The 72,089-nt window shown below is 43.5% G+C and overlaps 2 pseudogenes; one reads left to right on the top strand and one right to left on the bottom strand.

The window, feature by feature from the left end:
• The first annotated feature begins 35,445 nt into the window (after positions 1–35,445).
• LOC124975202 (uncharacterized protein C11orf98-like) lies at positions 35,446–41,278 on the top strand (annotated as a pseudogene).
• A 5,413-nt stretch (positions 41,279–46,691) lies between these two features.
• LOC124975205 (polyadenylate-binding protein-interacting protein 1-like) lies at positions 46,692–48,197 on the bottom strand (annotated as a pseudogene).
• Between the last annotated feature and the right edge of the window lie 23,892 nt (positions 48,198–72,089).

Here is a 72,089-nt window from a genome sequence, read left to right as displayed (position 1 = left end):
TTGCCTTGTAAGCATAAGACCTTGGGTTTCATTCCAAGCACCACAAAAATAAAATAAAATAAAAAGTACCAGTGAGGTAGTTCAGTGGTAAAGGACCTCTGGGTTCAAAGCGCAATATCACCATCCCACCAAAACAGAAGAATGAGCTCAGGGAGAAGGAAGAACTGAGAAAAGACAGAATACAGATCACATCTCTCCTCCTGCAGAAAAACAATACATGGAGTTGTGATTCTGATGATCTACCTTCTCCACAATCCACCACACAATCTGAGAATGTGCTGGAATGCTGGCATATATGTGCTCAAAAGGGACTTCAGATACTGGCTGAAAATATTCTGCAGAAACATGAAAGCCTACTGCTGACATATGCCTCACTTGAGTGGCCAGTGAAGATTCAGGATTAAAGATCAACTACTTATTTTGCAACTTGGCCTTTGATCTAATTGCCAGTCTATCGTACATTTCTTCCTATGCTGAAAGCCACTAAATGAGCAAGTGGACTTGGAATCAAGATGAATTTTCTTGCCACTGATAGTGGCACATGCCTATAATACCAGCAGCTTGTAAGGATAAGGTAGGTGGATTGCAAGTTCAAAAACCAGAATCAGCAACTTAGCAAGAACCTGTCACTAAATAAAACTTTTAAAACTGCTGGAAATGTTGGTTAGTGGTTAAGTGCCCCTGGGTTCAATCCCCTGTACAAAAAAAAAAACAATGTGTCTAATTTAAAATCCCAAAAACCTCCACTACACCACATGACTCATACAACTTTTCTTATTATGTTAGAACTTGGTTAGTGACTCTTAAATAAAAGCAGAATTTCTAATAGGTGTGTGTGTGTATGTGTGTGTGTGTGTGTGTGTGTGTGTATAATTTTATTACACTTTGCTTGCTTGCTGTTATCTGGAATGGAATGGACCATGGCCAGCATTTGGAGGGAGAAAACCTAACTCTGGAAGCTTTCTGCTTAAAGCTCCCTGCTTTCATTCAGGACAGTGTCTCGCCAGTTTTTGAACCTGAGAAGAAATACAGATAAGGAATTGTATTACTCACGTGAAAGAAAAGCAAGTAAGAGAATTGCCTGAACCTTTGTGAATATATAGAATATACACATATATTCCATATAAAAGAAACCTTTTTATATACCTGATTGTTTTTTGGAGCTCTTTTCTAGGACCTGGGAAGATCCTGGTTCAGTTTATAACAAGGAATGACTCCAGCAGAAGAAATCCAAACCCTCCTGTACAAATCAGCAAAAAATACATGTTTCTATGTCATTTTCTAAACATAGCTGATAGAGGCATGGAGCACACAACCCTTTTATTAGGGGACATAAATGAAAGCAGTGCAAGGAAACACAATTAGTTGTACCCCCTTGAACCGCCAAAGAATTGGAAATTGGAATTCAGGCAAGAAAGATAAAACCTTTTATGCTGGGAATGTGGATGACATTGGTGCCTACAGTGAAAAGGTTATTACAAACTTTGGAAATAAAATTCAGGTGAGTGGCAAATAATGGTTAAACAATTTGTATCCGCAGTGTTTTCCAGGTGGTTTGTCAACTTTGGCCACAGCACATACATATATAACTTGTCTTCCATGAAAAATATTTTCCATCTGTGTTCTCTAAAATTATTTCTCATTATAGGGATGAGTAAACACAGGTTTCTGGATATTAAATGGCAACTCAATTGCACAAAGAGAGCTACCCAGAGACAGAACTATATGAAATCCCTTCAAAGTTCCTCAAAGGCTGATTTGCTCCTGATGTGGAGGATGTGTCTGAAGAAATATTTTCACTCCATTTTTAAGAGAGTACCTAGGGAATACATCCCAATACCAATACAATTTTTTTCTTACTTTCATTTTAAGTAAATCTTCAAAAACTGAGCTATCAACCTAGATTCCTTATGAAGTAAGTATGTGGAGATTAAAGAGTGCAAAAAAGCACATCACAGGTGCAGAGTCTGAGTATGACTAAGAAGAGAATTAAATCTAAAGAATCAAAAACTTTAAAGAAAATATATGTAACTGTTTCAAAAAATAAATGTCCATTTATTGATATCTCTACAACATATCATTCAGATTATATCAATAGATTATAATGCATATTTATTGGAAAGCCAAATCTTATCCTATTATGATTTTCTATTAAGATCCAGATTCCAGATAAGACAATCCATGTTTCACTGTTAGAAACATTAAAAAAAAAATCTTCAAGGAATGAGTGGATGTTTTTGTGAATGTGTCATTCAACATTTACTTAACAAATAATGTTGAGAAAATATATTTATTTTCCTGCAGCCATAGGGAAGTGAGAGTTTTCTTATTTATATTTTCTGTTAGAATTTCAAAAGATAAGCCTTAGAATTTTATTTGAAATAATCTCCAAATACAAAACATATAAGATATTTACAATACAAATTCAGGGGAATAAAAATGTAAAATTATTTTACTAATTAAAAGCAAAACCTTTTATTTCTTGAAATTCAATTCTATCTGCCTTTTTTATACATTTTCTTAACTTTGAAGACAGAAACCACAAAAGAAATTCAGGCAAATGCCTTAAACTGCCAATTAATACAGGGGATATCTATATCTAAGCCTTCAATAATCATAAAAGTATCAATATCTAAAGGAATATTAAAAATATTTAGAGACATATAGAATTTCATCACAGGCATAATAATATTGATGATGATATAAAACAAATGAATACTAATAAACTCAAGGAGTTTATTGTTATTTGTGGAAAATCTTGCTGTTGAAGATATATGATGCTCATTGTCTCAGACTTCCTAAAATTACAGCATATGTAACCATGATAACAGGAAAGAACACAACAGTACTCATCCAAACACCAACCATACAACCCCAGGGGCATGGTTCAAGTGAATGTAAATTTTGGAAGAGAAAAATAATTATCTGTGGGAAAAATGATTACAAGGAGCCAGTCAAATTTTTAGTTATAGTATAATCAGTTTAAGAAATAGTATAAAACACTATGCTTAAGTTTTATATGTGTGCAATATGCATGTGATATTTCACATGTATACATGTTTAGAAAAAAATATGTAGAACTTATGAGAAAATAAGTATCAGCAGAAGCACATGAAACACTTAAATATCTCAGGTGTAGATGATAAAACTCATCATTACAAGGAAGACAATTTTTCCCTAAATTTACCTACAATATGCCCAGTAAAACTTCTATCTGCCTCTATGAATATATCACAATAAATTCTACTTTTATGTGGATCTATAAAGCAGTAATATATAAAACTATAAATAAATGGAAGAGAGGAGAAAGTAGGAGGAGAGGAAAAGAGAAACTACTGGGTAATAAAGAGGAGCAAATTAAATTCCAAGCTTATATGATTATGTAAAAATGAACCCCAATATTATGTATAACTATAGTACAATAATAAAAAAATGATCAATATGCTTTACTTTTAATGAAATACAATACCATAATGAAATACAATAATTTAAAGAAATACAATAATTTCATCCACAAAATTATATATAATTTTAGCCAGGAAAGTTTTCAATTTTAAGACCAAAAGGAGTACTTCTCATTACCTGATATTCATGTATATTGTGAAACTACACTACTACAATAATCAACAAGGAATCATAATATAAAATAAATCTATATATGAATCCATATGTATGTAAAAATCATATACTTAATTGCAATAAAAAATCTAGATAAATCAGACCATAACAAGACACTCTTAGCAAATAAACTAGACCCTGTCTTGAAATAAAAAATAAAAATTACTAGAGATATATCTCAGGAGTAAGGTATCCCAAGGATCAACTTCCAGCACCACACACACACAAAAATAAAGAAAAAAAAAAGAAAAAAGAAAAAGAAAAAGAAAAAAAGAACGGAAAGGAAAGGAAAGGAAAAAGAAGGAAAAAATGAGAATTAGCTAGCTCAGAAGGAAACGTGGTCCCTACAGACCACAGCTGGTCTCCTGCAGGAAAATAGCATGTGGAGATTTGATCACAATAATGGAACCCCCCTGTCAATCACCAACATCTGGGAAGATGCTGGGCCACAGGCACACACCTGTGAGACAGTATTTGAGAATATCTTGCAAGGCAGTGAGTGTTCTCTGCCACTGACATGTTCTCCACCTGGATGCCCAGTAAGATGGAGGGTGCACTGCCCCACAGGAGGGCTCAGACCTGCAGTCTCCAGAGACTGTGGAGCGTCCCAGTTTGTCAGGCCTGGTTTCTGCTACAAGAAGTCCCACGGTTCCAACAGCCTCCATCCCCAGGCTCGTGATGCCACTGCCCACTCACCATTTCCGGGTGTTCAGGAGCCAGTCCTTCTCCCTAGTGTTCTTCAGCCCCTGCACAGCAGAGCAACCTGGGGTTCCTAAGGAGGAGAATGAAGTCTAGATTCAAATGACCTATATGGTGGACTCAGGAGAAAAGGAGAAGGCAGTGGAAGCCCAGGTCCAATTCCCTGTCAGCACACACGATTGGACCATGGCTCTGGGGTGTGAGACCAGGGAGCCTTCCCTGTGAGTGACAGTAAATAATAGCCAATGCACATGAATAAGAACAGAATGGTAGGTCCTTTGTTGCAGCTTTTTTTTTTTTTTTTCTCTTTTGAGGTCTGGGAATTGCACTGCAGAGCCTCAGGCTGCTGCTATTTTAAGACAATAATTTCTTCTAGAAGTTGAATCTAGTCCAACCAGCAGAACATTTGCATTAACCTGGTGCACTTTGCCATTTCAGTTTATGTATTATGTACACCTGTGTATTATTCATGAAAAAAATAATATAATGAATAATAATATAAAATGTTATTTAACTATTCTGCTCTCTGTCCTTGTTAGGAGACAGACTAAACTTTGAATGGAACGACCCCTTAAGGCAACAATATTCGATGAAAACAACACCTAAGGTGCATGGGTAATTTAAATATTTCTAATACTCATGTTGATAGCATAAAAAGAAACAGTTGGAATTGATATTAAAAACATAATGCAGTCTTTTGAGTATATTACTTTCAAGTGCTTTATAAAATACTACCAATGAAGTACATGTGCTTCTAAAGTTTGACCCTCTCCAGCATACTTTATGCCAAGTTTGAAGGATATGGGTCCCCTGATGTCAGAAATTTAAAGGGCCTGGTCTATCGCTTTACTAGTTTTGAGGGATAGTGTTCCCTATAATATTTCTCCTCAGGTCCAAAATTAGAAGAAACAATACCCTGAATGAGAGCAGAAAATTCTAACCAGGAAGTGTCCAAAAGTAGATCATTCTTTCCACTCCATACTGGCCACAGGTTTTTAACATTGCAGACATCATACAGGAGAAAAACAAAGATGCCTAGGGGTTACAGACACATAGCCTGCAATTTTTACAGCCCTGAGTGTTGTTTAAATACATGAAATGCAAACATTTGGAAATTTGAGGTTAGACCTATTGACCAAATGTAATATATTTTACCTTCTGTGGATGTATTTCCACAATTAATAAGTAGGTGCACTGGGACTCAGAATAACCTGTATCTGATTCCAAAGTCAAAATAGCTCCACCAGATCACAAAACTCTTGCGATATTTCTTATTCTCATCAGACTTGAAAGGTGACAAAAATGTAAAAAAGCAGGATATGTAATATATGTATATAAAATTCACTCCTGTGTATTGCATAGCACAACACAAAGGGAACATTCTCATATAACTGTATTATCTTGGGGCTCCCATTCCAGAATGCAGGGAATCCTGATTCCATTTACCTCAAGGGCAAACACTGATAGAGCCATTTACCAGTGATGAGTTCTGCTCCCTCTAATGTTGAAGATTGAACACTAGAGAAGCATGCCAAGGCAAGCATATTAAGCAGGTTCTATTTAAAAGTAGTGATAATACAGACTTCTCCCAAGAGGGATAAAGGGGCCATGGCCGATGTTCTAAAGTCCCAAGAAGTGAGCGCACCCTGCATCTTTTATAGGTTAAGGTCTCTTTTTTCTCCAGTTCTCTCCCCCATTATCTCTCCTTCCTGCCTATGTGACTAGGCCTGGTTTTGCAGGTAAGATGTAAAAAGTGAGAAACAGATGGGGCAGGGGGAGGGCCAAAGTAATTCAGCCAGGCAAGGGCCCAGAGAGCATTAATTAGCAACTCTTTGCTTGCAGTCCTTGACAAGGGCACGTAAATTTGGTAATCAATGAGCTCCAGAGATTGTTAACATTCCATTCTCCCAGGGGCAGTCTCCAACTTCCAGAGGCAGATGGCTTTCATGGCCTCCATTTCCTTGATTTGACCCCATCCCCTATTTCTAAACTAACTGCCTGTCCCTAATTCTGGCTTTAACACCAGCTAAATTTTATCTCAACACCTCTTTACATATCAAAATACAGGTTGATGTTAAAGATGTGGGAAGTTAAATCAGGGTTTATTATCATGAAACAGGCTGATTTAGAGGAATGTAAAAGCCCACCAAGCCCTGTTTTCAAAACAAAGAGAGGCATGCACTATAGAGTCATGCAGCAGAATTTTTTTATTGAGGTCTTAGAACAAAAGGAGGTCAAGGAGGGACATACAATTATTGGAAGTACTATAAAATATCAAAGAAATGGTATCTGGATTTTATACATGCAAGAGTTGGTTTATTGCATCAGGTCATGTGGATGACATGAGTGACCCTGATGAAAAGATTATAAGATTTTGATAAAAAAGTGGTGATATTTCATATAATGATTAAGCACTATCTACACAATAACTTCAAGGTGTTTTGACAGTTGTGGGAGCAACTTATATCAATTTTTCCATGAAGCCTTGATCCAAATGAATCCTCTAAAAACATCCAATTGAAGAGCTGAGAGAACACAATCTTCTATTTAGCAAATGACTTCTCAGCATCATATGTCAGACTGACAACTGCCCAGGACAGTGAAAAGACCCCTGCCCCACCAGCTCAGGCCTATTTTAAGAGAAAAAGAAAAATTATTAACGGGGCATGTTAAAGGAATTTATCTGAAGATTTAGCTAAGAAAGGGGCAGGATAATTGGGAAAGTCAGAGCATGTCTGAACTAACAGGAGCTGATAAGCAGGAACTATAAAACTGTCCTGTAAAACTTCTGATACCAGATTCCTGACCAAGGACAGAGTAAATAGGATGAGATAACAAAGGACTGTAAATGACAAAGTAAAATTATGGCTTGTGAAGCGTGTTATCCTAAGTTCTGAGCCGCTCTGACCCCCACCCCCCAGAAAGGTTATCCTTAACAAGGTTCCTTCTCGGGCCTTCACAGATAAAATGAAAGAAGTCTGTGTTTATACATTCTTTACCATTTTTACGACCTGAGCTGCGGGCAATTAGGGAAAAACCTGTGTTTATGCAGGTGCGGAAGTGCGAGGCTGCGGGCAATTTGGGGAAGCCTGTGTCTCTGTCTGTGTCTCTATCTATCATCCCCCCTCTCCAGTTAAAGTAAATTTATGGCTTTTCCAAGGATGTCTAAATGCTGGATTCAAAATAGCCAATAAGATACCTGTTGCTTACCGCGCGCGCGAAACCTGCCCCTTCACCCTATAAAAACCCTGTGCCCCAAAGCCCGGTGTGCCAGTTCACCGAAGCTCCGGCTGAGGTTTCGCTGAGCACCCACAGGCGCCTGTGTAACATAACAATAAACTGCCTCTTGCTTTTGCAGCCAGTGATTACGTGAGTTCTTCCTTGGACAGGGGGTCTTAGGGTCTTTCAACAGAACTGTATGAAATTCCTTCTAAGATTCTGGAAGTCTGATATACTCCTGCTACAGAGGATATTTGTCTACAGAAATAATATTTCTTCTACATTTTAAAGAGAGAGCCTTGCAAAAACATCCTAGGAGGTCCATTTCAATTGAGAGACTATTGTTTGCCCTTTTTTTATGTTAAGGAAAACTTTCAGTAACAGGTCAACCCAGGTTCTACATTGGGGCAAATGCTTCAAGACTACTTGGTGCAAGAAAGCACAATATGGGGCCCAAAATCTGAGTAGGACTGAGGGAAGAAAATAATCTAAATGACTGATAAGTCAACTAAGAAGTAACTCAGTCAGTTGGGAAACTGAAAAAAATGGAACAATGTGATCTTATTTACTTCAATGACAAGAGATTAACCAAGAAAAATAACTTTTTAAATGTCAAAACCAAGAGAATCCTGGCTGAGAGAAGCTGCTACAATCAGAGATTTCTTGTGCCAATTAAACTGCAGCAGCCCATCTGTGATGCTATCTGCCTGTATTTATTAAAATGTTGCATGTTCACAATACTTCATTCAGTGTTCCCTTTCCTGGGAGTCTGTTTTCTGCAGCCCACTAGTATATATTACCACTCGAATTGTATCCTCACTCTAAATCTCACATGTTGATGTTCCAAGTACCTGGTGCCTCAGACTGTGACTTCATTTAAATATATGGTTCCTTTTTAATTTTTATTTTTATTTTATGTGGTGCTGGAGATTGAACCTAGGACCTTGGGCATGTGAGGCAAATACTCTACCAACTGAGCTATATCCCCAGTTCAATTATGGTTCTTAAAGTCATGGTTAATGCTAATCCAGTTAATTGGTATAAAGCCTAATCCAATTAAATTATTCTCCTTATAAAAAGCAGGAATAAGGATACAGAAGAATAGAAAAAATCATGCAGAATCAAAAGAGAGCAATATAAATGTCAAAGTGTGAACCTCAAAGGAAACCATTCCTGAAGACATCTTGATATAGAGACTCTGGAATTGGCACAAATAAATTTGTTTCATCCCATCTGTGACTTTTTCATGACAGCCCAATGATATTGATGGAGCCCACTAGAACACATGTTCACTGTCCCTTCAGCATGGGTAAATTAAGGCACAAATGAATCACATCACATTTCAACAGCATTGAAAGGCTGAGCTTCTGCAAGAAATAATTTTTTTTTTCTGGAATATTATAACAGTGTTGAGGATACACTAATTACCTGATGGGGCTATAGAGACTTGTGGCAACCCTCTGCTTTATTAGAAGAACAGCTGTTCGGACTATATTTATCTGAATTCAGGACTTGGCCCAGGTAATTTGGTGATAGTGGAAAGCCAAGAAAAATAAAAATCTGAAGAACATGTGATGAAGACTTACTCTTTAACTATAAATGAAAACTTTAGTTGGGGCAGAGCTGCTGAAAATTACAGGTGTGAGAAATGGTATACTCACCCTGAGTTGAACATTTCCAAATAAACACATTCAGATTAAGAATATAAATATTCTTTATTTATATATTCTCCACAATCTCATATAGTAATATGACTTGAAAAACTAGTACCAAACAAAATCTAAATTTCATGTTCATTGACACATTTCTAGATACCAAGTCAAAACTGGAGACAATTTAAAAAACTGAATATTTTTTAGTATTTATTTTGTTTGTATATGAAAAACAATTTTGTTAAAAATACAAATAGTATAAACTAATTATTCAAACTCAATGAAATTTGCCTCAGTTAAGTTCTGCCTTAGTAAGTTAAAAAAAAGTGTGAGGTCTAAAAGCTCAATGTGTTAAACAAGGAACAATGCATTAGAAGAGGGATGCAGAGGAGGCAGATTCCTAGAGAGCCTACCACTCTATTAGATATACATATTTCTAAAATTGTCCTTCAGACAAATTGGTGTGTCACTGTAAACCCTTTTAAAATCACTGTTGAAAACTAAATATGTGACTGAAGTGTTTCTAATATTGGCACAAGAATTTCATAGATATTAATACAAAGGTCTGTTGGAGAAAAGAGGTGCATGAGTGTTTTTGTTAGGCGTGTGTTTCAAAGGTATTGAAACAAAATCAGAATAAAATGTTTCAAAAATTATAGCAACAAAATTTGATTGAATCTTTCCTTTTGTTTATAGGCACTATTACAGTGGTGAAGTCAAGCAAATACAGGAAAAGTAACACTTCATACCTAGAAGTGACCATGTAGTTGACTGTGGGCCAGCCCAAGACAAAAAAAGTTACAGAATTGATGTTGTCTTCTACCATTTCATCCACAGGGCTTGCTGTTCACATATCCATTAGTTTTATTCTCTGGTTCATATATAAGTTATTATTTCTTGAAAGATAATAACCAAAGAAAATTATTGATATTTTATTTATTAAATTTTATAGGAACTTCTGGATTTGTTATAATAGGACATTTGCAAATAACCATGGTCAGAGAATGTCTCTGGTGTTCATCTTCAGTGTCTAGAAGAGTATGTTGTAACATGGTTGAATACTGAGACCCAAGAAGGCCTTTGAAATACTTTGGGAACTGTTTCAACCTCATGATTCTGTTTATAGAAGTTTTCTTTTTTTTTTAGCATAACTATTTTAGTCTTCTGTATGTAATACATTTGGATCAACCACCTAATTTAAATTTATTGTGGTTATAAAAATGCATAAGTTAGTTCCCAATTGCTTACCTTCTAAAGTCTTAACTGTTTGGAATTACCAAGTTATATTAAATTGTTTACAAATATATATTAAAGTAGATGTTCTAAAATATCTTCAGCTTAGAGAAATTGATCATATCATTTACCATGATAAATAAAATTTATCATATCATTTTCAGCTTCATTGTTTTGAGATATTCTAATATTTACGAGTGTAGGTAATTTTAAAGTTTACTTTTTATGATTTTATTAATTTTTACATCCTATATTCTGGTAAAATTCTGAAAACCAATGGCCTAAAACAGAGTTTAAACTAAGCTAGCAAAGACAAAAACAGGAAGAATACAGTTGACAAAATCATCTTTCATCTCTGTGAATGTTGATGGTAGCTGCCTTTTGAAAAATCATCACTAAAACTGCTTTTTGAAAATTTCAACTGAATTTCCATTATGCCATTAATACAGGCAAGTGACTTTTGGACAGCTTTTATTCTCATGATGGGTCTGAGACTTAAATACTTAGAAGACAATGAGATGGACAAAAATCTTACTTCTTGATGAAATCTAGGTAACAGAAAAAAATATAATTCCTTTGAGAAACTTTTTTTCTATTCACATTTTATTCAGATCTCTGAATTATATATCATGTGCAAATGTGAATATTTATTGACCTAGAAATAGTCAATTCAATAGTCCTTTCTCTACATCAAAATGTGCAAAGGGTACCCATTCCTGATGTCATGAATATTGATTTTAGCAAGTGTAACAATATTTTCTGTTCTCAACCAAAAATGATAGCTGGTATTTACTGAAAAACCAGATGCCACTGTACAGAGGTCTACACTGTTTTTTGGTTTAATTCTCAAATATTATTTGCATAAATAAACAGAGCCATAGAGAGATTAACTTGCCAAAATGAAATAGCTTAAATCAGAAGTGCTAGAATCTGAGAAGGGAGAGAGTACAATTCTGAGCTTACTTGTGTTCTGAAATCTTACACACCTGCAAAAAGATCTGAAAATTGTGATCCCTATGTACCAAGAGAATGGAAGTCACTTTTTGGTCTTAGGATATCTGTTTTTGGCTACTCCAAGATACAAGAATTTCTGACATAATTATTTTTATTATGGGTTTGGAAGAGAAAAATCGTAAACAGTTATGGATATAAAGGTAGAATATCTATCTCACAAGTGCTAAAACAAGTATTCCAATAAAACTTTATAGTAAAGTGAGCAGTACAGGGGTCATAGTGTTCTTCTTCAAATTTTAACTCTCAATCTGACATAGTAGTATCCTATAAACATTAAGAAACATGAATCTGTCTTCTGGCTGCAACAATATTGCTATTATTATCTGGAATTGCACTACACTAAAATAGATAAACTTCTAATATTTTAGTTTTATGTAATGTCATTACATTTTAATTTTACATAACAGTGGTTCTCATTGAGACATATTTCTCCTTGCATGTAATCATTTACTCTAATTCATTCCCTAGTACTTCCCTTGTCTTTTTTACCTCTCTTATCCTGTTCCCCTTCCTCTACTCTTCTGGCCTTACTTTTAATTTATTTACATTTTTATTGGTTGCATTATAATTATACATAAATATGGAATTCACAATGGTATTTTCACAATTTATACAGTATATTTTTTTCAATAGTATTGCCCAGTTCTTTCTTTTTCCCTCCCTACCTCCATCTTGATCCACTACCTCTCCTCTACTGACTTCCCTATTTATCTGAGATGCTTCTTTTTCATTCCTTTTTTCTAACTTATGTATCTGAGGATAAACTGACTAAATTAAAGAAAAATAATCTCCCCAAGTAAATTACTATTTTCTACATGAAGTTTAATGCTTCCAAATTTTAAGAAGATAGGTAGGCTAGGACCTGTATCATGGAAGGAAATCCCATGAAATATTATATAGAGAGGCATTATGGTTACATTTCGTGATAGAAATTGCAAATTTACCTCAAATATCCATTGAAAATTGTAGCAAAAACTAATAATCAGAAGCTTATTTTAAAATCTCTCTTATGTACACATAATTTTTTTCTGTTAATTTGCTTATCGAAAGAAATATGAGACTAGTGATGACTTCGGTGGGTGTGAGGTTGTTTCCAGAAGTTCAGTTCTTGGGCCTGATGCCAATCCAATAATGAGGATGTTTTTTGGAAGAGGAAAAAGATGGTTTATTGCCTTGCTCACAAAGGAGAAGTGCAGGGCCACCTGTTCCAATGCGATTTTGCCCATAATCAGAAACTGGGGGTTTTTGTAGAAGTGAATGAGAGAAAATGAGTTCAGGAATGAGAGTTCAGGAAGGAGAAAATCAAGGAAAAGAAGATCAGGGAGGAAAAGTTTAGGGTTAAGAACAGGGAGAAGTTTAGAGAAAGGATTAGGGAGAAGGTCAGGGAAATGGTTAGGAAAAAGAAAAATATATATCATTTTAAAGTGACAAGGGATATACTCAAAGCATCAAGTGATCCTCTGTTATATTGCCCCACTGTGAACTTCTAGCTTCTATTTCTATGGAAAGTGGGCAACAATATTGCCAATATCTTTTCTCCTGAAAGCAGGAAAAATTAGGGGAAGTATCCCAAAGTCCTTGTTCTCTATCAAGTGGGACATGAACAGTTAAAGACATTCAGCATCAGAGCAGTCAAGAGGTCCAGAGTAGCAGAGGTCATGTGACTGAACAAGGCATACATAGGGCAGAGTTCATGCTAAGTTCACAATAAACAGGGCAGTAAACCATTATTTTTGTAAATATTAAGCACAAATAAATTAGTATTTCACTCAGTCTCTGAAAACCATGTGAACTGTAACTCATAAACTTATCAGTGAAAACCAGATCAAGATCATCAATGTAGGAGGTTAAGAAGATTTGTAGGTATATGAAATCAGACTGAAATTAACTCAGGAGAAATTTGCAACTCTTGCATTATTATTAGGCACTCTTAAGAACATTTCCATGATAACCTCCAGCTTTTCTTACTTTTGGTAGGGCACACAAAAGTGTACCTCTTAAGTTATATTAAAAACCATTGTTTTTCCTTTTAAATGTCCATGTAGAACTGTGCTCAGGCTTTACTTTCCTGCCTGGTGTTTGAGATCAAGTTGGTCAAATCTGACCTTTATCCTATCTACTCTTAAATGTCAGCTGAGATTCCTCAGAGCTTATTCTTGAGGACAAGGTGACAAGCATCCAGTCTTCTTTAGTTTTCCTGTACAAGATATAACAACTGTCAGTATGGGTTAGGCCTGACTGATCATATATTGCTTCTCTTGGATGCATCAGGGTTATTTTCATTGCCATTGACACATCTCTTAGTAGGATGTATACTGGTTAACTTCCCATTCTCTAGGGTTGTCTCAATATCCCTTATCAGCAGATCAGGTGACTCACCAGAGGTGCAGGTCCCAGAGAGGGATCCTGTCATTCTTTGAATCCTGGATGACTTTAGATTGAAAAGTGAAAATACTAGTTGCTTTTTCCTTGGTCCTTTCACTCTTTTGCATTGTTTATCATAATATTTTTGAATTTAAACAACAGGCAAGAGAGTTTCACCTGTTTAAAGAGAGAGTAACAATTTATAACAAGTATATATAATTGAACAGATACCCCTTTACTTTAATTGGGATTAGTATTAGTACTGGAAGTAATCATTTTATGCTCTACAGATTACATGGAAAATACAAAATGAAATTAACAGAGCAAAAAAAATTCTTCAGTTTTTGTGATGGCTATGAACCAAGAAAAATGACTTTTATACTCTTGAACCTTTAGGTATATATTATATTCCCTGTATGAGATAAAAATACTCTTTACAAAAAAGTCAATCTTTTGAACACAACTTTAAATAAGCTGACATCTAGACTATTTTGGAAACATTCTAACATGGAGTAAGTGGGAAGTAGAGTCTTATCTGGTAAGATAAGATGCTCTTCACAAAAAACACAATACAACATTACATCTGAAAATATAAGTCAAAGACACATGAGACAACTTTTAACTTTACTTTTACATAAAAAGTGGCAGAATCCTTCCATGTTTTACAATATCACCTTTGAACAGATCAGGTACTCTTTAATAGCTTCCAAAAATGCATTTAAATCCCAATTCCAGTGTGAAGAGTCATATAAAATTGGACATATAACTTAATGACAACAGGTTACTTTAGCTATAAAACATCACATGCATGAATAAATACCAATCAAATTTGTTATTTCCATACAAATGCAAGTCTTTTGCTACACCTAATTGTACTTTGGAGAATACCAACTGTAATACAAAGTTGCTCCCTACCCTCTCCAGTGCAGCCATTTTCCCTGCCTCCTAACTACTGTCAGTGTGTGAACATACTAGCTAGCTATTGGTTCATCAGTCAGCTTGCAAGTATCCTTCTCCATTACTGGTCCCCTGTTAGCCCGGTGGGATTCTTAAAGGTAGCTTCACCGCCATCTTTTCTCTCTTGCTTTTCTCTCCCCCTGACTCACTTTCTCTATCCTCCTTGCTTTCACACTCTTTCTTGGACATGCCCTTTCTTTTCCCTTTCTCTTTCCTTTCTCTTTTCCTCTCATTTTCTCTCTTACCCTTCAGGGAGACACTCTGTTTGCTTAATGAACTCCCTTATGTGATTTCCTGTGTCCAGCGTGGTTTCCATGGGATCCCTTACACCAACAATGCAAAGTGATCTCTGAAGAGAAGACTTTTTACATTTGACTAAGTTTAAGTATTAAGTTAGAATTTAGAATACAGTGTATGGTGACATAATCACAGGTCTGCATGGGTTAACAAAATTCAAAAGATAGCCTTAAATCTCTTATACATTTAGAAAACAGTGTTAATGATCAGAAATTGACTTAGTCAAAGCAAGCAGATATAAGACAGGTCTTCAAATGCTAGTGTTGCCTTTATATGTCAGATAAAATGTATCTAAGAGAGCACTTATTGGTGTCTTGCCATTAAGCTTATATAAACCTACATTTTATAAATTTTTACAGAAAACTTAGACAAGGTTTAGAGAGATAGAGTTCACAGATGCACATATATACCATGTCATATATGTTTAGGGTGTCTCCTATGTTGTTATAAACTAAGAAACAGTTATTTGTTTAACCAGCTATTGATCCTGCAACTCTCTCCAGGCATTTAGTTGGATAAGAAACTGTTATAGCAAGAATTGCTTTGCCCCAGTAATGAATATTCCCTGGTAAAATGGGGTACCCTGTTAGATCTAAAAAGGGGAGAACATTCCTGTCCCCAGTTCCAACAGACCAATTCCAACTGCAAGATTATACAAAAAAGAAACAGAGAGAAACAACCAGAGAGGAACCCCAAAACCATGGCTCACAGATGGAAACCTTTAAATTGACCAGGCAAAATCTTTTCCAAGAGACTTACCATAGAACCAGTGAAGTACAAGCCATATCTTAAAAGGGGCATTAGTATATACAAATAAGCAGAAAACCAAAAGGTATTCCAAACACCAAGGCCAACAAACAGATGAGAACCTAGAACAGAAAAGAAGGGAGTACTTATCTCTAGGTTCTTGAATCTCACTGATTCATGACTCCAACAAAGCTGGAGCCACACATGTTCCAAGAAGAAGCAATCATATGTTCCCACAAAGAAGAATTAGATGTATGGAATCAATAGTCTTGGTGTGCACACCAAATGGCCAAGACCAAGACCAAATGGCAAAGGGTGCCAAAATTTCTTGTATTTAGTTTATTTTTTCTCAAAGTAAAGCAACTTATAAAGCAACTCATGCAGTTCAGGGAAAAAAGGCAGGAAATCCCCAAAGCTAAAAGATCTTCAATAGATCTTGGGACAGTCCTTAGGACCCACCCACTATTCATGGAACAGCTCTTCTTGTTTGGTCTGAGGCAAACTCACACCATCACCAAATTTCTTAAGCAGTCTGCTCTCAACAAACTCAACAGTCATCTTGTACTCTCTTCATGGATTTGGGAGTCACTTGAAGGCAAAGCCTGATCAAGAAAGTTGGAGCAAGGGCTGCCCTCAGGTCCCATCTAGGGTGCCAAATTTATTGCCAAAAGCCCAGTCCTTATTCCAGATGACAATCTAATAATGAGGACACAGTTTTGAGCAAAAGAAAAAAGATGATTTATTGCTTTGCTACCAAGGGAGAAATAGGAGACTGCTGTCCTAAAGTCTGCAATTCTCCCTAGCATCAGGAACAGAAAGTTTTTATGGGGGTGATTCAAAGAAAATGAGTTTAGGAAGGAAAGTTCAGGAATGCAAAGATCAAGGAAGAGAAAATCAGAGAGGAGAAGGTTAGGAAAAAGAAGATTAGGGAGGAGAAATTTAGGGAAAAGAAGATCAAGGAGAAGGTCAGGGAAAAGGTGGGGGAAAAGATAAAAATAAGTTTTGAAGCTACAAAGATATAGTGAAAGTATCATGTGATGTGTTGCAAGGATAGTAGTCAATTCTCTGTTAATCCTAAATGATTTCTCTATGGTTATTAACAGAGAAAACATTAACTTCTTTCTAAAAATTTGTTCATTTAACTGCCTGTTTTTTAATTAAAATTTCAATTTTTTAAATACTGTACCTTTCTAACATAGCAATTAAAAAACAACTGTTTTAAATCCTTTTTTCCAATTTAAAATGGAAAATACTGAAAATAAAATCAAAATAATACTCTGGAAATACTGTCACCATTAAGCATGAAATGGAGAAAATATATTATTTTAGCCAATTAGAAAAACACAAATCCTCTATATTGTACTTACTAATACTCATCTACTTCAATTAAATAAATATGTGGCAGTTGGTCAATTATTTATCCCAATTTAGTTTATTTCTTTGAGCTAATCCTAATGTCTGAAAGCAGTTTCCTAAAGAAACTGAAGAAGAACCAAAGACTGACACTTGCCTTTTATGACTGAGAACAAATAGCCTTAATACTAAATGCTAACTGCTGGTCTCAGATTATTTTAACAAATTAAATGATCCAGTACATCACCCAGTCTTTTGTCCAAGTGTGAGACATAAAAAGACACACGTTTGGTATTTCAGGGACTGTTTCTGTTTGGTTGCTGCTTATTTTACAAAATTATTCTTTCCATTAAGATGGTTTGTGAATATGATTAAATGTTTCTTATGAGATCAGACATGTAGAAAGCATTTTGAAAAATTGTGGTCAGAAATTTTGCAAGACAGCAGCATTTAATAATTATTTCATCAAATATTTCTGTTTTAAGGGTTTTGGGTTTTCAAAAATAATAAAAATTAAGTAATAATAACAATTATACATGACTCATATTTTGAAATATCTAATAAACATAAAACTCTTGAAAACCTATTAGGAACTGATTACCTAAAATAATGTTTACATCAATGGATATGGAGTTTGTGACTTCATGAAAACATTCAGGTGACCTAAAAATTTATCCCACAAGCAGTATGTGGAAAACACATGGCTTAAATTTATTTGAGATCGGTAAGATCAAAATTAAAAGTCATCTATAGAAGTAGATGGTAGGCATATTTTCCCCAGTGTATCTAAAAATAGCAATTTTCCTGTAGAAAAGAATGTATGCAATAGAATTTTCGCAAAACATATTAACAAAACAGAAACCCATTTGGATTCTTGCAATATTCAGAGCCATAGACACCTTTAGATAAAGAAAAAAAAAAAGGTCTTCTATTTTAAAGATTACCATACTTGCAAAGAAACTAATCCAAAGAAGATGAAGAAAAATGTATTCCTCCCTAACAACTGAATGTAAGTTATGAGCAAATAGACTTTATGGTCCTATAGAGTTCAGTAATTTGAATATCATAATAAGTCTTGTCTGCTTACTAGCCTCCAGACTGAGCACAGACAACGCACCTGAAAAGAATGTGATCAAGTAGGAGGATTTAGTTTTTGGAATTTAGTCCTATGTTCACACCTCATCTCTGCCAAGTCCCAGGATATGATGAACATCCTGAGCCCAAGTATTCAATATGTAAAACAATTTTCCTTGAGAGATGGTTATAAAAATTAAATTTGAATACATCTGGCTTTTTTAGTATAATACCTAAGGTATAGAACCCATTCAAAGTTTTTACATAAGTTAATAATGAATATTCTATATTTAAAAAGTAAGGACTTCTTCCTATTCAAATAGCCTCCCTAGTTAGAGCTTTACTTTTACCTAATGGAAAACCTGGGTAGAGAGATTATTTTTCTCTTTCCTTTTTGTAACAACTTATTCAATTACAAAGTTGCATTGTAGGTATTTCTTCCATTGAAATGCATTCTGAATGTTTTCTTCAATTGTATTTTAAGAAATTCAGATGTGTAGAGTGGAAATTTTCTATAATCCTGACTACTTACAGGCATCTGAGGGGGGAGGATCTCAATTTTGAGACCAGTCAAGGAAACCTCATGGGACTGTCAGCAACTTAACAAGACCCTGTATCAAAATAAATTAAAAAATAAATAAATAAAAAGACTGGAAATGTAGGAAGGTGTTAATATGCACCTGAGTTCAATCCCCAGTTAAAAAAAAAAAAAAACAAACCTTGAATTATTCAATACACCTTGTATTACAATTTTTACTCAATGAAATTTATTTTCTCATCAAAAGTAAATGTGACCCAGGTGTGGTGGCACATATCCATAATCCCAGCTGTGGGAACTTGGGGCAAAAGGATCATGAGTTCAAAGCAAGTCTCAGCATGTTAGCAAAGCCCAAAGCAACTCAAGAGGACCCTGTCTCTAAATAAAATAAAATAAGGACATGGGATATGGCTCAGTGCTTATCCCTGGGTTCATTTCCAGATACCAAAAAAAAAAAAAAAGAAAGAAAAGATGGTTAAAAAAAACCTACATGGTTGAAGCATCAAGAAATTCAGATGAAAAGAATGCAGTAAAAGAGGTAGCAAACTCTACATTGATTTATAGAGTAGGATATAAAATAAAATGAACCTGTTTTCCAATGTGGACTCAACTAACTACTATATTAGTAATCTAGAAAGCACTTAATTTCTCCAAATATCATATTTTTATATAATGAGGGAAATAATAACCTTGAATAGTTTTAATGTTTAATGTCTTTAAACTAATGCCTAACATACCACAAGATCCTAATAAATGCTAATTTTATTTGTACTAGTGCCTTAACACCATTCATAATAATTATAACATTTTGCCAATTTTGAACTTATCCCTACATGTAACTTATTTATACCATGACTCAATCTTTGTTTGAGGGTATAGATAATAAAATTAAAGCATTTACTATTTTCTAGTGATTAAATTCTCAATGTGCATAATAAATTTTTAAAATGCTCTTACTTGATGATGATAAATAACAAGGCTGGGTGTTATCTGCATTGGCATTTAGTGTGGAAAACAAGTGAATGCTCTTAGGAATACCTAAAATATATTCTAAATATATCTTTATCCAAATTTCTGTAAACATTATGTACCTAGCTATAGTTCTTGTTCTCTTACTGGAACAATGACAATAACCTTGTGTCTATCTGCTTATCTTTTGACCACCCTGCAACTTGAGTAAATTTGAGTATCTTGAGTAGATATTATTTTCTAACTTGGGTAAATGTTTTAAAGTATGAATTATGTTATAACACTTTCCAATGACAACTCTGCAAAAAAAAATCCAATTTTCTTATGATAGTCATTGTGGTTTCAAGCTTCAAAGATAGCCCTAAACAACACTTGCTTCCTGATATTTCCATCCTTCTGGGTATCCTTCCATGTCATACCATGGTTTGTTTGTCTAACCAAGAACACACATCAGAGATGGTGGTACTTTGCTTCAGAAAGATGTTTCAGTATAAAGAAAGTGACCTACCATGTTATAAGAAGAACTGTACAGAGGCTCACATGAAAGAAATTAAAATGCCTAATGAGCAGCCATTGAGGATATGAGGTGGACAGCACATTTGTCCATGAGTTTGGTGTACATCCATAAGTTGATTCTTGAATTGACTACAACCTCAGCTTGTCCCTTTAGCCAGAAACACCCCCTAGACACTCCCAATTCCTGATTCAGAAAATGTACAGGAGATGGTTAGTTTTAAAATATTATGTTGAAGGACAATTTGATATACAGTTTTTCTCCCACTTCCTGAGTGGTAAACTGCTTGCAACCTAGAGTAATTTCTCCTTGGCTCTCCCTAATACCCTCTGTTTTTTTTTTTTTTTTATTTTACATCCTACCCTATTTCTCCACAGTGCTAATCAAATACCCTCCATCTTTTATTTTACATGGTACCCTATTTTTTCAGAGTGCTAATTAAACATCTGTATTTTCCCCACACTCATATAAAAAATAAAAATCACATGAAAATATAACATCAAAAGAACAGAGAGAGATCATCAGTTCTTCATTGTATCTCCTGTATTTATTTAAGGCAAGGCAAAAATAAACCTCAATAAATATGTGTTGGACACTAACCAATTGAATCATTTTTTGCAAAAACCAAACAAACAGAACTCCAGGTATGAACTACAATGATAGAGGCAGTTATGAACTACAATGATAGAGGAGAGATATTTTTAGTGAAAGCATTGAGTAGAAATGGTATCTTTGCTAGCAGAGATAAAATATTTAATGATAACTGGAAGAGAGTGTGCAGTATACTTACTAGAGTTTGGTCATAATAATTGGATAATTGTAGAAAAAGAGAAACAACTTCTCCCTCTGCAGAGCTCTTTTCAGTTTTAACTGTCCACCAATCAGCAGAGTACTATGGAACTTTTTGCATTATTATCTCTCATTTTCTGAACCATACTTCTGAGCCCAGGAAATAACTGACTACATCCATGTGTCAGGTGGCCTCAGTGGTAGACAAAGAATGAAATTTGATCTTCCTGTTCCCAAGTGAGAAGATTGAGTGTGAGTCTTACAGCAGGTTAATTTGTTCTACATAACCATACACAGATAAATCTGGAAAACAGGCCACAGGATGAATATTTTAGACAACCTCCCAGCTGGGGTTTCTCTGTAGAATTCTGCCCCCACCCACATACACTGTCACACTCTCACAACATCACAAATAACCCAAGGATGCTCCTCCAGGTGTCTATTTTATGGCACCAAGATCTCTTTATAACTAGTGTCCTTCAAGTAATAATGATGAGATTTTGTAGATGAAGAGGCATAATTTAAAAAGCCCATTTTTGCAAAATAATTACTTGATTTTTTCTCATTGGACACATTTTATAGCTTGGAAAAATTCTTGACATTTCTGGTATAAAACAATTCTAAAATATCAAAGTTTTATGGTAAAGCTAAAACTGTCCTGAGTAATATTTGCCTTGAATGTTTGTTTTTGAGATAAATGTGCTTTCAAAAGTTTCATTTCTTCATTTCTCCAAGGATTTGTTTTGCTTTCTAGCCAATTAGTTTTAAATAGGTCATGTTAACACCACTATAAATGGAGCAATTCTTGTATAAATGATAACATGTCAAGCTTCACTTTCCTATTTTTCTCTACGGATATCAGTTCCCTTGAAGATGACTCCAGCCATGACAGTCAACTAATGCACTTTTTATTGCTTCATGGCAAATCTAAGATAAGGTTGGAGCTATGAAAAGAACTTTATATATTTATTTATTTCAGTGTCATCAGTATTCCTGTTACAGTGTGGTTTCTAAGGGTCACAACACTGTAGCCAGTATATCAGATATCAAGCATCTCCAGTTTTCCTGCCAAGGGTGATTCTTTATCCCATGCGATAAGATTGGCAGATTGTCAGTGATGAGCTGTCAAGTGCTTCTTGCTTTCTCCTATTGTAGAAGTGTTTAAATGGCATAGATGGGTAACAATCCACCTGGAAAAAAATTGCTTTTTGAGCACTGCATAAGAGCAAACAGAGATGTGTATGCCTGGAATCTGAAACCAAAGCAAAGCAAGTAAGTAAATATAAAATATCTCATTTAGTGGATTGCTGAAAATTCTGTTTCAAGGCATCATTTATATAGTTGCTGAAATGCTCCTTGTACTATTTTGGGTACCAGTTCTATAAAGAATGTCTGTGAGCACAATTTCTCTGATATTTTCTACAACTCCAAAGCCAAACAGTGGCCCCTGAGGGAACACTCATCTTGACCAACAGTGTGTGATGAATGTAAGTAGTTCTCACCCTGATTTGGCATCAGGCCTTGAGAGTTCCTCAGCTGAAGTGAGCTTACATGACTTAATTGGTAGACTTATCAGTTCATGCTCTATCTGACAAAACCCTAGGCCTCAGTGACCTAATACATAATTACCTCTCATTTTCCAGAAGTTCAGTATGGTTCTGGTTGCCTTTCTCCATAAGAAATGGGGGTTCCTTAGATGGATTCTCAGCCAAGTTCTTCTAGATCTTCAAAGTCTTGAATGTTTGTGGAGTATTGGTTTTATCCACCACTACTCCTATTTATTCAATGGAATAAGAGCTAAGCCTTTCAAACACATTCTATGAAGCTATTATCACCCTGATCCCAAAACCAAAGAAAGACACATCAAGGAAAGACAACTTCCGAGCAATATCCCTGATGAACATACATGCAAAAATTCTTAACTACTCTGGCAAATTGCATACAATCATATTAAAAGGATAGTGCACCATGATCAAAGTGGATTAATCCAAGGGATGAAATGTTGATTCAACATCCAGAAATCAATAAATGAAATTCATCACATCAATGGACTTAAAGGTAAAAATCATATGATCATTTCAATAGCTGCAGAAAAAGCATTTCATAGAATCAAACACCCCTTCATGCTCAAAATACTAAAAAAAATTTGAGAATAGTAGAACATACCTGAACATTGTAAAGGCTGTCTGTGCTAATTCATCATTCTAAATAGAGAAAAACTGAAAGGATTCCCTCTAAAAACTGGAACAAGTCAGAAATGCCCTCTTTCATTGCTTCAATTCAATATTGTCCTTCATACTCTAGCCAGAGCAATTCTTAGCAGGAAGAGTAAAGAAGGAGGTATCAAAATGCCAGACTTTGATCTATGCTACAGAGCAATAATAACAGAAAAGACATGGTTTCATCACCAAAATAGGCAGGTATACCAATAGTACAGAAGACACAAAGACAAACCCACATAAATACAGTTATCTCACATTACACAAAGGAACCAAAAATATACAATGGAGAAAATATAGCCTCTTTAACAAAAGGTGCTGTGAAAACTGGAAATCCATATGCAGCAAAATAAAACTAAACCCCTGTATCTCACCATGCACAAAACTCAACTCAGAATGGATCAAGAACCTAGGACTTAGACCGGAGACCCTGCGCCTAATGGAAGAAAAATTAGGTCCAAATCTTAATCATACTAGTTTAGGACCAACCAAAGAACTCCTTACCAAGAAGGAGGAAGCTGTAGGGATCACAATGCAGACCTACAGTGCAATAGTAACAAAAATGGCATGGTATTGGTACCAAAATAGACAAGTAGACCAATGGTACAGAATAGAAGACACAGAGACACACCCCCCTATATACAGTTATCTCATACTAGACAAAGTTGCTAAAAACTTACAATGGAGAAAAAAATAATGTCTGAAACAAATGGTCCTGGCAAAACTGAAAATACATATGCAGAGAAATAAAATTAAATCCCTTTCTCTCATCATGTACAACACTCAACTCAGAATGAATCAAGGTCCCAGAAAATGAAAGATTGTAATTCTGCCCATCATGAGGAACAGGGGGATTTTAAAGTGGTGATTCAGAGAAAATGAGATTATGGAGAGAGATCAGGAAGAAAATCGGGACAAAAAAGATCAGGCAGGAGAAGTTTAGGAAAAGGAAGATCAGGGAGAAGTTTGGAGAAAGGAAGATCAGAGAGAAGTTTAGAATAAAGAAGATCAGGGAGGAGAAGGTTAGGGAAAAGATCAGGGGAAAAAATTCAGGGAGAACTGGGCATGGTGGCACACACCTGTAATCTCAGTGGCTTGGTCGGCTGAGGCAGGAGTATCGAGAGTTCAAAGCCAGGCTCAGCAATTTAGCTAGGCCCTAAGGAACTCAGTGAGACCCAGTGTCTAAATAAAATACAAAAAGGGATGGAGGATGTGAATTTGTGGTTAATTGCCCCTAGGTTTTTTCCCTGATACAAAAAAATAAAGTATCAGGGAGGTCGGGAAAAAGGTTGGGAAAAAGAAAAAAATGTAAGATTCAAAGTGACACAGGATATAGTCAAAGCATAAAGTGAACCCGTTACATTTCCCCACTGTCAGTTTCTAGCTTCCATTTCTATGGAAAGTGGGCAAGGACATCTCCAGGCTACTTCCTACTGAAAGGGAGTGAAGTTGCTGGGTGGCCTCCAGGTGGAGTAGACTTCATCCCTCCCATGAACGGACAGCACTGTGAGTCTGTGGCACAGGTTTGCTAGCAACAGGGCACTAGTTGGTGTACAGTGTGCTATGCACTGAATGTGGGCCCCTCTGTGTGGTTCACAGAACCAGAGCATAGTCCGGCTGTCTCTAGATTATGGCCAAAGGGTCAGTTTTACCATGGTCTGTGTGAGAGGTCATCTGCTTTTCTCAGGGAGGTTACTGGCTCCTGGCAGGCTGTGGTTGTCTGGCACACCACTGGGCCTGTAGTGAAGGCAAGTGCTTCCTGTCATCAGAGTATCTCCTCTTCCACTCTTGTTCACTGCATCTTTTAATCTTGTTATTAATGTGTATCACAATTTGTTCTGGGTCTCTCACCCTTACAGCAAGCCTGAGTGCAGAGACAGGGCACCCTGATCTGCTGGACTTGCTGGACAAGGAATACAATACAAGGTACTCGGTGTTGGAAAGCCAGATGCAGCAGGGCATGGAGGAAATACAGCAGAGGTCAGTTTTTGGGGGAAGAAACTCTGAGAAATGATGATGAGGATGATGATGATGATGATGATGATGATGATGATGATGATGATGATTTTTTACTGAATGACAGACTCCACCCAGTTTCTTATGCCCATTTTTATTTTTAAATAAGGTCTTGCTCAGTTACAAAAGCTGGTCTCCAACTTGCAATCCTCCAGCCTCAGTGATTGTCATGGATCAGCATGTACCTGCTCACCTCTACAGGATTTTGATGTAATGTATGGCCTAGCACATGTCCCGCAGTTGTAGATTCTTGGCAGGGGAACTGTGGGGCAAAAGTGTTCTTCTTGGTCAACCCAGCTCACTGGGGTCCTATCCTTAATGCTGAGTGAAATAACAGCTGGTTCACTTGGGTTCCAGCTTCCAGTTCCCCAGGATGAAGATCATGGGCACTGTTTTCCTTTGCTCAGTCTGACCGAGCCAGGGTCCAGCCAGTGCAGAGGTACTTAACTACCTGTGACTATGGGTCAGACTGGGTTCCATGGCTCTTGGCTGCCTTGGACCCAGGTAGATTTCCATTCTGACCAACCTCCCACTGGTTATGATCATGATCTAGGCACTTTCCCTTTAAACATTACAGGACCAAGGCATTTTTTTTTCCTGGCTCTCTGCAAGATATTGCTATGATTTGTGGCTAGTCCCTCTCTGCTGCTGGATATCCAGTTTTCCTCCAGAACAGGTTACACACAGAATGTGGCTGCAATTAGAGGGACAGTACCTCTAGGACTGGGGCAACTTCTCACCCACCTCCCTCCACCATTGGTGGCCAGTGGCAGCAGCAGTCCTTAGACTTTCCCTTTTCTCTGTTCAGGGTCAGAACTGCCTTCCACTTGTATCTGAGATCTGACTTCTGCCTCCACTTACTGGATATCACTTGGTGTCTGCCTGTTCCTTAGGAAGTTGTGTGGAGCACTGGGCTCACACTTCCAGGGCTGGATGTCATACACACTATTGCCCTTATTTGTGGTGAAGGAAAAGGGCTTCAGGGAATTTAGAGATCCATCTTAAGTTCTTTCTAGACTGATTCTCAAGAAATCCACAAAAGAAATGCCTCCTCTGGTTTAATATGCTGTTTTCTAAAGGGGGGCATATGCTGGGATGATTTAAAGGGTGACTTCTCAGCTCTATGTTCCACAAGATTGCTGCAGAGTCTGCACAGCTTTCTGTTCATGGTTTGGTTTTTTTTTTTTTTAATTTTACTTTATTTTTTTTTTTTTATTGTGAACAAATGGGATTCATGTTCTTTGTACATAGAGTAAAGGCATACCATTTGTGTAATCATACGTTTACATAGGGTGATGTTGGTTGATTCATTCTGTTATTTTTCCCCTTCCCCACACCCCTCCCATCCCTCTTTTCCCTCTATACAGTCCTTCCTTCCCCCATTCTTGCCCCCCTCCCTAACCCTCACTCTAACCCTAAAACTAACCCCTCCCACGCCCCATTATGTATCATCATCCACTTATCAGCGAGATCATTCTTCCTTTGGTTTTTTGAGATTGGCTTATCTCACTTAGCATGATATTCTCCAATTTCGTTCATTTGCTTGCAAATGCCATAATTTTATCATTCTTTATGACTGAGTAATATTCCATTGTATATATATGCCACAGTTTCTTTATCCATTCATCAGTTGAAGGGCATCTAGGTGGGTTCCACAATCTGGCTATGGTGAATTGAGCAGCAATGAACATTGATGTGGCATGGTTTGGTTTTAAATAGCTTGATCTGCTTCAAGGACACTGCTTCTACTGTCATGTTTTAGTATGCTCTGTTTTTCCTTTCAGATGTTTTTAAGGAGGTAAGATCATGTGTTTTCTGCTCCCTCTTTCTCTCTCTGTTGTTCCTTTCCCCTTCCCCACCCTAGCCTGGGAAACTCTGCCTTTATTTTCTGCTGGATCTTCTAGCATCTGCATGTCTCAGGCTTTGAAATATTAGAACATTTGTTTTGTCACCTACCTGCAAGATAAGCTGATTCTTACCTATATTCATTGTGCTGTGGAGAGGTTGGTAAACACTGTCAAGTTCCATTTTGTCTTATTCTGCAGTCTCCTTAGTCCAGTTTTTGGTACATGGATTGAACTCAGAAACAATCAACCACTGAGACATGTCTTGAGCCTTCATTGTTTACTTTGTCTAGGTCTCATTGAGTTGCATGGAATCTCACTAACTTCCTGAGGATGGCCTTGACCTTGCAGTCTTTCTAACCTGTCTCAGTCTCCTGAGTCACTGGGATGACAGAGAGGTGTGAACCATTGTGCCGTGCTGGTCATTGTTTTTTTTTTTTTTTCTTTATGTGCAGTGCTAGAAGCATTGGAGGTATATATCACTTTCACCCCTGGTATCTGATCAGATTTCTTAGCCTGAATCATGTCTCCATCTAAGTTGCTTAGGACCATGTTAAATTGCTGAGGATGACTTTTAACTCACATCTTCCTGCCTCAGCCTCCTGAGTCAGTTGGTTGACAGGTGGAAGGAAGTCCAGGGTCAGGACCCCAGAGCACCATCCCAGGAAGGCAGTCATAGTGGACACCATGGAACATTTGCTGACTTTCAGTATATTGCAATGATGGTCAAGTCAGTTTTGCCAGCACTTCCTCCCTGGCAGTAGTCAGGTGCCTACTCTTCAGCATGGTGTCATTCTTTGTCTTCTCAGACCAGCTTTGCATCAGTTGCCAATCATCCAGGCAAAATTTCCTTTGCTGTTCTCTTCTGTGGGGTGGGTAAACCGGTGTGGTCATCTGGAGGATGTTTTGCTGTACCCTCAGAGTCTCAATTCTGTGGGTGCAAGTTATAAATGTCAGGGATCACATTCAGATTCCATTCACTTTTAAAATTTATTCTAATTAGTTATACATGAGAGTAGAATGCATTTTGATTCATTATATATAAATGGAGCATAACTTCCTGTTCTGGTTGTACATGAGATGGAGAAACACATGGGTCTCATAATCACATTGGTCATATAATCATATATGTGCATAGATCATCACTTTCAACATGTTGAATTGTTGTTTCATGTTTAAACAATCTCTAGTGACTGGTTTTGGTATTCTTCTTTCTTGAACCCTTTGAGCTCTTCCTTGAGGTGTCAATCATAATCTTATTTTTGCCATTAATATGACAAAAGGGATGCTATGGAAGATGTATTAGACTTTCTGGTACCTTGAGTAGTGGAAACCAGTTTTGTGGGAACCACAAGTGAGGATGGGTGTGGAAACCAGCAAAAAAAAACAGAGAAATGGAATAGGACTGGGTTTTGTGGCCAGGATAGCTTCAGGACTCCTGAACTCCCAAAGGCACAGGGAAAATTGTGTCAATCAGATGCAGGAGCAGATCCTAGGGTAGCTTTTATATACAGGTCTGTGTTCCACCTATGGGGATGTTCTTGAGTACATGAGCATGTTGTAGGCAATATGTGGGAGGAAAAAGTGAGATTTCTCCTGCCTATGCTGTTTGACAGTAAGAAGTGCCCTGATTCATTTCTTTCTATATCCAGGGAAGGTACTGTCCCAGGTGGGAATTGATGTTTGGGAAAATCTATTGTGGTGGTTGTGTACAAAATGAATAACAGATGTCTAATCTAGTAGGTAATAGAAATATGCAAGTCTGTTATGGTGAACCTTGAGCAAGGTGTTAAGAACTCCTCCCTTGTACTTCCACCATGGCTTCATCTGCTCTTAATCAGTCTTTCTATTCAATTTTGGTCAGTGTATTACTTTGAGCCTTCCAGGTGGACTCTACCATCTTCTCCTTTCTCCAACTTCTGATATTTAATGTTGTGCCTGAGAATTTATCTTCTGAGACTTGATCCTCTATCTTATTATGTATCTACTATGTGTGGGGTGTGTGTGTGTTGGTGTGTGGGAATGGAACCTGGGACCTTGCACGTGGTAAGCAAGTGCTCCACCCCAGTTCTTCCTATTTATCTCATATTCTTTACTTTGTTTTTATGTTAAAATAAATATCTGCCCATCCTGTGCCTTCTACTCTCAATTCCCTAAAAACAACCACTTTCCACTCTTAATTCTTTCTACTGGCCTTTCTACATAACAGCTTATTCTTCTGCACCATGAGTTTCCTACTTTTGAGTACTCATTACAGAGGGGTAACTAGATATTTTTTATACTCCTTGCTGCAAACGTTCCCATCACATAACACTGCTCTCTTCCCTTGTCCCCATAATTTAATAATAATAATTTTAAAGTAGAAATACAGATCTGTGAATGCATCACATGAGGAGAAGCCTCATCAGGAAGGGTCAATTTATCAGGTATTGAAAGTTTTATTCTAATATGCCTATTATTTCATTTAGTCTGGAAAAATAGTTTCTTTTAGTAATAAATTTAAGGGAAATTATTTTGTAGGTGTTCAAGTTTTATGAGAAGATTGAAGAAAATACATCTTTAATTGGTAAGAGAAGAGGAATCCTAGAATATGGTAGAGGACTTGCCTCTGATGGCCATGGATAACATGGCAACCAATGAGCTCAAAATATCAAGGTGGTGTGTCATTCCAGAGGTGGTACTGCTGTGTGTGTGTATAGCTGTAGAATCAGGGTGTTGACAATCAGTTGCTTTCAGAATCACTGTTCTTCACAACCTTAGCATATTCTTTATATGGATTAACATCAGTCTGGAAAATGTGGATCCCTGACCGATTAGGCCTATCTGGGAAGAACATGAGAATTCAGCACTGTAAATGTCTTGAATGCACCTTCAATGCTGTTTATCTGAGAAGGCAACCAAACTGCTGCTTGAAGAGGAGGAAGCTGTTCCTTTCTTAATGCCCAGTATTTGTGGTGTTCTGCTCATTGCACAGAGTTCAACCTCAGATAGCCAAGGTGAAGAAAAATGTAGTGTAGAGGGGAAAAACTGCATCAAGAGTTGCAGATGTTTGCTTAAGTATGTGTTCTAATTCTGATAAAACATGTAAATATGTGTTTTGTCATTCATGTACCACATAAGGCAGAACAAGCTTCTAGGGAAAGGTGCTCATTCAGGCAACTGCAACTCAGGCTTAGATTTCAGTTTTCCATGTCATCTAGTGTAAATATACTTGCAATCTTAGTGTATAGAAGGCAGAATTTTTGCATAGTTTGAAGGAAAAATATTCTCAAATGAAAAATTCATCATAATTGGAACTTGCCAGAAGTGAAGGCTTTTGTCTATAACCAGTAAAAATCCAGCATCTGATACAAGTAAACAAATAATTCAATCATTATCTTGTAGACCTACCTAATCCCACTACCTCTCTCTAGACCCAGAAAAGACAAAGATTATAGAGGCTTCAGGAATAGTTAATAAGTGTAATGAATGTGCTGCTTGTTTGTTACAATTGTGTCCTGTTCTACAATTCTCTGCTGAGTGGAACAATGATCCCTTCTGTAACAGAGGCAGGAGGATTCTCTGAGCCCTGGAGTTTGGTGCCTGACAAATAACACAATCCCCCACCTAGAATTAAAAAATGATCACAGAACTTAAAGGTCACATTCAAGGGAGGTCAAGGGTCCAGGACCTCTGGGAAGTGTTTTTACATCAGCTCAGAGACAGGATGGACTGGTCAAAAAAACAATTTTTATAATCAGTTACCACTTTCTGAGGGATAATTTGGGTGTTCAAGAAGTGGTAAACAACAAAGTAACCGATTTATATCAATGAATTAGAATAATAAAGTGCATTAAGCTCATTTGAATTTAATAATATAGGTGGTTGGATGGTTTAGCTTGTAAATTTATTCATGCTTAAAGGCAACATGTAGGTGAATGCTTCCTTGGAAAATCTTCCTCATGAGCAAGAGAGAAGTTCACAGACTCTGATTTAACCATGTTCTTCACTAAGTCAGGGTCACTCCAGCCTCAGAGACTGGGTCAGTCAGGACTGCCTCTCCCAAATCTATAGTCCTATTTTCTATTTCTATGTCTTGAAAATAAACCTAAAAATAGAAGAAAAGAAAAAATGTTATCTTATAAAAATAAGAAAGTGCACAGAACAAAAATTGAAAATGAAAATGACTAATAGAAATACTAATGCAAAATAATTGTATTTCCCATGGGCAGCCAAAGTGTAATGATATGACCTAAGTAATCTACCTCTGCATATCTAAATTATTTCATATGGATACACTGCATATTGCTGTCCTGGAACACATCATTTAACTGTACCATGGCAACAATAGCCCTAACCTAATTATAACAAGCTTGCAGCAGCTGGTCCTCGGAACCATGGTGTATTTAGTGATCATTCATCAGGTACAGGGATTGCATCCTGATTGTCTCTTGAGTGCACATTACTGGTCTATCTCTGCCCAAGGTTTTGGCACCTTTCCTGCACATGCTCCAGGTGCCCAGGTCTCAGGACTTCAGAGTCACTCCAACAAACAGCTCCAAAGTATGTGGCTCCTGTGTGCACCACATGCAAGGGAGTCCTCAGGTCTGTGTGGATGAAACCTGCAGGAGGGCAGACGGGCCAGTCCAACTTTGCTTCTGTTCAAGGTGACTGGAGCAGGGATGGCACATATCATGGTTTCCTCTTTCTCCTCCCGCATCCTGGCCCCAGGTCTCCAGGCCTGTGTGGATTGACTGCAGCTTGGTAGCATCCGAGCCCTTCTCATGCCTCTTTCTCTGAGGGTGTGTCTGACTGCGTCTGCCAGTGGAGGCTGGTAGGTTTTGGGTTTCTGGGGACTCCATGAGTGGAGGGATGGTCTGGCACATGGAGTGGGGCCAAGGGGACACTGCCTCAGGAGTCTCAAAAGAGCAACTTGGTGGTAATCCCCAGTGGCTTGGGAGTTGGACCTAAGGTGTGAAGAGAAGAACCTTCCCCATATGTGGACATGATGCTGTTGCCTGACCTCACTTCCCAGTGCAACACATCGGAAAATGTAGGAGCACGTGGCAGGATTTGTTGCAGTCAGGAAGCCAAACAACCCAACCGTCTCCACCCGGCCCCTCTTCCCTGCATATTCCCTCAGAGAACATAGCCATTTTCTTTTCTTGGTTAAGGATCCCATTCAATCTGCACCCAGCCCTGTCCTCCCCAACAGCCAACGGTGGAGCGCTGGAGGAAACCTGGGTCCTGAGAGAGCTCTGTCCATGGCCCTGGAAACTTCAGAGTTTCCTTCAGTCAAGGGGCTGGGGGAAAAGGATTAAATGAGAGTGTGCCTAGTTCCTGCTAGGGACAACCTCACCAAGCCAGACCCATGGCCAGAGAGCCCAAACAGGGAGAATTCCCTGCCTCCAGAAGGGCACATTCAGGCCTCATTTTCAGAAGAGTATTCCCCAGAAGCAAATTAGGCAGTGAATAAGTTCTTATGTCTCAAAATACATCACCAGCAAACTCCCCAGCCCCCAGGTGGAGAGCTCATCCCTTGATGGGGTGCTCTGGAGTAAGAGAGTTTGATCCAGGAAATGTGTTTATCATACTAGTGGGACTGGTGCTGGCAACAGCTGTGTCTTTGCTGTGAATAGGGTGTATGCATGTGAAGTGAGGTGGAACATTACTCCCCATCTGGCAGCCCAGGGCCTCTGGTGAACCAGAAGCCACACCAGGAGTGAGAGGAAAGTTTCAGCCCTTGGAGGAGAAGGAGTCAGGAGAAAGGAGATGGCCAGACCAGTGGACCTGTGGATAAGTGTAGGGGACAGAGGAGGAGCTCAGACCCCAGGTGAATGATTACAGACAGCACCCAGGTCAGTGCTTTGCACCACGAACCATTAGGGTGTTTAGAAGGAAATTAGAGGGTATGTGATGTAGGTCTCCTCTCTCAAGTTCACTCTTACTGTCCTGTGCAAGTGCTGCTGCCCTTCGGGTCACATACCACACAGACTTGGTCTGAAAGTTGATAGATGGGAAGAACAAACTCTGTGATGGAGAGAATGCAGAGATTCATGGTGCAGCTGAAGAAGCATGAGGGCCACTTACAGCCCCCAGCAGAACTGGTGACCCTGGCAGGCATGCTGTGCCAAGACATGCAGGATGACCTTGGAAAACACAGTCATTGATTGCTACCATTCTGGAGATCCAGCTCTACCTGCACCTCCTGGACAATGTGGATGTGGTCCTGCTGTTTGCCTGTGTCCTGGTCTAGCAGGAGAAGCTGCAGGCAGCCTTCTGGCTTCTAGATGTAAGCCTGAGTGGTAGGGCAGGGTGCAGAGGGAGGTGGAGGCTGCTTCCACTACACCCAACAGGACATAAGCTCAGGGTGACCTACCCTCACTGGATAAACTTTAACTTGATTGGAAACAGGAAGTAAACTACCTCATCAAGTCCATGTTCAGTGGTCATCCTGTGCCATACTGTGTTAAATAATGAAAAAAAAATCAGTGGATAACACATGGTCCACCTTTGGAGAGCTGTGTCCTTGTCAACAAGGTGGTCTTATAAACTCAGGGTCTCAGTCTACAGTAAGTTTTGTTAGAAATAAGGAAGTGTCACACAAAATGATACTATGCCCAAAAATGAGTGGGCAAGGTAAACCTTTAGTTCTAGTAGAAGGCTATGCTACCAGAACCTGCCTAGCAAGTGCCTGGGTGAGTTGTCCATCTGCTTTTATCTCTAACCTAATGCAGTGCTGCCCTTCACTCTGACTTAAGGAGTTTGGGGTTACAGTCTACTAAATTGACTAATTTTAGAATTAGGGCAGGGAAGAAGATAGGGTTACAATTGGATCCAATTAAGTCTGAATACTAGATTCTGAAAATGAACTACCAGGTTTTCTATTTCTGAAAACCAGAAGTGTTTCTCCAGTCATCTGGTGGTACATTGGATCTCAGCATGTTTGGCATTACCACCTGACCTTATTGATAGAAAGCCACTTGTAACCTTTATTTGCCCATCTACTATGAGGATTTTACTTCATGCTCCTCTCTAAACAGTGGTGTTTATAATTAGTGTGTCTGGGTGATGCAGGGCAGGTTCCAAATAGTTATATGTCTGGCCCAAAGGGGATATTTTGGGTACCAGGGATTGAATCCAGGGACAATTAACCACTGAGACACATCCCAAACCTTTTTTATTCATTTATTTTTATTTTTAATTTTGAGACAGGGACTCACTAAGTTGCTTAGGGCCTTGCTAAGTCCACCCATCAGCCAGAGGAATCTGTAAAGAGTACAGAACCCCCAGGGACTGTCTCTGGGCCTGCTCACTTTTCAGTCCTGTGTCTGGGCTCCCAGTTGCCTTAGACAGTAAGTGAACTCTTCCCTCATCCTAGAACTCCCAAGACATTTCTGTCTAGGACCTATTGATATTTTTCTCCCTCTTCCAGAGACTGCAGCCTGTCTTCATCTTGCTGAGGAGAAGCCCCAGAGGGTTATAACCTCAGTCATGATGGCTCACAGGTATGTCTGATGATGTAACTTGGAGCTGAGGCCAGAGGAAACATGGCCACCATACCTAACATGGGCAGAACCTGTCCTGTGCAGGAACTTCTTACCAGAGTCAAGTCCTGCATCTGGGTCAGGGCAGGCAGGAGTGTCCTGAGGTGGCAGAGGGCCATGGAATCACAACCTCAGAAAGCAGGGCATATGATTCCCAGTACCTTCTGCCAGTTCAGTGGATATGGTACCAGAGGTAACAGGGTGGGCTGTCATGGTTGAGTAAATGGAGGGACCTCACAGAGTACTGGAAGTACCAGCTTGTGTGCCCTTGGTTGTTAGTCATATCTGGCTCAGGATGAGTGAGCTCTCACTGGGCAAGGATAGGGTCACCTTTATCCCACTCAACTTTGAACATTCCTAGCATCTGAGGGTCTGGCCCTACTGAGTGGTCATTCACTTAAGGTATGGGTCAACAACTGCCCCATTGGGACTAAAACTATAGTGCTGAATGTGATATCACCCTAGCTATACACCCAAAATTGATTTGTCAGGTCTCTCTCTCCATGCCTTAACTTCTCACCTGTGCAGCTGATAACCATTCTCTGTTGGGAAATGTGAAGGTTGTCAAGGTGGGTTGACAGGTCTGGCTACTTGGGGGGTGAGGTGAGGTTCTCAGCACAGCTTGAAAAGTGCCTGGGTGTTCAGGACAATTCCTCAGAGACTTGTGGGCACTGTAGTACCTGCTGTGCTTCACCACACTGTGGATTTGATGATCATTGTGTTCAATCCAGGACATTACTCCCTTCCCCAGGATTGGTTTGCAGGGTTGGCAGCCAGGGAGCTGAGGGCAGCCAGGATTGGGCATGTTCTTCTTTCAGAATTTCCAGGTGCCAGGAAGCAGCAAGGAGCTAGTGAAGCTCTGGAATGACATCCACTACCACATGGATGTGAGGAGGCTGGGTGTGGTGGTGCTGAACAACCTGTAGAGATACTGCTGCAGAAGAGGTTCTGTGGATATATGTCTGCTCTGGTTCCAACAGGGATGCCAAGGGGTTGGATGTACCACCAAGGCCCAAGTGGGGGACTGGTGGAAGGAGCAAGAGTTTACAGCCACAACATCATAAGCAGTATGGTATCAGTGTTTCTTGCTTGCAGTGAGCCAGGCCCAAGCTGCACTCCCCCTGCCTCCTCAGGCCTAGGTGGCTGAGGTCATCTTTATGATGCTCTCCTCCTATCTGCTACCTGAGTCTGGGTGGGTGATAGAGCCTGTGGCCAGTGACAGTGGACATGGGTGGCAAGTGTGTCTCATATCTGGGCCTCAGGGAGCCTCTCAGCATGATAGAAATGGAAGTGTGGCAAGGACTGAACAGGAGTAAGTCATGGAGGGAAGTACTGGGAGGCAATGGGAAGGCAAGACAGGTTGCAACTGGGTGATCAGGAAATAAGTCTCAGGAGAAAAAATAATTATCAAATACTTAGAACTAAAGAACAGTCAAACATGGGATATAGCTAATGCAGTAACAGTAATTTAAAACACTTGTTAGTTAGCAAGTTACAGTGGAAATTCATAAAGTAAGCATTCAATACAAGAAATGGGAAATTAATATTAGAGAAATGGAAGGACAGAAATAATAAAGACAAGGATAGAAATTCAAGGACAGAAAATAGACAAAAGAAAGAACTGGCAAATGTGCAGTAGATTCTTTAAGAAGACAAAGTAGATAAACTTTTGGAATTAAAGATCATAAAAAAAGGCAAAAAGCACAAGTGAACATTATCAGGAATTCACAAATTCACAGTAGAATTCATTAGAAAAATGTAAAAAGCCCATGAGAAACTTGATGTAAAAAAATTTACAGCAGATGAAATAGACAAATGTATAAAAATATAAACTATCAAAACTTTCAAAAAGTAATAGAAAAAAGGAAACCTGTGTGTGGTATAATAAAACTAAATATTTGGTCTTCATACCCAGATCCAAGCTCAGAGCTGCTAAAATCTTTGGGATTTTCCTGAGTGAAAAGAATGTCTCTTGTTCTTCTAAAGTTTGGGCTAAAAAGGTGAAGCCTGGTGGTGCCCCTGTGGCTTGGAGATACATGCTGGTCACTGGGAACTGGGGCCTTCCAGCTTCATTCCCTGACCTCCAGAGCAAGGAGAGGGGCAGAGACTGCATTTGATCACCAACATCCAGTGATTTATCCATCATTGTGAATAATGAAATTTCAGTACCACCCTCAAGGAGTTCCTGGGTTGGACAGCATATTCGGGTGTTGGGACAGTGGCACACTTGGGAAGGGCCTGGAAGCTCCATGCCCTCCTCCCCTCAGGCCTCACCTCTATACATTTTCCATTTGGCTCTTCTCAGGGGTCCTTTGTAATTACACTGTAATTAGAAGTAGAATACTTTCTTCAGTCCCAAAAGTCATTCTAGAGAATCACTGGATCTGAGGATGATTGCAGGAACCTCCAAGTTTGCAATCAGGGGATGGGGGTGCAGGCAACCTGGGGCACCTGCCTAGCCCCATTAGCATCTGACATTGGGTGGGAGTTGTTGTATGGGACTGTCCCTTAACTTATGGGATCTGAACCAACCATAGATGTCGGAATTGAATCAAATTGTTGGGCATTGTCTCCTCCAAATTCACATATTGAAATCTGAGACCCAAGGTGATGGCATTAGGAGGTGGACTTTGGTGAGGTGATTTGGTCATGAGGACATGAAAATAACTCAGATTAAAGGCCTAAATGTGAGAAGGCAAAATATTTAAAAAAATATGGACTTTTTAGGAGAAAATATAGGAGAATGTTTTTAGGACATTTAGAGAAAGATGTGGTAAGATTCCAACAGCATAATATACAGAATAAGAAATAAATTTAACTTTGAAAAATTTAAAGTTCGTAAGCCAAAAAGATATTGTGACAAAGTAGAAGGACAAGCTGTACTCTGGGAGATGTTTAAAAACTACCACACTGCTCAGTTAATATGGGATGGGTGGAAGGAAGGAAGGAAGGAAGGAAGGTAGGGTGGATGGATAGATGAATGGTTGGATGGGTGGGTGAATGGGTAGATGGGTGGATGGGTAGATGGAAGGGTGGATGGGTAAATGGGTGGCTGGTGGATGAATGGATCAGTGAATGAATAGACAAATGAATGAGTGGAGGGATGAGTGGATGAGGGGACTAAAAGAGAGGTACCTATTTAATTATTCTGCCTGTCCTGGTGATGGGAAGGAAGACTGAGTGGGCTTTGTTTGTTTTTACTGTTTTTACATAGGGTATTAATATAAAATCTGAAGTAAAGTAAGACAGATCAGGAGACATCGCCATTAGAAAGATAATTTTATTCACAGTTCCCAGAGAGGGAGGACACACACCACAGGGAGGGGGTGAGGACATAGGGGGAGCACCAGGGTCTGTTGTGAGGCAGAGGGAGGGAAGGAAACTGTGGATAAGTGTCTTTATTGTGGTTCTCCTACAAAGAAATGGAAAAGGCAGGGCATACAGGCTTAGACTGGCTAGTTTGAGTAATTTCTGGGTGCTGTGGTGCATGTAACTCTACCACCTCTCTGGTTCCTGGCCCTGGGATGACAAGGGCAGTGTCAGTTGTGGCCTCCATGTGAGCCCAGTAAAGGAGATAGTGGGAGTGCCTGCCCTGGGCAGGTTGTTGTGTATTTGGGAATCATGTCTCCTGAGTGGGGGTGTTGTGTGGAGGAGAGGAGGGAGGCAGGAGGCCATGGCAGGTGGCCCAGGCAGGTCATGCAGTGGTCCATGACAGGTCACATCCTGTGATCAGATGCAGGGCAGGTGTGGAAACCAAGTTTGTAGAAACCAGAGGATGGTGCCCAAGCCCCTCCCCTCCCTGTCTCTTTATCTCTGTTTCCCAGTGAATGTCTGCCCCGTCTGTAGCCTCAGGACACAGAATGGAATCAGAGTGCCCAAAACAAGAGTTCAGTTATTGGCATACCTTATTTTTGGTGCCTGGAACCCAAGCCCAGCAAAGCCTTCCCAAGCCATGGTTCCTGCCTTCACCTGTTGTGGCAGATAAGGGACAGACTTAGGGAGGCGATGCCCATGCCCCACCTCAACCTCTAATGTGGATCAGCCCATCTCTGCCCACTTGCCTCACAGGCCAAGACCAGCTTGTTTCCAGAATACTTTTCAACAAAGTCCCCTACATGTGCAAATTGCCTCTGGATTGGGTGAGTGAAATCTAGCCTGGACTGATTTTTGATTATTCATTTGTGGTGCTGGGGATGGAACCCAGGGCTTTGCACAATGTCCCAATGTTGCTACCAGCCCTATGGACTGCCTTGTAGTAGCAATTTTGTGACATTCAAATGGCAGCCCAGCTGTTAGGTTTTCTGCTGGGAGTGGTGTTCTGACACAGGCACTCCATTAGCCTGTGACATATAATGCCCAGACCAGCATAAGGGTGCCTCAGCCCACTCTGCCTCCAGCATCCATTGTGCAAGGAGTCAACCTGGATGGAGTGGCTCCTCCCAGGCTTCAAATTAGGGAGGTTACTCTCTCTGGATTCACCTGGCCAGGCCTGGATTCACCCACCCAAATCTGGAGCCACTAGGAAGCCTCTGCTTCTTGGAAACATTTGCTTAATCACCTAGTGAGCCCTTCTACACAGCAGGCACTTCCAGAGAGCCCAAGTGTAACTAAACTAGTCCCCATTCTCAGCAGCCTGCAGGCTGGAGGGTCATAGAAAACCAACCACCCAACATGGAAGGAGCAGGACCAGCTCTGTCATTTGCAGCCCCTGGTGCAAAATGCAAACCCAGTGTGGGTGATCAAAAATTACTGAGAACTTCAAGTCCATGAGGGTGGACAAGTGAACCCAGCACAGGGTCCCTGCTTGAATACAGTTGGCTTTGGGGAAGAGGCAGGAGGCCAAGGTGTGTGAGAAGTTGTATCTACCCAGGCAGAGGGAGAAGGGACAGGGATGAGGGCCTCAGGGAGGAGAGGGGAGGCACTATTTAAATCCTGTTATTGCAGAGATAATATCAGAGCCTTGGAAGATGAAAAGTTGTTGCCAGGTGGGAAAAGTCAGGACTGGGATGGAGCAGGTGAGTAATCCAGGTAGACAGTAGCCACTAGAAGCACAGGAAGTAGGAGGCTCTGGCCTCCTCGGATCTGCAAGCAGCTCAGGCCAACCTCAGGCAGAGGGTCTCGGATGGTAGATCAGTTACCTGTGCCACCTGACAATTTTCCCCTTCCCTGAGCAGCTAGAAGCTATGCTATTTTTTCAGAGCTTCTAGTTGTCAGGAACAGGGTGTGGCTCATTGGTTCTCATAGGTTGCAGTCAAGTTGATGGTGGGGTTGGAGTCATTTCCAGGTTGACCTGAGGGAGGGTCCACTGCCAAGCTTTCTCATGTGGCTATTGGCAGGATTCAGCTCTTTGCTGGCTGGTGGCCAGGAGCCTCCCTCAGTTCCCTGCCCTGTGGGCCTCTCCAAAAACCTACTTTGCTCCAGTATGACAGAGGAGAGAGACTGGGGTCAGGAAGAGCCACAGTATTTTTATGACCCTATAATTGGAAGTAACAGTCCATCACTTTTGCTCTATTTTCTCACAAGAAATGTGGTGTCAGGTCCAGCCCACACTCCTGAGGTGGGGGATCATCATGCTGCTAATGGGGCCAGCCTGTAGCACCCAGTGACTATATGAGATTCAAATCCAGGTGTTTGTCTGGGAAAAAAAAAAAAGGTTACAGGTGTGGTTAACACTTGTAGTCAGCAGACTTTAAGTAAAGGAGAACAGCTTTGAAAATGTGGGTGGGTCTCATTCAATCAGTCCCAGCCTCAAGAACCAAACTCAGCTTTCCTGAGGGAGAGAATTCTGTGTCTGCTCCTGCTTGAGTCTCCAGCATTTGCCTGCCTGTGACTTCTTAAAATAAATCTGTTAATATTTACACATACATATTCTATTGGTCCTGTTTCTCTGTGGATATGGGCTCGTGCCTGGGAGGAAGCATCATCGAGGCTGTTCTGGAGGCTGCACTGCTGGTTCAGTTCCCTGGGGCTGCTGTAGCAGAGTGCCACAGACTGGAAGGCTTGCACAGCATACATTTATTTCCTGTCAGTTCTGGAGGACTCAAGCCTGACATGGTACTGTGGTCAGCATTGGTGTCCTTGATTTTCAGATGGCTGTCTACATGTGTCTTCCTCACAATGTGTCTAGATTCCCTATTTCTTCTCATGAAGACAACCACCAGTCAGGTTGGACTAGAGATGGCCTGGGTGACCTCATTTTGACTTGGCTGCCACTATAAAGACAGTATCTCCAGGAGGACCACAGAGGAGTGAGGGGCAGCAGCCATGGGTGGTCCAGGGGGAAGGTTAACTGGCCCCAAATGGAACTGAAGAAGAAGTCGTTCAAGTGCTGGTGAGTGTCAAACAGAAAGAAGCAACTGATGCATCAGATGATCAGGGATGTGATAGATGAAGGGCTGATCACACAGCATCACCTCAAGAAGCAGGCATCCAGTGCATGTGCCAATATTACTCTCTCAGGAAAGAAATGCAGAAAACTCCTGCAGCAGATCTGGCTTGCTCAGAAAGAGAAGGCAGCAATGGAAGTGGAAATCCCTTCAAAACCAGCCAGGACTAGTAAACCACAGCCCAAATGACAAAAGAAGATCAAAACCCCCTCAGGATGTAGACATGAAGAATCTTGAGGATGAGAGCTAAAGCCCTTACCTCTTCCATCAGATTTTCAACTGGAGTCAACAGGATTTCAGAGGGTTTTGAAGAAAGCATTACCTGCTTTCACTCATCCCTGTTCCTCTTACATGGTGGCTTACTGACTTCCCCTGGAGGGATATGTTGGGAGGGAAGAGGGTAGAAAAGAAAGATTCAAGGGGACCCAACTTCTGTTTATAATAAATCCCTAGAGCTTTGACTGATTTGTGTAATAAAGTGTAGAAATGGTGGATGGGCCATGAAAAGGTCTATGGGTGTGGATGGAGACAGTATAGAAACACAGAATTACTTGAGCAAAAATAATGAGGAGCTAGTCTTTGATGACCTGGTCTCTGTATCTCTCCAACTTTCCATTTCTGACAATAATAGAGATTATTGTAGGAATGACATGGGGGTAAGGATCCTAATCCCAGTCTTGCCTTGGCCCCTGTGTGACCAGGATGGGCAAGCCACTTTACTTCACATTCATCTTGCTTCCTTCACTGGATTATGCTTTTAATAATATCAAAAAAAAAAAAAAAAGACTATCTCCAAATACAGTCAGCCATAGGTCCTAGGGTTAGGATTTCAACATATGATGCTGGGATACTCAGTTCAGAGTACTCACAGACACATTGCCTGCTTACCACAGTCTGTATGATCAGTGTGAGCTTCCACAACAAAACACTATAAACAAGTGGCTTAAAACACACATGCACTTAGGTTCTCACAGAACTGGAGGCTGAAAGTCTGAGGCCAGGGGCGAGCCTGTCGGGTCTGGTGAGGGTTCTCTTCCTAGCCTGTTCATATGGAGGAAAGAGAAGGTGATGAATTTCTCGGGTGTCTCCTCTCTGGGCACTAATTCCATCATGAGGGCCACACCCTCATGCATTCATCTAACCCTAATCACCTCCCATGTTTCCATCTCCAAATAGCATCACCTCAGGAGCTAGGGCTTCCATGTGTGGATTTGGGGGCAACCTGGGTTTGCTGTGGCTCATGCAAATGTGAGCTGCCATTGACAGTTGCCCACCAATCCCTTCCAGGACCAAGAATCTCCAGACTGGGGATACCTAAGCGATGGCCACTGGCACTGACAAGCCTGGTCAAGCTGCCCTGGGGCTTGGGTACCATCTGCTGCCTAGACTGAGAGAAATGCTGGTCACAGGAGGCCAAGTCACCTGGAAGCTGGGAGTTTGTTGATGCTTCAGTGTTGGGAGGAGGGGATTCCAGGGAGACCCACTGATCCTTTTCAAAGGTTCTTGTCATTGATTCCCCAGTCCAGGGTCTTCTCCAGCAACTGAGTTATCAGGTTGCACAAAGAAACCCCCCAGAACGTTCCTGGTCTTTGGCATACATGCATTTCCCCAGGTCCACTGGCACCTGCTGCCTTGTGCTCCCTCCTGGGGACTCTACCCACCAATGGAAGTGTTTGAGAACCTTCCCTGCCTCCATCCTTGTCCTCATCCTTGTCCTAGCTGTGTTTCGTACCCCCAGATGAGGGGATAGGCAACCCTGGTGCTGGACTGGCCCCTGTTAACATGTACAGCCCGGGGCTGGTGAGGTCTTTAAGACCCCCAAGGTTACTCGACTGGCTGGGGCCAGTTAAGCCACAAGCAGAAATGGCAGCCCTGTGTGTGGAAGACTGCGCTGATGGATTCAGAGTGCTACCCCATGCCACCACCTGACCTGGGATTCCTTTGGTCATGTCTCACGGGAACTGTTTCTGGGCATTCCCTGGTTAACACCATCCCAGCCAGGCCCTTCCTGGAGCACTGCGTGTCCTGCTGTCATTTTGCACACTTCTCTGGAACCGGTATTCCGAGAAATGCAGAGACCTTTGAAAAGAGAATCGAAGCAAACCCCAGTATCAGCATGTTGGATCAGGGCATGAAGCCCAAAAAACAAAACACACAGATGATGTGCATACACTGGGATATTTAGATAAAATCACATATATTTATTCACATGCCAGGAATATGTGCCTACTAATATCACGTGTTTTGAAAGCACACAAACACACATCGATCAAAGTTGCAAAAATCTGAAGTGTAGAAATCAATGCTGATTAGGCTCCTACTTTGATTAACGAAAATAAATATCAAATTTACAGAGAGGTGCCTAGGAGGGACACTGGCTGAACCTGGTATGAGACTGCTCTCATCTTTGCTGGATCTCAGATCAGAATGGTGTTTCCTGGGAAGAAGGCCCTGCAGTGGACAAGGCTGGTCTGCCATTTACCTATACCTACATGTTACCTGCAGGTAGGTGGCTCCCAAATCTACAATGACAGCCCTGACCCCTCATTTCCCATGCACCCCCAACTGGTTGCCTGAGCTTAGGCACAGTGATGCCTAGTGGGGTGCAGGCTCTGTTCAAGGCCAGAGGGTGTCTGCCATGTGGCCAGCACCTGAGGATGGCACCTTCCTGCCTCCTCTCATCCAGCCCTGTGCTCTGGGCTGCAGGTCTGGTCCACCCTGGATGAACTTTCTTCAGAGCATTATCCAAAGGGCTAGAAAAATGGGTCCCTCTCTAGCCACAACTTCATGCCAGGAGACGAGCAGGGGCAAAAGACTGTGGGGTTCTCCTGGGGTGGTCACAACAAAGTGCCACAAACTGGGTGGCCAGATAAGGCATGCTCTCATGGTGCCAGAAGCCAGAGGCTGGAAAGCAGGAGTTGGCAAAGTGAGCTCTCTCGGGGGCCCTGGGAGAGAAGCTATTCCAGGCTGTCCCAGGGACACTCCACCTCACCAAGCCACAGCTAAGCTATTTACCTGTCCTTTCTAGAAAGGAGAGGAGAGGAGAGCAGAGCAGCATTCACAAACTGCCCTGGGTCACTCCATCCTGCAGGCACCCCCTGCTTCTTCCTGTGATCCCCTGTCCCAGCAGCACAGATGAGATGGAGCATACTGGGGAGCCCTGTAGCTGCACTGAGTGCCATCTGTCTGAGGATGGCTTCCTTGGGCTGCCACATACCAGGAGCACACAGAAGTCCCCAGGAAGCCTTGGGGGCTGACAAGTTGGGACCACAGGAGGCTCAGATGGGGCTCTGCCACTGGCCAACTGTGAGGCCTGGGTCAGGTGCTTCTCCTACACAGCCTCAGCCTTCCAGAGTATCAGCAGGTTGGAGGGATGCTTCTTGCCAGGTGGCATGGATTGAATGTGTGCAAGTGTCCCCTGATGAAGCTCCCTGGGCAAGAGCCACGATGACCTTGTCCATCAGTGTGTCCCTGCAACTGCAGTCAGGGTCTGTTCTTCAGCAGGTGCCCAGCCTAGGTGAACGAATGAAGGATGGCAGGAGAAGTCTGAAGTGGAACAGTAGTGGGAGGGAGGGACAGCCTCATGGGAGGATGAGAGGACAAGAAACTATGAGGGTTTACCAACATCTGGATAAATGTCCCCTGGGGTCAGTCACAGCTATAAGAAATTTACAATTATTAATTCAACAAATGCTCACAACTGCCTTGTGAAGTTAGTGTCATTGTTATATCCATTTTACAGGTGGGGAAACTGAAGAACAGAGACTGAGAGACTTGTTCAAAGTCCCAGCAGCTGACAGGGCAGAAGACAGAGGCCAGGACTAGACCTGGCTGTGGACTCCAGGCTCTTAACCTCTGCAGTCCTCTGCCTTCTTGCATTCAAATGGCCCAAGCTCCCCACCCCAAGGAGCAGAGGAGGAAGGTAGAGTTGAGCCGGGATCAGAGGCAGGAGAGGAGGGCTTCATCACACTGGGAACCTGATCCTCATCGCCAGCCTGGTAGCATGGCCCAGACTGCAAACCCCAATGGTCTCATGCACCTGTGTGTGGCTGACCACAGAAGTTTGTGAAGGAATGAAGACAAACACTGAGGCTTCAGAACAGCTGTCTGGAGAGACCAGTGCTCCACACAGAATCCCAGTGTCTACACATGAGAGAGGTGGGCATCATCTCAGGGCCCCCCGGGACCCTGCAAATGGGCGGGGGGGCAGCAGGTGGTTCCCACAGGCAGCGGCTGGCCATCACTTTCCCAAACTCCCCTTAATTTAGACTAAGTGGGATTTAGCTCTGTCTTACTAAGGCCGAAATTTGAATCACAGACGATAGGGTGGTTTCTAAAACAACTTTGAAACTACATGCAGAAAAACATCTAGCAAAACAGAATTTGCCAAGTCAAATTTCTTGTGCTTCTAGAATAAAGGGAAGGAGACAATTTGCAATCAACACTTCCATCGTGTGTGAATGAAGAGGTTTGAGGATAATGGAAAATTTAGTGCTCATTCCATTCGGGACCCAACATGCCAGCCAAACCCAATGGTGCACTGACCCCAGACACTGCCTGCCTTTCCCACCAGGCACCTCCCAGCCACGCTTATGGACCCAGACTGACCTGGTTTCCCCTTCCCTGCCCCTCTGCCCGCCGCCATCTCCCTCTCCTCTGAACTCCTGCAGACCTTCATGAACAGCACCTTTCTGATTTCTTGCTGTCTTGGAGGAACTGGAATCTCTGTTCCACTTTATTGAGCACTTACTGTGTACCAGGCACTTGGTACACCTTATTTCTCTTAATCCTTGCACTGCATCCATGCAGATAGTTATCTCTCCTATTTGTTTTTCAAAGTCTAATTTTAATTCAGACTGAACAAACAAGCAGAAAAGTGAGAAAGCTGTGTGTATTAGCAGACACAGATATACCAAGTGTAAAACAGTGGCTTATTAACAGAACTATTTACATGCATATTTACAAGCAACCCTTTTATATACAAGTTTCAGTTACTTGGAAAAAGATTTGACATTAAGTAAAAATACTACTTAAATAGGGCTGAGGTGGTACATTATAGAAGTATTAGAAAAGTGATCCTCAAGGTATATTGATTACAAAGCAGATAAAAACTTGAATGACAAATATCTAGTAAAATTCTCTAACTTAAAATAAAAAGGTCAATGTAACTCATGCTACAATGTAAAAGTGAGAAAATCATATAAATAAAAGCAGAATAATGTTCTAGGCCTTCAGGCAATGAAGTTAGTGAGGTGAAACACAAGAACAATTCTTGAATTAGAATAAATTATCAGTGAAGGGTGAGTCTTGGTTGTTTAGTGGGGGAGTTCTAAGATTTTTTTTTCCATTAATGACATTTTTAAAGCCCTTGGTATCAAATAGCATCTACATATGTAAATCAGTTGTTGATATATTCCAAGACTTTAGAGTTCATGATTGTGATTAGTATGAGACATGTCAAACTGAAATAAAATCTATAATAGTCATACCTAAAAAAGAATGCTATTTTTGCAGTAATATGTATTTCTAGGCTAAGAACTTAAGATATAAATATATAACCAGTTAGCAAAATTTACTTTCAACATTTCATTTATTTCAAAATCAATTTTATTGCAACCAAAACAATGGAATTAACTGTACATGATAAACTATTTTATAAATATAAACATTTTAAGTTATAGAGAATAAAGTTTATTTTGGCAGAGAGTGTTAAACAAAATTAAAGTTGCATACATTAGTAACATAACTCAACATCCTTAATTTGGTATAAGTGTGACACATTTTCTTGATTTCCTGCATTCTGCTAAATCATCATACCTAAACAGTTTTATAAAACTGATATGTTAAAATTTAACTTTATTGTTTTTGCTTATGCTCTGATTCCAAACAAAACTTTTCATAAGCTTCTTCAATATCTAGGTCCATCTCATCATTAATATCATCCAAATATGGATCACCACCCCTGTTCCACCAAATCTGTTCCATTTTCTTCATAATCAGGAAAAAAAGTCCTCTCTTTCAAGTAATTCTTGATATTTCTCTTGGTAATCTGAATCAGCTGCAGTGAAAGGAACACCATCAGTTGTATAAAATGTTGGTTCATTCATAAAGTAGTTAGGATCATTTTCAGGTGTTGCTTCTCCATATGTTGAAGTTGCATGAACTCTACCCCAATTACTTGACTGGAGTTCTACAAGCTTCAAGAGCATCTGTTTTACATCTCAGCTGCAGTTTGCATCCAGGACAACATTTTCAATTCTCTGAATAATTTTTTCCATATCAGTCTTTCCTTTTTCCTTCCAGGCATCTTCCAAAACTGACCCTGTCAACTTCAGTAATTTTACTGCACAAATTAAGCTGTCATTCATAGGATTAGAGAATAGGGCATTCAGCAATTCCCAGAGACCAACCTGAAGGATACATGCTCTTGTAACCTGTACATTTGTTCCCTTGATCTCCAAGTTAAGATAAACTTCTCCCAGAAAGAGTACAAATGCATGAAATCATTTTTGAGTCACTTCATCTCCTTTTGCAACTTGATCTTTAACTTCATATTCAGTCCGACATCTTTGAAGTAGCAATTGGCAAAAGCCTACTCTGTGGGCTTATTGTCAGATGATGTGACAGGTAATTACACAGGCGAACTCCCATATAAGAGAAATTTGGGATAGATGTAGCCTGTTGGTAGATGATTTCCACAAGATCTTGCAAAGCATCATCTGTTGTAACCCAGCCATTCAGGGTCTCTGCAAACTGTTCCATTTCAGTTTCAAAACTGCCAGCCTGCTCTGTAAGATGATTAAAAAAATCCTGAACATATTCTAATAGAGTAGGATAATCCTCACAACCATCCTCGTAGGATTCTGTATAATTAGAAGAATAACCTGATGGGTAAATTTCAGCGGCATTCGCAGACAGTTTAGACATTAACACAGGAGACACAACCACCTGGGGTTTAGCCATTGCTGACTAGGATTTCTGTGGTGAGATTTTATACTGTGGAGTAGGTGAAGCTCTCAGGGGCCTCCTTTGTTCTGGAAGCGCCCCAGGTCAGGGAGGCCCCTGGGAGCCTGCGGTGGCCCCGCTCTGGGCCCCTAGCGGCGGGGCCGTCCTAGGCTGGCGCAGCGGCGGCGGGTGCAGGAAGCCTGGGCTTTGGGCTGTGGCTGCGGCTCTTGCCGCCACCGCTGGGCAGGCCCCACTCCGTTGGGGAACCCGCCGCCCTCAGGTCCGTCTCCTCCATGGCTCAGGACCCAGCTCCAGTCCGACCAGTACCTGGAGCCCAATCGAAACCGTCCGATATGCTTCTCCTCCTCCTCCTCCTCCTCTGAGGGCAGCTGTGCTCCTGGTAGGACACGGAGGAAGGCGCCCAAGGCCGGCTCTAGCCGCTGCGCCTCACTCAGGTCTTATGGAAGAGCTGGGCAGCGGGCCCGTTCCTCCGTGCTTTGGGAGGAGCGGACCACAGGCTGATCCCTGTGGAGCCCGCCTCTCTGTCGCTCCTCTTTTGTAGGTAGACTCTAAGGGTTAGAGAGGTCGGTCCGTTTATCACAGACAGTTCCAGAGGAGTCACCCAAGGAACCTTCACCTGCACTCCGCAGCTTCCAGACAAGTGAGTACGGATGGAAGAGGACCCAGGGCCTGGTGGAGGGCAGGAGCAGACTGCTTGGACCCTGCGGCTGTTTAGACCCGGTTGGGTCCTGTGTTGATTTCCCTCGACCACTCCACACACTGGTGACACCTGCTAAGTCTAGACTGTGTCAGGAACCATGTGAGTGAACGGAACCAAATGGGGTGGTTGTGGAAAAGGAGAGGGAGTCATGGAAGTGACCGCTGCTGTCTGGGGGCATCCTCTGTCCTATGTAAGCTGGGTTCTGAGGGAGAGTAGGAGACTCCTGGAAGGAAGGAGAAAAGATTTCACTGGGAAAGGAAATGACAGTCGGGCGCAGCAAGTTCAGAAAATGGAGTGGGTGAGGGGAGAGGTGGGAGGGTGAGGGCGAGCGGCTTTCTCTGGCATCACGCCAGAGGTACAGGGATGGGGGTGTGGGTGGACACATATGCCCATCTTCAGGACAGTGGGCATGAGCTGTCCCCTCCAGCACCCCTCCATGCCCGCCTTCCAGGCAGCCGTCCACAAGTGTCACCCGTTCCTGCCACACTTGCCCTACTGAGGGCCCTGTCACCTCTCCATGATCTGATGTGACTTGGACATCTCCAGTCTGCCCCCAAGCTCCCCTGCCACCCCAGAATTCCTGATCTTCAGTCCCTTCTCAGAAGAACACTTTAAAAGAACAGAATAAATTTATAGAATCATAAGAAAACCAACTATATTGAAAGACAGTTATTGAAATGTTAAATAATCAAATCTGTGATGTAGAAAGCCACTTCTCACTAACGTGTTAAACAGCTGGACATAGAGAATAACCTCACACCCCAGTGAATTTGCAATGGTGATAAGTGCAAAGGATGTTTCAGGGTCTCTGCCAGAGTCACCATGGGGACACAGCTATGCTTACAATAAATTCGAAAGTACAAGTCATACTACTGAGGCTTTGTGCTTTTGTTGACTACATTGGTAACTGAAGGAAATGCGAGATGTCACATAGAGATTTGTGAAAATAAAGAAGTAATTTTTTTCCTGTCCAAAGTCACAGACTCCCTAAATTCCATCACAAAATCCCATAGGAATCTCAGACACTCCAGGTCAAAGCCCCAGCTCTGCACTAAGAACCCTCCCCATCCTTTCCTATGATTCTCCCTAGACCATCTTCAGAGGAAGGCCCTGGAAGAATGGGATGGCCTCCTTCTGTCTGTTATGGATGTCTGCCCCCTTCAGTATAAAGCAAAATAAGAGGAGTGAGTGAGTTGAGATCAAGGAAGCTAAGCCAATCATCCCCAAGCCCAGGTAAGAAAGGCATGGCTGCTTCTGTCACCCCTTGTGAGTTCCAAGACCCCAGCCCATCACCGCAGTGTATGGTCACCACCTCAGCACATAGCTGAACACTTAACACTTGGCCAAAGAGCAAAGACCCGGAGCAAGATGAAGGAACACAGTGATACCTGAGAATGTGTGGGTACTTCTGCCTTCAAGAGGTGAAGCTTAGCCAGGCACAGTGATGCACATCTGTAATCCCAGTGACTTGGGGGCTGAGGCAGGAGGATCACAAGTTCAAGGCCAGCCTGAGCAACCGAGTGAGATTCTCAGCAACTTGATGGAATGCTGTCTCAAAATAAAAAATGGGAAGGGCTGGAGATGTAGCTCAGTTGAAGATCACCCCTGGGTTCAAATTCCAATACCAAAAAAGAGTTGAAGCTTAAGTTCTTCCCTTTCAGTCTGGGCCGGACTTACAGACACTTCTGACAAATAGATCATGCAAAAATGATGATGTTTCATTTATGAAATTAGGTCATAAAAGGACTGTGCCTCCTTCCCTGCTCCTCCTGAATCAATCATTCCAGGGAAGTCAACTATCATGTTGTGAGAACTCTCAACTAACCCTGTAGAAAGATCTATGTGGCAAGGGACCCAAGCCTCCCACCCACACTCAGAGAAGAAAGGAAACTCCCATTGGGCATCCATGTGAGGAGCCATCTTGGAAACTTTGAATGTCACAGCCTTTGAAATTTTGAATGTCAAGGCCTTGACTGTCAGCTTTATGACAATCTCAGGAAAGGCTGAGTCAGAACCTACCTCAGCTGGGTCACTCCCAGGTCCCTGATTCTCAGAAACCAAGGTAGCAATGTTTATTGGTATAAGCTGCTAATGTTGGAGCATTTTGTTAAGTGTAACAGATTGCCAATATAAAGCATGAAAGTAGTCCTCAGGGACTTGTGGATGAGGGGCCAGAAGAGGGGACTACAGCAGGAGTCACCCTGGGGCAGTCATCCAGAGAGGGAGACCACACAGAGGGCATGGGAAAAATCCTCAGTGTGTGTGCTGAACTGCCCTGCTGCTGAGGCCCAGGTCTCCAGTGCTTCCCTGTCTAATGACCTGTTCCCAGGTGGCCCTGGCAGTTCCCTCAGCTGTGGTGGGGAGAATAAACCACCCAGAGCTGCTGCAGGATCCAAGGAGGTGACTTGTGCAGTGCCTAGGGGTTGCCAGGCACACATAAAGCACTCAGTAAGAGGTGACAAGGACATCTGGGCCCTCTCTCCACCTCCAGCAGGCCCAGACACACAGGCAAGGCTGTCCCTAAAGAAGCCCACCCTCCTCTGACACCCGGAAGGCCTGGGAACCTAAACAGAGTGTCAAGCTGAGACTGGGACACTTGTACACTGCTTGGGCCCTGAGCCGCATCCTGCCCCCACCTCAGTTAACACCTGCTTGGGAAGGGGCCCCAGAGAGCACCTGACCTGGTCCACAATGAGGGGATTATGAACAGAAGCCACATGAAGATGGAGACCACCAGAGGCCCCTCGGTGGATGACTGGATAAGCCCAACATGGTCATTCACCAGGAGGGCTCTGACTCACACGGACAAGAACTGTGCTTGTCACCATGCAGAGAGGTGATGCTCTGTGCAAGAAATTGGTGACAAAGGGCCACTTGCACATGATTGCATCTCCATGAAATATCCAGAAAGGGCAGGTCCACAGGGACAGATGGCAGATGGGTGGTAGCCAGGGAGTGGTGGGGAGGAAGAGTGACCACCCAGTGGCTCTGGGGTTTCCTTGACAGACATGGCAGATGCCCAGCACAGTGCATGTCCTCAGTGCTGCCAAAGTGCTCACCTTAAATGGCTGACCTGTGCTGTGCAGATTTCACCTCAACTTCACAGACAACTACATGGAGATACCACTCACTTTTTACCTGTCAGACTGGCAGGAGTGGGAGTGTGGCCCCCAGGCCATGTCAGGGAGGTTGTGGGGACAGGCCCTCCAGGAGTGGGATGGGGAAGTCGCTCTGCAGGAGCAACATGACCATCAGACCCCTCCCCAAGGCTGGTGGCCTTTGACTGTAGCAACTTACCAGCAGGTATTGGTCCTACAATCACCAGCACAGGCAAGGAATGAAAGATATGTGGAACATGTCACAGCGGTATGTTGGAAGTAACAGAAGTGTTAGGACACTGGAAAGAGCTCAGGCATCTGGGGAACCAGCTGCAGAAATGTTGGTTCTAAAAAGGACAAGACTGTCCCTGTGGCCTCACTAGGAAAGAAAGTAGGAGCAGATAGTGTGTGTGAACTTCATTTGCTTGTACATCTGCAGAAAGAGCTGCAGACACGTGTACATGCAGAAAGCCCCTGGAGACTCACGGAGGGACTGGGAAGGATTCTCCTGGGGATGAGGAAGAGGCCTTAAGGAGCCTCAGGAAGCTCACCTGCCAGCATGCCTGCCCTTTGTGGTGCCCTCCCTCACTGTGGCAGAACTGGTCTGTGTGGGCCTAAGGAGGCAGCACTTCTGGGGCTCCATTGGGCTGAATTATGTCCCCATGAATTCATAGGTTGAGTTCCCAACCCCAGCACCTCAGAGTATGACTGTGTTGGAGACGGGGCCTGAGTTATCATGAGGGTTGTGTGAAACCAGTTGGGTAGGCCTCGATTTCATCTCCCTGGTGTCCTTACAAAAAGAGGACATTCAGACAGACAGGTGCAGAGGGCAGACCATGTGAAACCCTGGGAGATGGCATCTATATGACAGAGAAAGAGGCCTCGCAGAAAACCAGTCCTGCCAAAGCCTTGGTCCCCTTTGGCAATTGTCCTGAGTACACAGGTGTCACTGGGTGGTCTGAGTGGTCCTCTGGTCTGTTCCTTGCCCTCCCTTGGCACCATGCTTGTGGTTTGAGCCCTGCAGTCTACCTCCTGGGTTTCCATGTACCTTGGCTCCAACTGGCTTCAATCCATGAGAAGTACCTGCTGGGGGCCTGGAGGGCAGAAGCCTGAAGATTCCCTGCTCCTCTTCTCTGCTGTGAGCTGTGACTACTCTTTGGGACCCTGCCAGTGGCCCTCTGTGAGACCCAGCTCCAAGCCCTAGCATCTCCACTTTGCTGTGACCCTCCATCTCCACTGACAGTGGCAGCTTCCTGTCCTGGCCAAACTCTGGGTGGCCTCACTGCCCTGCACACTCTCAGCTCTTCCATTTTCCTGGGCAGCAGAGTAGCTGACACCTGTGGCCACCTCCATGGGAAGACCCACGTCAGGGAGGGTCCTGTCTGCAGGAATAGCAGCCCCAAGCCACCAGATGGACAGATACTGTATGGAACAGTGCTGTGGTCACCTAGAGAGGGACAGCACCACCAACCTCCACAGCATTGGTGGCCCTGTAGCCGAAGCAAGAAGATGGTGTAAACATGCCCCTTCTGGGCTTCAGGCAAAAGATGGTTTTCTTCCCACCAGGAATAGATATGGCAGTGGGTGGCCAGTGCCATGTGAGGAACACATATGAGCAGCAACAGTCCCTGTTGAGGTCAAAGCAGGGAATGACATCATGAGGGACATGCAGCCCAGGCTGACAGAGCTCTTTGTCTTCAAGAGGAAATGCCCAGGCCCAGGTCTGCTCCTGTGTGACAGGGCAGAGGTCAAGGACTGTGCCCAGGACTGACTTTCCCAACATTCCCTGTATTGAATCCCTCTGACTTAAATACCTGGGGTGTGTTGTTTCTCTGCTTGGACTCCCATTGATATCACAGTATAATAAGTGAAAGAAAAGGGTCAGAGAGGTCAACACACATTTGAAAAGCATCTGTCCAGTGTGACCTCTGTCCTCCAGTGGCCCCCACAGCATTTTCAGCCAGGGTCACCGTTACGGCTGTCACATCTCTTTGCTCATCACCAACTCCCTGCTTGGCCACCTGAGCCACCTCCCTCCTACCCTCCTGCCTCTGCTTTACTCAGAGCTACCTGGACTTGGCTAGTAGATGTAGGACATCTACATCACAGAGCCAGGTGGCCTGGGAGGAGGGTTTTCAGTCAAAGTGTCTCCATTGCCCAGCCTTCCTGGCCCAGGAGCCCCACAGGGATATGAAGGATGGGAAACAGCAGCACACTGTTGCATTCATGAGGCAGCAGTGGGCAGCAGGGGCCCTGGCCCTCCCAGCAGGTCCCTGGTCCACAGCCCCAGCACTGGCCAGCTGTGGCCAGAAGGAAGAGTCCACAGCAGAGCAGATGATCCCCGCTCAGAGCAAGAGGGAGGCCAGAGGCTGCCTTCTTGTTTTCAGAGACTGACATGAGAACTTTGCTAGGTGACCAGATTTTTCAAAGCTCAGATGGAGACAGATGGTGCTCAGAGATGTTTTCCTGAGTTAGCCATTTACTTACATAAAGAGCATGACAGGCAGCCTGCATGCCCACTCCCTCCCTCTGTCCATTTAGCAAACACTCTTCAAGGAACAGAGCTGGGCCTCCTCCAACAGCAGGTTGGTGACAGCGATGAGAGTGGGTGCAGGACCCCAGAGGGCAGCCCAGGTGGAGATGCCCTAAGGGGCAGCTTCCCCAAGCCAGCTCCCCCTGGGACCAGCCCTAGGCCTTGACACAAAAGGTCTCATGTGTGAGCCCATCCTCCTGCAGGGCTGGTGGGAAGAGTGGGTCACTCTGGGTTGTGAAAGGGGTGAACAGCCACCAAAGCCTTGGGGAATCTCTGCAGCTGGGCAGCATTTGACCCCTGGAACTGATCTGGGAGGAGCTGGGGAGCCCACCCACCCCAGGACACAAAAGGCATCCCTACCTGTCAGGTGCTGTCAGGAGCAGCCTCAGGGCCTCCTCACCTCCACGGTGTTCAGGTGGGGACAGCAGAGGCCGGGCAGGACTCTGAATGTTCCATGGATCCCTGGGCTCCATGGTCACTGGGTCACATCATTGTCAAGGCCAGGTCACAGGTTTGGACATTCACCTGGGACCAGCCCTGCTCTTGGCACTGCAGACTTGAGCACATTCTGAACATGTGGTATTGCCTGAGGCAGGGACATTGCCACCAAGGCCATGGGCAGTGGAGGAAGGGCTACAGCCCAGGCGGGCAGGACTACTGGCAGTGTATGCTGCCTCACCGCCCTGAATGGAGGCCTTGCAAACTTTCACTTCCTTGGTCTGTCTGAAGACTCTGCCCTGAGTGGGACCACAGCTGTCCCCACCTAGCCACCTAGCCACCACCACCTTGGATTTCTACCACCCCCATTCACCATGATGTACTCTGCACAGGAAGCCAGATGGCAGGGTGTGCAGGGGCTCTGCAGGCTCCACAGGGTGAACCTGTTACTTTTGTGCCCTCTGCTCCTCCCATGCTCCCCTCACACTGCTCCAGTCACACTCTTGCCTCAAGACCTTTGCACTGGCTGTTCCCAATGACTGAATGATCCTTTCCCAGAGGTACACAAGGCTAACTCTCTCCTCAGCTTTACACCAGGTTCGAATGTCACCTCCTCAGCCTTCTCTGATGCCTACTCCAGATGGCCTCCATCCCCCATGCCCCACATGTCCCATACTCCTCCCCACTCCACTTGGCCACAGCACATACACCTTTCAAAGATCTGTTTAATTCACTTGCCACCCTTCCTGTTCATCATGTCCCATTTACTGCAGTGTAACCTGCAAGGACAGAAATCTTTGTGTTTAAGTCAGTAACACAGCCTAGAGAATGCCCAGCACACAGACTGCATGCAATCAATATCAGCTAATGAATGAATTTCCCACAAGGAACCCTCACAGGAGCCTTAATCTCCTTTTGCACATGAGGATACTGACACTCACAGGAGGTCAGTACCTAATCCAAGGCCACACAACAAGGAGTACAGAACAGGGATTCAATCAGCTTCCTTCCCCACACTTTAGTGAGGTAGATTGAGGCAAAAATGATCACAATCCTCTGCCCTCTGCTTTACCTGCACCCTTTTTGGACAGGACCATGTAGCATCTGTGGCATCTGTGCCCACTCCTTGCTCTGATTTGCTTTGGCCAAGAGGATGAAGAAAAAGTAAAGTCATGCCAGCTGAAGCTCAGACTCTACCTTCAACTGGGACACTGTCCCCACCATGGAGCAAGTCACACTGTTCCCATCCACGTGATGGCAGATGCATGCAAGAGTCCATCTGGGTCTCACCAGGCCACAGCTTTTCTGTGGACAAAAGAAGTGCTTGGTGCTGACAGCTCCTTAGGGGTGGTTGTTTCACAGTGTTGCTGTGGCAGCAGATAGCTAATGCACTCAGACCAGAACCCATCTTTCCTGCAGTGTCAGTGGTCTAACTGTGAGTGGGCAGTTCTTGCAATGGCACTTTCTGGTATATTTGGAGCAGAGGACGTGCCCACATCTATGATGAGACAGAGGAAGGAGAGGCTCTGATTTCTCCATGGGAAGCTTGGAGCCTGGGCAGAAGTTGCTGGACTCTCATTTGCCCAGCGACCCCTTAGCCATGACTTCTCACCCATTGGCTTGCCATGTAGGTGTCACAGAGCAGGCCCTTGGTCCTGTTTTTTCTCTTCTCAGGATATGACCAGGGAGGGCAGGTTGGGTGAAGGAGGGAGGTGTGGCCTTTCTTCCTTAGTGGGGCTCCCCTGAAGGCAGACATGGCAGGCACTATTTGGGAGTGATTCCAAGAAGCAGAGAAGCCAGATGAGGGTATGCTGTAGCCTGGGGCTCAACCCAGTGGGGACCCTAGGAAGCCTGTGTATGCACCCCAGCATCACCCCCTTGGGACCCGGGACTTTGGTTTCCAGCATCGTCTCTGGGGTGCTCTGAATGGGGGCCCATGGATGAAATGTATCCAGGTGGCAGAGGACCCCCAAGAGCCACACAGCCTCAGCTGACCTGGGGATCATTGAGTACTTGCTGTCTGTTCTTGAACAGCCCATCCACCCTCCAGCCTGGCCCTCAGCCTGCTCTGGACACAGCAGGCCTCCCTGCCTTGGTCCTTTTTCCTTCTCTCCCCACAAGACCCAACTCCAACATCAACTCCTCTGTGAAGCTGCACCTGCCTTCCAGGTAGCTGGTCACTCCTTCCCTGTGCCCAGTGATCCTTTGCAGAGGCCTCTGTCATGATACCAAGGTCTATCCACTGGGCACCTATATTGGGCCAAGCACCAGGCTCAACAGTCCCTTACATGACCCACTTAATGGCACAATGCTCTGAAGTGTGGGCAGGAGGATGGGCTCTGTCCAGACTAGGAGCAGCAGCTCAGGTCACAAGGCCAGAATTGCAGGAGGAAGGACAGAATGAGTCCTTGTTCTCACTCCAGCTGAGACACAGCCCCACAGCAGCACCACACTCTGGGTGCTGTGTCTTTCTTGCCAGGACATCAGACTAGGGAGGACACAGCAGTCACCTGGCCCAGTCACAGCAGGGGGCACCAGGGGTGCACAGGGTGGGCACTGTGCCAGGTGCGTGCAGCTGACAGATGGCATCCACAGCTCTGTCGCCTTCCAGACACACACTCCCGTGGGTCACCACCAGCAAAAATAGTCTCATTTGAATGGTGTTACAGGAGGAAGAAACACTAAGTCAACTTCAGACAAATGAGAATTTTCAGAAGAAGAAGGCAGCAGTCAAACCAGGCAGAACACAGTCCAGCAATTTAACACGATTAACTGAAACTGCAGCCTGTCAATAGAATAGTGGGTGCATTATCAGTTTTGCCACAAACCATTATTCATTATCTCTGAGTTTTGCTGGCTCACCTGAAGCAGGCTGCAGCATCTGCTTCTCTCCCAGTCAGCTATATTTTAATCAGTTACATTTTAGGAAAAAGTCCCTGGAGAACATGGTGGCATCACTCAGTGTGTCAGCTGCTCTCAGATCGGAATGGGAATATTCCAGGGCGCACCAATGTGGTGTGACACTGTGCAAGTTAAGTTATAGAAAAGTTAAACATCATTTGGGTCTGAGTAGGGGAGATGAGCTGCAGACTGGCTTGGCTTCAGAGGATGTTTAAATGGTCTAAGGGTATAGAACCTGGAAGAAATCTTTGCAGGGACTCATGGTGGTCTGTAAATTTCCAAAATTCCCAGCTTGGTGCAGGGATCAACCAAGAAGACAAGAGTGAGAGAGGGCCTCAGATTCCATGTATCGATTTATGCGTTGGTGGGGAGCTTGGGGGAGGGGAGAAGAAGGAGCATGTAGTTCACACAGACATTTCCTGAGCTGCATTCATGGGCCAAGCAGGGTGGCTCTTGACCTTGAGGGAAAGAAGAGCAGGGCTCAAAGGCAATTTAGCCTGATAGAACCCTGACCACTCCACCACTGAGGGAGGGGACCCCCCCAATGCCCAGAGTAAGAGGAGGCTGAACACCTGATACCTGCACCTGATGGATGAGATTGATAGCAGTCATTCAACAGCATATACTCCTGGGAGAAGTACATCTCACAACCGGCAGGGCCACAGGGGCTGCATTTGGGAGCTCTGTGAGCCTGCAAGGGACTGGCCTTGGGAGGCAGTGATTTGTTTTTCTTTGTTTCTTTTTTATTTCAAGGCTGGAGATAGAACCCAGGGCTTCCCACACACCAGGAAAACACCTACCATTGAGCTCCGCCCCAGTCCTGGAGGCAGGTTTTGAGAGATGTCCCTGCTCCCTCAGGGGGACTTGCTGGGCTTGTTTGAGTGGCTCTGCTGACTGGCAGGGAGGGAACCAACCACTAGACTGTGTGCAGCTGGTCCAGCTGCCCAGAGAGTTGGCCAGGCAGCAGCATGTGTGTTCTGGGGGAGGTACATCTGGTGAGCCCAGGGGACTGAGTCAGGCCTTCGGGGTGGTGTGAGACTCAAAGGTGTCAAGCAGTGCTTCACTCGGCATCCTGGTGTCAGGCCCCAAGCTGCAGAGGTGCCTGCAAGGCAAACAGCAAGCAGGTACACTTCCTGCCCAGAGCCACTGGCATAGGCTCACAGAGCAGGTGGCACTTAAGGGGGTCCTGGAGACTGGGTAGCATGTCAGGACATGAGAAATGAGAGAGTGGGATTTAAAACTGGAGAACTCCATGAGGGAAGCATGGAGGCAAGAGAAAACACAGGCTGGAGAGGTGAGCATCTGTAGGAGGGAGCAGAGGCATGGAGAGCAGGGGGCCCATGGGCCATCAGGAGGAGCAGGGACTCTTCAGCTGGAGAACAAAAGATTTAGAGGTGAAAACAAATGTCCAAGGGCCGGGGTGACCAGCCTGTCCTTGAAGCACTATTTCAGAGAAGTCAGTCCCCAGCAACCACCTGGACCTGGATGACCCCCAAATTGTCATTCCAGGTCAGAGTCTCCCCTGAACTGCAGATTCAAATGCCAGGTAGATGGCCATCAGCCACCATCTCCTGAGAACCTGTGGGCACCAGGGCACAGCACTGAGGGTCCAGCAGTGACAGACCAGAGAGAGGCCCGGCCCCTGGTGCTCCTCTTCCAATACCTTGGCTGACTGGATCATCAGGCAGTTCATGCTCTCTGCCTTTGTACTCTTCCTGTGCAGACTGGCATCTCCCCCTAGTCTCAGGAGAGGTCAGGGACCTGCAGGCCCCAACCTGGAAAGTCAGGGATATGCCTGGGCAGCACAAATGGCCAATCCCTCCAGGTGCCACACCCCCTTTCACTGCCAAGGTTTCTCAAGTTTCTCGTCTACCTTTCCCTCCTTCCTCAAAACCACAGGCTGACCAGACTTGTTGAGATGTGTGCACACACCCACACATGAGAGTTCTGGGTCTCTCTCTGGACTGTCACCAGTCTTAGCTCCTCGGATCCCTTCTGTGCAGTCCCCTAGGATGACTTTCCAGAACACAACTTGTTCATACCACTCCATAGCTCCCCACTGCCCATAAGAAAAGCCCAAGCTCCATGACACAGCACCAGAGGCTCTGGTTGTTGCCTGTGCCATCTCCTCCATGTCTTCTCACCAGCTCCTCCACACACACTCAAGCTGATTGCTTCACTGCTTGAGTGTGACCCTCAGTCATGGAGGTAGATGGGAGTTCCACTACATCACCTCCCTGTGTCCATACCTCTTATGATGTGATTTTGCAGTTCTTCCCACCAAAGGCAAGGAACACTTTCTGTATCTTGACTTTGCTTGACCATGTGACATGTTCTCGCCAGTGGAATGCAAATAGGCATGATCCAAGGGGAGGTACAAAGAGTGCTGTGTACTCGAGCCTGCCCCTTGCACATATACCACCACAAGGAGAGGGGCTTCCTGGGAGTACCTGCTGGCTGGGGTCGCCAGGAGAATACGCATGGAGGGCAGTCACCCCAGCACACCCAGACCTGAGCAGGAATGCCTGGAATTGAATAAACCCCCGAGTGTTCAGCCATTTGTTACACGGTATGTTGTGCCAGGAGTTGCAGATGCAGGTACTGGACTGTTGTTTTGTTTATTTCTTGCCTTTTTCTCAGCCCAGAATGTCTTTATATACCCATCTTGGTCTTATATATGTTTCAAGTTGTTCCTCCACCACCCTCCAAAATGCTGCCATCTCCTCTCTGATCCTGCACTTGGACAAACAGCACCAGGGAAAGTGGGCAGCAGAGCAGGGACTGGGGGGTCCTCTGTGTGTGGGGGCTGAACTAGTGCCTCCTCACCTTCTTTCAGCAAGGAGGAGTGAGGGGGAGCATCTCCCATTCTTTGAGGTTCAGGCATGGGAGCCAACCAGTCACTCTCTGGGCCCACCTGCTATTGCACCAAAATAAAAATCTGTGGGATACAACTGCATTCACTTGCCCAGCTATGCTGTGCCAGTCCCCAACCAGAACCCCATGCAGTTACTACACAAGGAAGACAGAATCACATGCTATCCCATGCTCTGGAATTTAAACAGCTGCAAACATCTCCTGGAAAACATTTATTTAGCAACTAGTCAAGCGCTGTTTTAATCCCAGTCTCTTTGCTCTTTCCAGCCTGTATCATGCACCAGAGATTTCGGTGCAAACATAAATACATCTTCCACACATCTTTGACAGACATGACAATCCCTCCACTTTCCTTGCCTGGTGGTGTGGGAGCCCTCACTTATCCCTACTGCCTCAGGAGTCTATAAATAGAGGGAGACAAACTCACATAGGCAGACACATATTTGCACACGTGCGTTCATACACATACACACGTACACACAGAACTCTCAATGCTGCAAAATAGCACAGCTTAAAAGAGCTTCAGGCACATGTTCCCAGCATCCAGAAGTCCCTTGGGCCCACTGACAGTAGCCAGCAGTTGCTGGGTTCCTACATTAGTTATCTGCTTCCTAGCACCTTCAGGGACCCAGGTAGGGCAACAGAGCCAGAGCCCTCTGTGCCAAGGCAATCCCAGTGTGGCACTGGGCTTCTCCTCCCATTCCTGTTCTTCTCAAGCCCATCTAAGCTAGAATGCAGACTGCCTTTCAGTAAGGAGGGGGGCACAATCAATTAAATATAATTCAGCAAACATTTGCAGCGAACACTGTAGACAGTCTGCTTCCCTGTCTCACCAATTATAGAGTTTGACTTTGGGACTTGCTTTGATCCATGATGTCTTATCAGACACAAATTGAACAGTGGCTTGAAGTGTGCTTGTGAGAAGGGTCTTGGCCCCTTTCCCACCTGTCTCCTGCTGGGAGCAGTGCACACCCTGAGTGACTCCAGGTCCTGAGGATGAAAGCACATGGAGCAGGTGTGGACCCCAGTTACACTGAAAAGGTTACTGCAAATGAGCCCTGATGAGATCAGTCAGACCCTGACAGATGAGTGAGAGATGAATGCTCATTGTTGTCTGCCCCTGAGTTTTGCAAATGTTTGTTAAGTATGATAGCTGGCTCATTCAAAGGGGCAGGCTTCCTACCCTCACACATTCTCCCAGTAGTTCTTTTGAATATGAAATTGGCAGCAATGGTCATTGCTGATCTTCCTCAAAGAAAAGCATGCACTTGGAGTAGCTTTGTCAGGAATGGACAAATGGAATGGTGGAATGGAGGTCACCTACATGGATCAATACCTATTATCTTGCCCAGCAAAAAACAACTTGCTACTACTGATCAATAAGGTAGATGCTACCATATTTAATAAAGCTACCAAGAGAAAAGCTGGCCCAATGACTGAAGTCAATTGGTCAATGCCAGGCTCAAGGCTGGGGCCTTGGCCTCCTTGACACCATGGGCTAGCCAGTTGCACTAACCAGCTGGTAACAGGAGCCATCTGGGTATACTCAGAGAATGCAGTAGAGAGCTGGCCCTCAGAAACCCGGCCTTCCAGTGGTGCTGTCCAGGTGCAGGGGTGCTGAACTAAGGGGCCATTCTTCAAGTAGAAAAGCAGAGCTGGAGAGCTTAGTGGCCAGGATACTCCAAACTTTCCCAAAATGGGCAAGCTGCCTGCCCACCCCACACTCCCTGTTCCTCACTGTCCTCTCCTGATGGTGGCCCTTCCTGTCAACATCTATTCCCTCAGCTCACCTCATCATGGTCCTGATCAATTAAACCAGGAAAAAAAACTTGTTCATTCAGTGGGTTGAATCTCAAATCACCAAGAAAATCAATATTCAACTGCTGTGCTACAGAGTAGAGCATTGATTTGCTGCCCATCATTGCTAGGCAACCAGAAACTTCCATGTGATCCTTAACCAACAAAACCCTCCATTGAGATCAGGGCAGCCCCACTGGGTGATTCCTTGAGGACTGGTGGCATGTGAAGTCAGGGAGCCACAGAGTGAATGGGGACTTTCGGATCTCAAGACTCTGGTGGGCTCCACCCAACACCCTGGCTCCAAGTAAACCACTTGTTTGAAGATCCTCTTTATTCTAGAAATTTTCAAATAGTTCCACAGAGAGATGCCACAATGAATATCCACATACTCACAGTCTAGCTCTAGTGATTATTGATCCTTGCTGGATTCAGTTTCATTCTATCCTCACCCCATCCCTAGACCAGATTATATTTGAGCAACTCTTCAGCCTCGCCCAGAGGTATTTCAGTGTGCATCTCTGAAAGGGCTCTTCAAAAATGAAAGAAAATCACAACACCATTATCATGCTTGGGAGAACATAACCTTGATTTCTTCATCACACCAAATATCCAGTCAAGGTTCAAATGTTCCTAAACATCTTAGAGTTGTTGCAGCTTTATCTGAATTAGGATCCAGACAAGCCTCTAACATTCAGATTGGTTGGTATGTTTCTTAAGTTTCTCTTTGTCTACCAGTGTTCCTTGAAGCTTATGTGTTGAAAGGGAAGATTATTTGTCCTGTGGGGACTTCCTTCCTGAGTCTCTGCCCTGGGCTGGTTCATCCCACTCCTCCTCTGCAGGACTCCTGTCGGGTCACCAGTCAGGCTCAGGTGTGCTTGCTGGTAGCACTCCATCCCCAGAGCCAGCATCAGTCTTCACACCTGGGCGTCTCTCTGATGTATAAGGTGAGTATCTGCTGATGGTTGTGTGTTGTGGCCTGGCAGCCCGAGGAGTGAAAAGAGTCATATGCAAGCATGGGCTGGGCAGAGGGACCCCATCTGGGATGCATGGAATTCCTTGATGATCATGAAGGAAGAGACCAAATGCCTCAAGGGATGACATCGCACTCTTCTTGAAGAACAAGTTTCTAATTGCTTTCTAACAGAACTGAACCTCCACATGAAAATCATTTAGCAGAAGGCTTAGGCTGCCTTTGGGGGGAGAGCGGTAATGTAATAACAAATCATCCAGCCACTTCAACCACAGAAATGAACATTTCACGTGTTTACTAGAGGAGGAGATGAGGGCTCCTTTAGAAAAACCAGTAGATCAATTTTCCAAGCCTGACTAACTAAAATTCTTCAGAGCTGCTGAACACTTCATCTGATGATAAAGAAAATCAATGTCAATACTTAATCTCGACAAGTCTCCGTGTTGCAGTCAGTGATAGGGAAAGCCACATGGTCCCTGAATTTAGTATATCCACAGAGACAGCTCTAGGACAAAATGGACAAACACTAGTAAATTACTTCAAAGCCTTTTTCTTTTTTAATTAACTGGAGTAATTTTGTAATAATCCCCACAACTTGTGTCTTAAAATGGAAATCAGTTAAGGATCGAATCCATCTTTCAACTTTGTTTCTCTAGTCCTGGGGCTCAACCCAGGAGAGGCCAGCCCCATGAGAGTTGTACTCAAAGGCTCCAATAAAACACACCGAATTGTCTAACTTCACTTCAACCCCGGTATATGGTAACAAATGTCAGAAGCATTTAATTAGCCCAGGCATTAGCTTCTGATTTAGTGGGACCATTCAGCTGCGTACCTGTGATATTTGGACCTGCAGAGACATAAACTTCTGAAGGGTTATAAAGAGCTTTTTGAGAATGATGTGTGGCAGTGTTTCAAGTTCCCAGGCTGCCATGAAAGCCAGGCTAACCAGCCTCTCTTCACTGTGTGCATGCTCAGCACATTGAGCTTCTGAAGGCAATTCACTGCACGCCTGATTCCATGGGTGATCAGGGGCTTCGCACACAGCTCCGTAGCACCACTGAGCCAGCGGGATGGTGCCCTGAATATAAACCCTGGCATTTATGGGCCTTGGAATTGCTTTCCAAAGCCAATCCACTCACTCGACCACATTTGAGCCTCACAAGGTCCTGTTAAGCAAAACAGTTATCATTCAATTTGGCAGGTTAGAGAATTGCCATCCAAAGTCTAAGGTCAACAGTGAACAAGTGCTAAAACCAACAGAGAATCCCTCTGCCTTCATTCAGAGCCTCTGGTTCAGGCTCCAGCCAGCCTGGCACTGGTGGGGGCCTAAGGGCAAGACTGCAGATTTTCCCCAAGTGCTAGGCAGCTCTAGGGGCCTGGCACTCAGGAATCACAGCCAACAGTCACAGGAGGACAGCCTGGGAGAGTGTCCTTGGAATGAGAAGAAGTGGGATGTAAACCCTGCGACTCTGCTCCAGCCTGGCTCCTCCGTGGACTTGGAGGTGACGAGGTTTACAGCTGCACAAGCTGGTTACCTCCACACCATGAGCAAGACATCTGAATGGGCAGACCGACATTCCTTCAACTCTCACAAGGGAAAGACAGGCTTCCACTCTGAATGACCACCCCCCATGGAGGTATGCTCACAGAGTTGAGACCCTCTGTGCTCCATCTTGGCAGATCCCCAGATTCCAGGCAGGCTCTCCACCATGGAGGAGCATGAAGCCACCTCTGTGTCTTTGCAGGCACTCAGGGGAAGTACTACAGTCCAGACCCTCCAACATAACCCTAGAATAGTGTCACAGTGAGCTGAGAGGCTACGTCTGTCATGCCCTCAGAACTTGTTCACAAGGTCTGCTGCATTGGCAGTGATGATGGCAGAGGAAATGGTTTGTAAAGAAACACAGCAGCAGCTGCAGAGATGAGAAGCCAAGAGGGACTTCAGAGGGGACATCAGCTCCCCCTGGTTCCTCCTTGCAAGTGGGTTTACATCCTATAGCTCCAGGGGTCCCCACATGCCTATTCTCAGCACCTCACAGCTAATTCCCAGGGGGAAAACTGGGCTGTTTTTGCCCTGGGGCAGGTAAATGCAGCTCTCCAGGTGAAGTCCTGGCACCTGAAGTCTTTAACTTCCCCCTTTGAACGCAGTCAGGGTGAGAACCACACTGAGAGGGAGCCTCCAGTGGGGGTGTTCTCCATCTGGCTGCATGCTGGGATCTCTGGGAGCTTTGAAGAGTGCCTGATGCAGGGGCCCAGGGCATTGCTCAGGCAGCAGGAGCTTAAACAGCCTCCAAGTGAGTCTAATGGGTGGTGAGGCTGCTCTAATGCTTTTAGTCTTTGCTGCAAAATGAACGCCTGGAATGTCTGGGCCCATTTGGCTTGCAGAAAGTGACTCAGTTCTGTGTAGTCTCAGCTCACAGGTAAAACAGACCCTGGAAATCTCGGTGAATTGGCAAATTAATTGACTCCCAGGAATGACTTCACTTCCTTCATGATTAATATTGATCCCCAAACCTGTGTGGTGTTTGAACACCATGTTATCCCTTCCATTGCTCTCATTGGGACATCACCAGCACCATGGGACAGCAAGTACTTTATTGATCTCTGAACCTTTTTCCTCATGTATGAAGTGGAGCCAGGTGACTGGCCATGGTTCCTGGGTTTGGGGAAGCCAAGAATGTGACCCGGCCTCTGACCCTGAGCTCAGGCCCTCTCCCTCTTAGTCCTCATGACACCCCTCAATGCAGAGCTGGGAGGGGAGGCAAGCTGCATGGATGCAGGAGGGATGTCCTTTTCTGCAGCACAATAACATCAGAGATTGGAGAAGATCTGTGGCTACTGTGAGCATGAGGTATGCCCATGGCTGAGCCTCAAGCCACTATCTGGGACAGGAGCCCTTCCAGATGTCCCCTTGGGATCACAAACCATGGGATTGGGTCTTCGCACTAGAGAAGGCCAGCAGAGAGGGCAGGGACTGGCCTGAAAGGCAAGACCAGCTAGAGTGAACCCTGAAGTACAGAAGGTAGTGTGCCTCTGGAGGCTGATGACCTGCCACCTGTCCACCTCTTGTGACACCTGGAACTCCATGATATCATAATGGAAATCTGCTGGACCATGGCAGTCACTTTGGTCTGAATGTCTCATTCTATTTGAATATGACTCTAATAGAAGGATTTCAGAGTCACCAGAACATCACCTCCCACTCCTTCCATGGAAGCTATTGGAGGATGTGCTCCAGGAAAACAAGAGGAAAAAAAGACAAAACGGGATCTAAGTAACAGGAGATCCAACCACAGGAAAAGAGTGGAAGAAGAAGTACCAGAATGATGAAAAAGGGAAGGATGATGGATACAACTGCTCTAGATTAGAGCAAAAAAAAAAAAAAGGTCTCCAAGAAAATATTGCAGCAGATATATTACCTAACGTTTATGACTATTTGGAAGATATGATTGATAGACATCAGAAATCATTTCAAACATCTAAGTAAACATTAGCAAAAGTTAAATTAAACTGCATGAACTCACTGCCAACGTGTCCTTGGAAACTCACCAGCACCTCTGAGCAACTAATCCAGAAGGACCACAAGGCTGTTTCCATGAGAACAGGAGCACATAGTCCTCAGTTCTCAAGTCAGACAGTCCAGCCTGCCCAGCGCTGCTGACCAGAGAACACACAGTGCTCTGAAGGGCCACACAGCAGGGCTGCCATGTGACACACAGGCCCACTGCCAGCCATGCCATCACTCTGTGCCTCACCAACGCTTCAAGTGAGTGCTGAAGAAATCTCCCTTTGCCTGCAACCCAGGCCAACCTGGAACTCAGGGAGGCCCCATCTCAACAGAAGAGGCTGTGGGTGGCCCAGTGGCAGAGCACCACCTAGCATCCCCAGTGTCAATCAATGAGGGCATCAGAGAGATACTCAGGCATCCAGGACCAAGGCCCCAAAAGAAATCCATAAAAAGTCAGTGACATAAATAATTTTAAAAAATATCTGTTTCAACTGTAGATGGACACAATACCTTTATCTTATTATTTATTTTCACATGGTGTTGAGGATCAAACCCAGTGCCTCACAGATGTGAGGCAAGTGCTCCACCACTGAGCAACAATCCAAGTAAATGATTTTAACAAGGTCATGTGATACAAGAATATTTAAAGGTTCACTGTTATTTCTATGTATCAGCAAAAAATAATTGGAAAATTAAAAAAAAAACATTTATAATAGCAGCCAAAACCACAAAATACTCAGATAAAATTTAACAAATGATGTATGATACCAAAACCTCACAGATGGCCATGAAATCTGGCCAGGAGGAACCTAGACCCATCAGTCCAGCCTCATGATGGATTGAATGACTTCCTCCTCTCCCTGTGGGGTGACAGTCCCATGCTGCTTGAGGCTGCAGCTTCCCCTTCTGCTGAACAGAGACATAGGCATCCACAGGTCCACAGTGTGAAGAAGCTGACCATTGACTGTACCTGAGGACTCAGTCAACAAGATGGTGCCTCCTTACAAATTCACCTAGAAATTCAAGTGATCCCAATAAATGCTTTTCTAGAAACTGACAAGCAGGTCCTACATGGGTCCCAGAAGAGCCAGAAGAATTGTGGAAAAATGGAATTGCTAGACAATGAGTATCAGCTAACTTAATACAAAGCACAGCATTGACAAAGTGTGAGGTTGGGAGAAAGGTGGAGTCTGGAGGCTGAGCCCCGCCCACGGATTCACAACCCTCAAGTGGAAGGGAGTCTTCGAGAACCGATGCTGGAGCCAGGGAGTGTGGTGGGTGTATCCGGCCACTACTGCACACTGCAGGGACCAGTTGACCCCACACTGCAGACCTCAAGCCAAAGGAAATATCAAGAAACCTCTTGAGGAACAAGAGATGGAAGTCTCTCTGGTTTGGCTTAAGAAAAAAAATTTGACAGGACACAGTAAACACTACAAAACAAGGAACTGATAACAGAGCTAAGTGTTCTGTTCTTCAAAAAACACGACTTAAGAAGGGGAGGGTGAGTCCAGGACTGGAGCACAGACCCAGCAGACCCTGAGGGCAGCAAGCACTCACCCACAGGATGGCAGATGAGCCTCGAGCCCAGGAGGGTGGCAAGTCCCGCATGTCTCAAAGTGCAGTGTGATGCTTGCAGGTGGAGAGACAGAATGAGACCCTCACAGGAGACAGAGAGGGCTGGGGTGGGTCTGGGTGGAAGATTGCCAGCAGGGTGCAGTGGCCACACCTGTTATCCCAGCAGCTCAGGAGGTTGAGGCAGGAGGATCCCCAGTTTGAGGCCAGCAACTTAGCAAGACCCTGTTACTAAATAGAAAGTAGAAAGTGCTTGGACTTAGTGTGGCTTAGTGGTTAAACACCCCTGGGTTCAATCCCCAGTACACACACAAGGAAAGAAAACCAAAAATGTGGGCAGCAGCACCAGCCCTTAGAACCTGTCCACTCCCCAGGGCCCAGCCTCCAGAGGTGCCCAGACAGTGCCCAGCAAGCACTGCAGAGGAGCAGTCAATCAACAGGCCATGCCCCCAGTCCTTGGTCCCACCACCAGGTCCCGCCCTTGCAGTCCTAGCCACGCCCCAGTCCCACCCTCAGCCCACAGCCACGTCCCTGGCCCCATCCCTGCCTCTTGTGGGTCCCACTTGGGGAAAGGGCAGAGACACACAGGCAGGTATTTTCTAGCTATTTGCCAGCCCTCCAGCTCAGGGACATGCCCCAGGGGACTCTGTGGGCACCTGAGGTGCAGAGACTTCCTGCAAGGTCTCGTTCTGTCTGACTACCTGCATGTATCACACCACACACTGGGGTGGGGGGTGGGAGGATCATTTGCAAACTGACCACAACAGTATGGATTCTCAAAACAGCCAAAATGTGTTCCACCAAGGAACTGGGACAGATGAAGTGGCCCAGTGATGAACAGCAGGTGGCAGGTGGTGCCTCCTTGCAGGTGTGGGCAGTGGGATGCCCCTGGGAGGGCAGGCAAGCCCCTCTGTACAGTGGGCAGGGGACTCAGAGAGGTTTGGATGCAACTGTGAGGCTTCAGGAGGCAGAGTGTGAGGATCAGGAAGACAGCTTTGGCAGGGCACCAACACAGAACCACAAGGGCAGGACTGCACCCTGAAGCACGTGAACTGAACATCTGTTTCTCCACCTGCAGAGGTACTTGTGCCACATGTAACTGGCTGAGGGCAGTTTCTGGCTATAAGAGGTCCTGTCAGACACTAGGAAAGGTGGCTATGGGTCCTGGGTCCTCTTTGAACCTCAGGGGACAGCGGGCAGCCCTGCCTTGTCCAAGTTGCTGCCAGGTGTGTTGGGCTGCAGCACAAGTGGATGTACAGCAGATGGCACAGATAAGATGGGCATGGCCAGGCCTGGGGAGCAGTGCCCACAGGCAGCATCCAGCAGCCTGAGCTCTGCAGGGTCTGCAGAGGACACAGGGAGGCAGCCCACCCAACATGCTGGACCCAGGAGGCAGTGGGGAACACAGCCTAGGAACAGTTTGACCCAGGGTGTTTTCAGGAGGCTCTTAGGCACTATTTCTGACCACAAGCAGCATGACCCCAGCTTGCCTGTCAGTGTCAGGTGGATAAACAGAAAGCCACCTCCCCTGGACACACCTTGAGGACACAAGGTTCAATGGAGAGAATCCAGAAACAAGAAAATGTCCCCAACTTGGAAGTGTCCAGAACTGGCCAGTTTGGAGACATGGATGAGTGTCTGTTGAGGGCCGGGGAGGGTGGGGACCTGGGGGGACAGTCAGGGGCAGCAGGTTTCCTTTGGGATGTGAATATGCTCTCAAATCAACTCTGCGGTTACACTAAGAGTCACAGAATTGCACACTAACCCCTCCCACCCCCCATTATGTGTCATCATCCACTTATTAGCGATATCATTTTTCCTTTGGTTTTTTTGAGATGGCTTATCTCACTTAGCATGATATTCTCCAGTTTCATCCATTTGCCTGCAAATGCCATAATTTTATCATTCTTTATGACTGAGTAATATTCCATTGTATATATATACCACATTTTCTTTATCCATTCATCAATTGAAGGACATCTAGGTTGGTTCCACAATCTGGCTATTGTGAACTGAGCAGCTATGAACATTGATGTGGCTGTATATCTGTAATATGCTGATTTTAAGTCCTTTGGGTATAGGCCAAGGAGTGGGATAGCTGGATCAAATGGTGGTTCCATTCCAAGTTTTCTAAGGAGTCTCCATACTGCTTTCCAATGTGGCTGCACTAATTTGCAGCCCCACCAGCAATGTATGAGTGTACCTTTCTCCCCACATCCTCGCCAACACCTGTTGTTGCTTGTATTCTTGATAATAGCCATTCTAATTGGGGTGAGATGGAATCTTAGGGTGGTTTTGATTTGCATTTCTCTTATTACTAGAGATGTTGAACATTTTTCCATATGTTTGTTGATTGCTTGTAGATCTTCTTCAGTGAAGTGTCTATTCATTTCCTTAGCCCATTTGTCGATTGGATTACTTGCATTCTTGGTGTAGAGTTTTTTGAGTTCTTTATAGATGCTGGAGATTAGTGCTCTATCTGAAGTATGATTGGCAAAGATTTTCTCCCACTCTGTAGACTCTTTCTTCGCATTGCTGATAGTTTCCTTTGCTAAGAGAAAACTTTTTAGTTTGAATCTATCCCAGTTATTAATTCTTGCTTTTATTTCTTGTGCTATGGGAGTCCTGTGAGGAAGTCTGGTCCTAAGCCGACATGTTGAAGCTCTGGACCTACTTTTTCTTCTATAAGATGCAAGGTCTCTGGTCTGATTCCAAGGTCCTTAATCCATTTTGAGTTTAGTTTCGTGCATGGTGAGAGATGTGGGTTTAGTTTCATTCTGTTGCATATGGATTTCCAATTCTCCCAGCACCATTTGTTGAAGAGGCTATCTTTTCTCCATTGCATATTTTTGGCCCCTTTGTCTAGTATGAGATAATTGCATTTATTTGGGTTTGTGTCCGTGTCCTCTATTCTGTACCATTGATCCACCTTTCTATTTTGGTACCAATACCATGCCGTTTTTGTTACTATTGCTTTGTAGTAAAGTTGAAGATTTGGTATTGCGATACCCCCTGCTTCACTCTTTCTGCCAAGGATTACTTTAGCTATTCTGTGTTTTTTATTCTTCCAGATGAATTTCATAATTTCTTGCTCTATTTCTGTAAGGTACATCATTGGGATTTTAATTGGAATTGCATTGAATCTGTATAGCACTTTTGGTACTATGGCCATTTTGACAATATTAATTCTTCCTATCCAAGAACATGGGAGATCTTTCCATCTTCTAAGTTTTTCTTGAATTTCTTTCTTTAGTGTTCTGTAGTTCTCATTGTAGAGGTCTTTCACCTCTTTTGTGAGATTGATTTCCAAATACTTTATTTTTTTCGAAGCTATTGTGAATGGGGTAGTTTTTCTAATTTCTCTTTCTGAAGATTCATCGCTTATGTATAAAAAGGCCTTAGATTTATGTGCATTGATTGTATATCCCGCTACTTTACTGAATTCACTTATGAGATCTAAAAGTTTTCTGGTGGAATTTCCTGGTTCCTTTAAGTATACAATCATATCATCAGCAAATAGGGATAGTTTGAGTTCTTCTTTTCCTATTCGTATCCCTTTAATTTCTTTGGTCTGTCTAATTGCTCTGGCTAGAGTTTCAAGGACGATATTGAATAGAAGTGGTGAAAGAGGGCATCCCTGCCTTGTTCCAGTTTTTAGAGGGAATGCTTTCAGTTTTCACCATTTAGAATGATATTAG

Source organism: Sciurus carolinensis, unplaced genomic scaffold, assembly GCF_902686445.1.
Source record: "Sciurus carolinensis unplaced genomic scaffold, mSciCar1.2, whole genome shotgun sequence".
Lineage (NCBI taxonomy): Eukaryota > Metazoa > Chordata > Mammalia > Rodentia > Sciuridae > Sciurus > Sciurus carolinensis.
Note: the sequence above shows the minus strand (reverse complement) of the source record. Positions and strands in the feature narration are given on the sequence as shown.